We start from the raw sequence: 60,517 nt of genomic DNA, 5'->3' as shown, positions 1-60,517 counted from the left end.
TAGTGCCCAAGGACAAATATACAACGTTTTTCTAAGTCTATATAAAGAAAGGCTGAGTCTAAATATTTTATAAGATCTTTAATTTAGTTACTTTTAAGCTTTACCTTTCATCTTCACTAACATTTCTAGTTTATACATGTATTCCCTTTGGGTTCCAAATCTTTGGTTGAAGTTTCAAGAAAGCTATTTAAATGTTCAATCTAAATAATAATATTCTAAAAAGCAGCCAAATAAAATAAACTGGGGAATTTTCTGATTTAAAAAACCAAAGAAATTGCAACCAGCTGTTCTTGTTCCACCATCAATTTATTTTCTCTGAAAAACGAACAAGAAGAAACAGGCTGTGGTAGAAAAGATTGGTTTAGACTCTCTGATAGTGAGACTTGTTGAAGAGAAGAACAGTCAACTGAAAGGGAGAGAGAACAAAAGAGACAGAGAGAGAGAACTAAATTTGTAAAGCAGTTTTAAGAGCTGATCACTTCAACATACTGACTCTCCTTTAACATTTAAGAGACTCCATAAATAGTTTCCCTTTTCCTAGCCAAAGATCAGAACCAATTAAAAAGCAAAACAGCTTAGCCAGAAAGAGATGGAAATATCCCATGAAGTCTATGGGAGAGAACATGGCCAGGTGTGTTGAGTCCTGGAATTAGTCCGGTTACCCCAACTGGACCAGTGACCAGTCCAGGATCCTTATCTGTACAATCTCATACCATAGCATAAAGTATAGACAGGGACAGGAGTGGGTCCAAGAGAAAGAAGAGAGTATAAAGCATACTTAGTTTCTCTCCCTAATCTACCATCAATAAGCCACATCTTTCCTGGAGAGATGCTGGTGGCAGAATGAAGCCATCTGCTAGTAAAACTAAAGCCTCTTTCACTGGGAAGAATCTACAGAGCAAGGAATATGTGTTATCCTCCCCAACTCCTTCAAAACTTACCGCCACTTGATCATAATTAGCTCCCTGAGCCAAGGCTCCAAAAACTTTTAAGTTACTTATTCAAGACCTTTAAATATGAAGTGTAGAATCAAGATTTGAAATCCAAACCATCTGACTCCAAACTGTTTTCTACTACACAGGATTGTTTCATCTTTTTCTTAAAGTATTATAGGATGAAACTGTTTGAACTGTTCCAAAGAGCCATAAGGGATTTTAAGATTCCTTCTAGCTCTCAACCAGTTATAACAAGACACAAATATTTAACCTATTTTTTAATATGAAATCTCAATTGTATTCCACAAATTTATTATTTTGGCTAAGAAGGACAACCTTCCCCTCAATGGAATTTGAATCTTTGCTCTCAGATGTGAGGAATAAGAACCAGATACTGTGTTTCTAAAGAGGAAGCCTTTCTACCTAAAGGGAGAGGAAGGTGGGTTTTCTGTTTTTCTACATTTATTTTTGGGAGGAATTTTAAACAGGAGATTGTAGACCTTCCAGATCAGATATCGAGGTCAATGTTATGAGAGAAAAGAAAAAGAATAGGTTTCTTGCATAGGGAAATAAAACCAGGGAAGAGTAGAAAGTGGGGAGCTTGGGAAGGATTGGAAGGAAGACAGATGGAGGAAGGAACCTAATTGCCAAGGGCCACCGAACTAAGAGAGTTGCAAAAGTGGGGTGTTGCTTTGGGAGGTTCTGGCAAGTGACCCAGGCAAGAACTGCTGCTGTGGCCTCTGCTCAAGTCTAGAAGCTCTGTTGTTGAACAGTCCTAGCCAGCTTGCTACACTGTCTGCATCTGAGTAAACGAACTTCCCTTTACCTTCAAAGAGTACCTTACCCCATTATTGTGGGAGTGAGAGCCACACACAAGCTAAGCTTCAGCAACCCATTGAGGACACCCCCTGACTACCTAATGGATTGGTGAAGAGAGGTTCTGTCCTCTAAACTTGAAAGCCAAAATGAGTATGCCTAGGCACCCCATGAGATGGAACTAACACCCCTAGTACCTGAGGGCACAAAAGGGCATGAATACTAAGATGCTACAGTCAGACAGGCAACAGAGCTGAGAGTTTGAGCCCAGGCTCTGGAAATAGATTTGCCTGGGTGCTTATCCACGCCAGCCACTTGCTAGCTGTGTGACCATGAGGAGTTGCATAATCTCTTCGTATCAGTTTCTAAACCTGTACAATGGATATAAAAAGCAATGTCAACTTCACAGGATCGATATCAGTATTTCAAAAGTTAATATATATAAAGAATTTAAAGCCATGCCTGACACATAAGAAACATTCAGTAAATGATATTGATGCCATCTAGTATCTGGATTAAAGTTGAGAATCATCACCAGTATTTCAGAATTGTTAGCACTATTCCGTAACCTAACAAGTCCAATAATATTTGGAAAAACCAAAGAACTGATCTTACCTATTGAGTAAGGGACCAAGTTGTCTCTGAAACTTCAGCATCTATTATTACAATTCCTTTCTGAAATATGTTTCCACAATGTGGTCCAGGAGACAGTGTATAGCCTTTGGAGCCAGGCAGACAACCCAGAGGATCCAGCAGCCTGTCTTTTGCCAAAGTCACTGCCATGGGTAGAACCCTGCCTCAGCCTGGGAACCAGTCGCCATCTATGGACTAAGCCTGTTTTTACCTACCCAGGCCAAGAAGGCGGACTCAAGAGAAGCCAAAGGACACTGCTTCCCACTCTGAGCTTCTCCCTCTCTTAGTGCTACTAACCTGGCGATGCTGTCCAAAGAGTCCTACCTCTACTCTCCTACAGATCTGAGCCTTTGGCAGCTGACCCTGAATGACCTTAGATTTTGACCTATTTTCTAATTGCTTCCATTTAATTTGACATGAAAGAAGGAATGCTACTTCCTCTTCCTGCTTAGCTACTGAATAAGTCTCTCTCTGCAGGCACAGAATTCAAACTCTCCCAATGATGGTTTTGATGAAGCTGCCATTTACCAAGGGCTAAAGATCATGATTTGGCTCTTGGAAATCTTATAGATGAAAGACTTATTGGATTCAATATCCATGTCTGGTGGAAGCTAGCAGTGGCCAGTGTTGGGAAGATGAATAGAGGAGATCTCAGGGAATAGAATAGAGCTACCAGGTGCACAAAGAACCTCTCAGAAAGAGTCTGTGGGCATGAAAATCACTTGGAGACCTCTCAGAAGGAGGCAGCATGACTGCAGTCATTCTAACCATCCAAATGCACGTATTTAACATAAACAAATATATACATGCTTCTGCTTTAGGTAGGATAAGGCCTTTTCAGTCTTAAAATTTCTGCTCTTCATAAGGATATGTTCTGCACAAAGGGCACCCCATTACCTTACATTGCCTCCAACTTTGGGATACTTCCAAATCAATTTTCCTCATCCTTGCAATTACCATTTAGATTAGTGGGAGTTCTCCAGAGAAACAGAACCAATAGGATATACAGAGATAGAAAGAAATGGATTTATTATGAAGGATTGGCTCACATAATTATAAAGGCAGAGAAGCCTCACTGTCTGCCATCTGTAAACTGAAGGCCAAGAAGAGCCAGCGCAGTAATTCCAGTCCAAGCTCACAGACCTGAGGACCAGAAGAACCAATGATGAAAGTCTCAGTCCAAAAGCCCAATAATTGGGAGTGTAGGGGGGACAACTGTTTACGTCTGAATGTCCAAGAATTAGGAGAATCAATGTCAGGAGAAGGAGAGCAGGAAAAGACAGATGTCCCAGGTCAAGCAGAGAGGGTGAAATTGTCCTTCCTCTGCCTTTTTGTTCTATTTAAGCCCTCCAGGGATGTGGCCCATCTACATTGGTGAGGGCAGATCTTCTTTACTCAGTACTGATTCAAATGCTAACTGGACTGGAAACACCTTCAAGGGCACATCCAGAAACCATATTTTGCCAGCTACTTAGGCACCTCTTACTCCAATCAAGTTGACACATAAAATTACCCATCACACCACTTTACCTCATCTACTTGGAGTCACTGTTTTCTCAGGCTCTGAATAGTCTCTAACTCAGAATTTCTTAGCCACAGCACTATTGACACTGGGGTCAGATAATCCTTTGTTATGGGGGGCTGTCCCAGCATTCTAGGCTGTTTAGCAGCATCCTTCATCTCGACCTACTGCATGCCAGTAGCAACACTCCCCACACCTTTCCCCCACATTTATGACAACCGTAAATGTCTTCAAACATTGTCAAATGTCCCCAGTGGGTGGCAGTGTGGAGGAAGAGAAAAACATCCCCCCACTTGAGGCCCACTGCTTTAGCCCAAATTCTAAAGTATGTATACACTGTGGGAAGTATATGTATGTGTATGCTTAGTATGTATATGCTGTGGGAAGTGTGTGTATAGCATGTATATATTTAGTATGTATACACTATGGGAAACTCATTTGCTCTGACCAAAGGTACTTGGGCTTTCTCAGGCACCTTTTTATTTTTAACAGCTCCTCGGTGTGTTTTCTTTTGTTTACCCTTCATAAATTACTCGTATCCTTGCCAATTTTTCTAGCATATTAGTCTATCAACCTGAAATGTCTTGAAAAACCCAACCTCACATCTATATTTTAAACATCTGCATGAACCAAAACAGCTGTTTGTGGGCAAAAGAATTCTCTTGGCAAGTATTTAAGAAGATATTTCATCATTTTATGACTGGCTGGTTTCCTCATCTGTAAAATAAGCATATTTATAGCAGACTGTGGTTCCCTGCATAATTCGTAAGTTAATGAACAGAAGGAAGAAAATTGCAGAAAGCAGGCTTTAAGGGAGCAGAAATGCCCTCCCCACAGCGATGCTCCAGGTCCCAATGTGAAACAGGAGCTATAAAGCTATAATAGAAGAAAATACAGAGCAATGCCTTTGCAATCTTAAGATGGAAAGGGGTTTCTTAAACAACAGAACAATATATATAAGTTACATCGTTTTGACAACCTTAAAATTTTCTTTTAAATAAAAGTCATCAAAAAAAAATTCAGTAGACCACTTGGGAAAAAATATTTGTGACATATAAAACTGATAAGGGATTAGTATCCAAAATATAGAGGAATTTTTCAATCCAAAAAGAAAATGTCAGGAAAGTTAACAAAGAAAAGGAAAAAGTACATGACTAGGCAATTCATAGAAGGGAAAACAAAATCACCCAAGAGAGATAATCAGCCTCAGTAGCAATTGAGGAAATGCAAATTCAACTTGCAAAATTAGTATATTACATATTACCAAGGGCAGCTCATATATGCAGAGAAAGTTTAACTTCTTAAATTTGTCCTTTAATCACCTGGTCTTCCGTGTGATTACTTTGAACCCCTTAGTTAGAGACAGGGGAGAAGAAGCGGCACAGGAGGATGGAGTAATGATGGAATAATAATGGCGTTCAGTGTAGTTTAAACCTCAGTCCAATCTGATCATTTAAACTGTTCCTCTCACTATCTCATGAATGCCTAGTTGGCCTCTCAGACAGCTTTCCTTGCCCCCAGCTTGATTCCCTAAGAGACTGTGGGGGTGCATGAGGGAGAGCTGTGGCTTGTGTCACCTACAGTGGTCTTCTGACACCCCTGGTCTCAGGGCAATGTGCTTTTTGACCTGGTGTCACTTACCTTGCTGACATTCATGTCAGAGGTCCGTTCGTGGTGCTGCTTTTGATCTCTTCAAGTGCTTAGTAAGGTCTGCGGCCACTTCCTGGCTGACTCAGCCTCACATCAGCTCCCATGGAGACTAACAATCCTTCTGAAGTCACCTAGGACTCTCTCCTGTCCCTGTCCGGGCAGTCCACTCTCTCTGGCATGGCCATCCACCTTGCCCCAGCTAGCGTGGCCCTCTCGAGCAAGCTCAGCAGCCAGACCCATCCACGCCTTAAGGAAACCACAGGCAGATGAGCAAAGCTCAACCTCGGGGATTCCCTCTGCTTCCCTACAGCACTAACAAGTCAGCTTGGCTCTGCGGCAAGGTGATCACTTTCCAAAATAATAAATGGACATTATGGTGGGGGTAGAGAAAGGTAAGGGAAGAGGAAAGGGTCAGAGAGTAGAGGGCGAGGAGACCTCCCTATACTCTCCATGTTACCCCACCCAACTAATACACGTCACTTGGGGCCAAAGTTTGGAGAGTAGAAAATCAGAACACACACACACACACACACCTGCCTTGTGCCCCCTCTTTCTCCACCCCACAATTCCCTCATGGTGGAAAGCAGGTTGCCTTTGGTTTCACTTCCGCTGGGTCACATCGTCCCTCAAAGGAGGCTTCATGGACTTACTGTCATAGGCAAAGGGATGTCATCTCTGTATGCAAGTGGAACTCTGGGAGCCTATATTCTCCAGGCTTTGTTACTAACCATCTAAAGGGACAGAAGATAGAATTTTTTAAAACCTGCCTCAAGAGAGTAATCTGGTTTGCAAGGCGATGTTCACTGAAATATCCTATTTTGGATGTCAAAGGCTGCCCATTCCCCCAGTCATCCTTCAGGTAGAAGGGTGTCTCAGGCTAACAAGGACAAAAAGCAAGAGAGAAAACCATGTTATAAGTTGTTATAAATTGTATCATATTATTTGTTTTTTGTTGTTGTTGTTTTTGTTTTTTCTGAGACAGAGTTTCTGCTCTTGTCACCCAGGCTGGAGTGAGTGCAGTGGTGCTCTTGCTCACTGCAATCTCTGCCTCCGGGTTAAAGCGATTCTCCTGCCTTAGCCTCCCTAGTAGCTGGAATTACAAGTATGAGCCACCATGCCTGGCTAATTTTTTGTATTTTTAGTAGAGACAGGGTTTCTCCATATTGGCCAGGCTGTTCTCAAACTCCTGACCTCAAGTGACTGCCCGCCTCGGCCTCCCTAAGTTCTGGGATTACAGGTGTGAGACATCGCGCCCAGCCTACTTATTTATTTACGTTTATAGGAAGAGTAAACTATTATCATTCTTTTACTGGTTTTCTAAGAAATGCCATTAATCTATATTACATCCCAGACAACTTCAACTTGCTAAACTGCCTTGATAATTTAGTTTTTAACCAAATAACAGAGGTTAAATGACATGAATTTATTTTATAGATGAGAATTTAAGCAAAGCATCCAATATCAATAGGTGTCCTCTTGTGATTCCAAAAGTTCTACAAATTCAGTGTCCTTGGGAATTTGCCTAGAAACATTTTTTCTTGTTCTTATATAGATCTTCACAATTTTCTAGTTCAAAAATTTCTTTTACCTCAAAACCACTCTATTTGTCCTATTATTTGCTTTAGTTCTGGTTTCACAAAAACAGTTACTTCTAGTTCCTCACCCTTATTTATCACATATCTGGGATACATTCGATAGAAAAAAAATTAACGAATAACTTTAAAATGCTCATATGTAGCCCACAATGTACATCTAAAAGCAACTCATGCTTAGGAGAAATTCATTTTACTCTAATCTCATGACAGATTACTTTCATGTGTTTTAAATAGTCACAGGATTAAAAATATACTAATACTATCATCATAATATTGAAGCCTAAAAGAAAATGTTTGTTGGATAGAAAAGATCACTTTTTAGATTTTCAGTGTAATAAACTCCCCCATTATTTTATAATTACTTTTAGACATGGGTCCTCCCTGCTCGCCACCATACGGTAGACGTCCAGTCACTTCCATGGCTCCTCTCACAGCTACTGTGATAAACTGAAAGTGCCCTAGACTACTAACAAAAATGTCTGGATTCCAGTCTCTTCAAAATTCAGGTTTTTAATGGCAGACTAAATATCACTATGACTAAAGGCACCTCAAACTGAAACGCAGCCAAGATAGAATTTGTCCTCTTCTCTCCAAACACATTCTTTTTTCTTTAATCATTTTCTGGCTAATTACTTTCTTGTAACCAAAAATGTTGAATAACTGAGGCATTTTCAACTCAGATCTCTTTCAAAACCAAGCATCCATCAGTCTCAAAATTCTCTAGATTAGCCTATCTAAAGTCTCTGAAAACTGCATTTTCTACTCACCCTAAGGGACACTGCCTTAGTACAAAGCCACTTCCTCACTGGCTGAATTACTACAAAAGCCAGTAGTAATTCCTAACTAGGCTCCATTACATAATTATAAACCTTTTCTAGCTCACCCCCTGTTTCCAGGATCCAGAATGTCTGTACTAATGATAACTTTGATTTTATAGAAGCTTATTGTTTCCAGAGCATCTCTAGATATACTTCTCTGGACATTTCTTTTTTTTTTTTTTTTCTGAGACAGAGTTTTGCTCTTGTTGCCCAGGCTGGAGTACAATGGCACAATCTCGGCTCCCAGGTTCAAGCAATTCTCCTGCCTCAGCCTCCCTAGTAGCTGGGATTACAGGTGCGCAGCACCATGCCCAGCTAATTTTGTATTTTTATTCAAGATAGGATCTCTCCATGTTGGTCAGGCTGATCTCGAACTCCCCACCTCAGATGATCCACCTGCCTCGACCTCCCAAAGTGCTGGGATTACAGGCATGAGCCACCATGCCCAGCGCTCTCTGGACACTTCTGATTATACTATTCTTCTCTTTAATACCTTTGATAGACCAATATTTGCTTTAGCTTTTTCTCCATCCAGTTTTTGCCTGGGAATAAAACATAATTTCCTTAGCATGGTATTCAAGGATCAAGACTGACTTTGATCCTGCATTTCTTGTCCTCCAGTATCAGAAAACTACCTGTAGCCATCTGTATTCGTTTTCCAGGGCTGCAGTACATCAAGCTGGACAGATTAAAGCAACTGACATGTATTGTCTCACAGTCCTGGAGGCCTGAGGTCTGAAACTGAAGTGTCAGCAGGGACATGTTACCTCTGAAGGTGCTTTCTTGTCTCTTCTTGCTTCTGGTAGCCTCAGATGTTCCTTGGCCTGTGGTAACATAATTCCAATCTCTGTCTCTATCTTCAAATTGTATTCTCCCTGTGTCTCTTTACAACATTTTTCCACTAAACTTGTTTGTCTCTGTGTCCAAATTTTTCGTTTTTATAAGGACATCAGTCATATTGGATTAGGGCCCACCCTAATGACTGCGTTTTAACTTGATTATCTCTGTGAGAACTTGTATTAGTCAGTTCTCACTTTGCTATAAAGAAATACCTGAGACTCAGTAATTTATAAAGACAAGAGGTTTAACTGACTCATGGTTCCACAGACTGTACAGGAAGCATATTGGCTTCTTCTTGGCTTCTGGGCAGGCTTCAGAAAAACTTACAATCATGGAGGAAGGCAAAGCGGGGAGCAAGCACTTCACATGGCCAGAGCAGGAGGAAGGGGTGGGGGCAGTGCTGCACACTTTTAAAAGACAAGATCTTGTGAGAACAGCAAAGGGATGGTGCTAAATCATTCATGAGAAACTGCTTACATGATCCAATCACTTCCCACAGGGCCCCACCCCCAACACCAAGGATTACATCCTGACATAGACTTGGCCAGGAACATAGATCCAAACCATATCAGAACCTATGTCTAAATAACGTCTTTCCTTAGCCCATTCTTGCACTGCTATAAAGAAATACCTGAAACTGGGTAATTTATAAAGAAAAGAGGTTTCATTGGCTCACAGTTCCACAGGCTGTGGAGGGAGCATGGCTGGGGAGGCCTCAGGAAATTTTTAATCATGGCAGAAGGGAAAAGCGAAGCAGGCATGTCTTACATGGTTGGAGCAGGCGGAAGAGACAAAGGGGAGGGAGTGTGACACACTTTTAAACAACAAGATCTCGTGAGAACTCACTCACTATCACGAGAACAAGGGGAGAATCTGCCCCTATGATCCAGTTACCTCCCACCAGGCCCCAAATCTAACACTGAGGATTACAATTCAACATGAGATTTGGGTAGGGTCACAAATCCAATCCATATCAGGTCGCATTCTGACGTAATGGCAGTTAGAGCTCCAGTGTAGCTTTTGGGAGGAAGGAGGCAGACCCAGTTTAGCCCATGGAACCATCCTAACAGGCCAAATGCTTAAATCCACTGGTCATCGTTCATGCTATTTTCCTGACTTGAATGGCCATCTTCCCTGCCTGTCCTCCTCAACTGTGCCTTTCCTGTGCCACCAGTTCACATGAGTCCTCCCTCCCTACTCTTGAAGTAAGGTGATCATGCTTTTACAGCCAGCGAGTTCACAGTCTCATGACCTGTGTTTCTGCTCCCCCAAACCACTGGCCATCTCCAGGGTTCCCAACACTGGAGCAGAGGCCATCAGAGGGACCAGAATAGCCAGTACAGGCTATGGATGCATGGATAAAGGATGATGCCCTCAAATGTGGTGGGATTCAAAGTAGAGGCCAAGAATACTTGTGTGTGGTGTGCGCAGTATGTGGTATGGAGTGAGCGCGTGTGTGCATGCACACAAGACAATTAAATGGCACAGAGTATTCAGGGGAGACTCTGAATATTGATAACGGTAACAGAGATTAGAGAAATCACAAAGTAAAAAGACATAGGATAAAAATACTATGGTCTTATAAAATTAATGGAAATTACAGTCACTTATATGAATCACTTGTCACTTCAAATTATCATGCAATTTAATGCCATCATGTCTGTCATTCAATATGCTAGGCTATTTTTGTTGAAAGGTCATTGAAGTCTTGTTTTCAAGAGCAAAATCTGTATCTGTGGCTAGCATTCATATCTTTGGCTCATGTAAGATGGTTGTCGTCCCCCAAAATCAAAATAATTGAAAGAATCATTGCTTAACAAAAGAGAGCCAGGGCTGAGATAAACCACCCATAAGTCCCCGCTTTTTCTTTCTCCTCTCTTCTTCTCCCTGTGACCCTTACATCCTTTGTTCCTCCCACCCCTTTCTTTGCTCTGGACTGGTCCTGCTCTGGTTGCTCAGAATCAAGGTCACTGTGGAGAAAACTGAGTTACAGAGGAAAAAGTTTCTCCATATGGCCAGACTCCTTGTATTTGGAGTTAGTTTCAGGCACTCCTGCTTGTCTCAGTCCAGGGTAGTCACAGCAGGTCGGGGTCTGCTTTCTGCATAACCTGAGATACAAAGAAGCAGGGCCCCCACAGGGCTCAGAAACACTCTTAATATTTCAACCTCTGAGTGACAGGTTAACTAGGAGGCAGGAGCACAACCCAACACAAAGGCTACTTGGAAGAATCTCTTTCCTAGCTTTTGTTTGTGCTTTCCACTTTTAGAGCTGCAGGTTTGGAGCTGTGCTATTTGAAGGAAACGAGTGTACATAAATTGGTGTTCTATAAGCCAGGAAGAAATGGAAAGCACACCAGGCAAAGAGGTTGGCTGCCAGTCAGGAAGCTTCATTTGTTTTCATTTGTGAATTCCACTTCTACCCTTAGAGCTGAGATATTAAGGAAATTTACAACAGCTGAAAATAAAATCCTTGCCATTTTAAAGGATGTTACAATGCTACATTATTTCATTTAATTATAGTTTCATGATTTGGGACCTAGTGTGAGCCTTTAACAAGAAATTTAATGAATGTAAAAAAAGGATTTGGGTAAACATGGAACTAAAATTAGCACACTGTTCATATGCAATGAGGGATAGCCTAAAGCTTTCATACATTCTTTTCCTTTCTTCATATTCCCATTGAATCTTCTACACATTTGGGGGAGTTCTGTAAAGTTTATATATATGTATGTACATTTATTTATGTTCCCTTTCTTTCCTCAAAACTTTTCAAAAGGACTTGTAAATAGAAACAAATGAACTGAACAGATCTCAACTAGGTAACAAAACACACATCCAATAATTTTAAATACTCTATCAAAAATTATAAAGAAGGTAACAGTTATATCAGTAGAGATACCTGGTGTTGCTAAGTTAATATATGCCCTTACTTTTTAAAAAATACCTAGGCAGTATCTTTTACAATTTGAGATACTATATATTCTTTTCGTTTTTTAAACCTCTGCTTTTATGATCTATCAGACATAGAGAAAACTGCATAAAACAACTGTGCAGCTAGCACATAAAAAGGAAAGCCCTCACGACCACCACTCTGTTGAATCTCTGCTGGGCTGCAGGAGCCCACAGTCAGCATTCCTTCATGTTGAGGCTTTCATACAGAGCAATTCTGGCTTGACATTTTATTGCCCAGGTTGCTTGACCACAAGAAGAGAAGAGCATTGATGTCAGAACACGTATTCCATCCTTCATGAGATTCTTTTTCTCTTCTCTCTTTTTTTTTTTTTTTTTTTTTCTTGAGATGGCGTCTCGCTCTGTCGTCCAGGCTGGAGTGTAGTGGCACGATCTCAGCTGACTACAACCTTCGCCTCTTGCAGGCTCAAACGATTCCCCTAACTCAGTCACCCGAGTAGCTGGAATTATAGGCAAGCACCACAATGCCAAGCTAACTTTTGTATTTTTAGTAGAGATGGGGTTTCGCCATGTCTGCCAGGCTGGTCTTGAACTCCTGACCGCAAATGATCTGCCTGCTTCAGCCTCCCAAAGTGCTGGGATTACAGGCGTGAGCCACCACACGCACCTGGCCTTTTCTCTCTTAGTAATTGAACTATTATGTTGTAATTTTAGTTTTACGTATCAGTCTTTTTAACCTGGTTTCTAAAAATCTCCTCCCATGAAATGGATATGATCTTGGTGTTGCCAAAATCATATTTCTAATTCCAAAAGATAAAAGTCAGAAGAAGTTGGCATGAGACAAAATCACCAAGATAACACTGCTGGTATTCCCTGGGGCAACACGTACGTGCTCTGCCTTCCCATGGGCTCGCACACACATGCCTTTTCCACAGAAATTCTGCTATTTCAATTTTGAAGCAGGCAGTTTGTCTACAAATTAAAGATGCAAAAAATGGCCTGAGGGAAAACTTGATTGGCCAGCATCCCACACACCTAGTCTTTAATCTTAATTTCAAAAGTATTGCTGAAGCTGTGCTCCAAACCTTAGATGGAGTGTTTGCTGTGGAGTCTGTTCAGGACTCAGAGAGCTCTAAGAGATAGACACTAGATGCATAGTAGTCTCTGCCTCCTTCCCCCATCCTGCATGAAGGGGAGTTGGCTTCCTATTACCAAATGTAATCACCCAGATATCCCACTGGGTTTCCGACACTCTCAAAGCAACACAACTGAACACAAGTTATAATTTTCCTTCTCAACAGAAACAAGATCAGATCCACACAGTCTATTCACTGAGACCCTTCCCAGATTTGAAAGACAAAAAATGTACTAAGAGACACATGTCAGTCATTATATTACCTTGAACAAGAACAACTAGAGGCATCATGAAAATGCAACTCTTTTGGTCTTCCATTTCAATGAGAGAAGCATGTCCCCTGTCACAAGATAAAATCTCACCAGAAATGACCCCTGATTTTCTTTTCACTTTGCATATGAAATAATTCTACAGTCACTGGGATGTATCACAAAAATGTAATCTGTTCAGTCGAAGGTATTAACTGATGCTTTAATGTTCATTGAAATGTAGGACAACCTCCTGGCTGCCTAAGGCTTGCATTGGCAGACTGTCTGATTTGGGAGATGGGGATGATGTGGTTGTCTTCTCCTCTTACCTCCTCCTGATTTTCTAGCATTGGTTTCCACCCAGTCAAGGAGATGGAGGAAAGGCAAGAAAACCAGATGGAAAAAGTTTTAATTAGCGAATGGGTGGTCCTGGGATTAACTCTGGTCTCTTTGGCCCCATATGTGTCAAAAATTTACTCTCTCTACCATAAGCTCTGCTTTGGACTCTTTGGTCCTTTCTGTGGGTTCTTCTGACCACAGCTCCCCTGAGATGAGCTATGCTGTGCCTCCACTGGCCACTTTCCCCATCAATGCTCAGGTGTGGAATGATCATCTAGGGTAAGCTGCCTGTCTTTTTGCCCTGCTGTTGGTAGTAGTGTAGTCAGATCCACCCTCTCACTCTGCTCTTTTATATTTTCAAACTGAGAAAGGGATTTAAGCATCACAAATGTAGTTCTTCAATAATCAACTTTGAAGATTCCTTCACAATCATACGACTTACATTTACTTTGGTGTCTGCCTCAGCTGAAACTTGTTTTAACACACTGGTACATGTTCATTCAATCTTCCAATAGTCAACTTAACAAATATTTATCGAGAGCTAACTATGTGCCCAGCACTCTACTAGGTGATATCAAATTAAACATGGTAACATGGTACCTTCCTTTTCTCGAAATTTTACAAAATTTTACTCAGTCTTTGGAAGATGAAGGTATTGGAAGGATAGGTCAAAGTATGTACATAAATAATTAAGTTCAATCTCTAAGTGCTACAGGAGAATCAACCATTTGCTGTAGGAGCACTGAGGAAGGAGGAATTCATTCTCAGGGATTAGTAGGGATGGTCTTCAGTAATTTCCCCATAACTGCATTATATTCAACAATATGCTGTCTTGGGATGAAGGAGAAGAAAGGCTTGCCTTACATATAGAGAAATCGGAATTAAAGATTATTTGTAAAACAAGTTGAATTCTGATACTTTTTGTGTGCTGTATACAGAAGGTTCTAAAAAGTCAACCCCTCAGTTAAATTCCAACCAAGTAGATACCTTCTTAAAACCAGTTTTAAAAAGAGTTTATATGGCATAATGGAAAGAGCCTCCTGAATAAGATGCTCCTTAGCAGTCAGCTTCTCTAGGAGAAAGCATACCTTGGTCCTTGATACCTATGCTTTCATAGCACACCATGCTACCCAATCACACAGCAATGTAGCTGCCTCTGCTGATTTGTCTCCTATATTGAATTATAAGATACCTAGTGGAAGAGATTCTGATGCAGACTCTTGTATGTAGTAAGCATCAAGCAAAGGATTTTTGAATGAGTGGGTAAGTAATAATTTACCTGTCTTTGCATTTCCAAATCCCATGGTTTCTCAACTTCTAGATAAAAAGCTTTGTTAACAATGCTTAAAGATCAGCAAGGACAGTTTTTAAAAAGTAAACACATTTATCGGACCATGTGTCTCAAGTTTGATTCCAGAAAATAGTCACTAAATATTAGCTGATCATTTAACATTTCTTCCCTCAGTAATTAACAAGCTAAGCTCAAATTCTAACATTTTGAGGAAAAAACACATCAATATCAATTATAAACATGTTTAGGGGGATCTTGCTTTGTTATGATTTAAGTTAAATGTATCAGCAATCAAATGGCAGGAAAGAAGATACATGTTCAAAATAAAATTTAACCATTATAAGGGGTTATTCGTTTAGAGTCCATAAATCTCCTAATGTTTCACTTTTTCCTAAAACTTGAATTCTCTGCATCAGGGACATCATTTATCCTTTTGTTGGATCATCTTTAGCTCTTCTAAGTCTCTACTAACTCTCCTTAATTGTTCTAATCTTCATGTATGTTTCTTCTACCTTTAATTACTTTAAGTCTTTTGACAATAAACCTCCAGCTATATCTATTCTGTTTGTAATTTTTTATTAGTTCTCTAATTTTAATTCTTTGTCTTCAATTGGTTTCCAGTTCCATGCAATCTTTTCCTTTTTCATTCTCAGTCCGATTTTTCTGTTCTTATCTTTGAGAGGTTTTTTAATTCATATTTTTTGTAAATCCTTAAATAATGAGATGCTTTCACAGAGAAGCTTCTTCTATTTCTTGGGTCAAGTTGACTTCTAAAAATTTTTGAAATCTGTATTTTTCCTTCAGTAATTTTTTTCTTTTGTCCCCTGCCTGTTACTTTTTCCCTAATATATTTACTACAATTTAGCTACATAGACCACAGGCTTATGTACTGTTTTTTGTTTAATTTGTATATTGTTCATGCAAAGGGGCTGACTGAGTGACTGAGACAGGATCTGCTATTTGATCTGATGGACTCTGAATGGACTTCAATTTATTCCCTTTCCACACTGTAGTTTTATGGTTCTATTTCTAATAGCCTCAGACCTTATTACTTAGGTTTGGAGAAAAGTAAGTTTCAGCTGAGGTTGTGAGTAGTCTTGATTAGCAAAACTGAGTTCTTCTCTGTCTTCAGGGATTTTGTTGAATAGCCTGTCTCCCAGTTCTCTCTACTTAATCTTGAGTTTGTCTTAATCCAGTACAAGATAATTTGAAATTTAAATAATTCCTCAATTAAACATAAGTCCCTACAGAGAGTTCTATGAAGGTCAGCCTGGACTTTTCCTAATCACATTTTACCTTTCCTTTCTCACCAGCCACTTCCATTCTACAAAAGAGGTGGAAAATTTTGCCTTTGTGGTTTTTTTTTATCTGTTTCTTTTTGTTTTGTTGCTTGTTTTGTTTTACCCCTTTGTTGAGGCCACAGCTCGGTGGAGGAAACTTTACCAGAATCTCCCACTCACCTCCTTTTCTGTCTCCCTCAGAAGATTTCATCTAAGATCCCCTCTTTTGCCTTTTGTTTCACCTGATTTCTGGTTATTCCTGTATTAATGAGTATTTGTTATTTTGGGGATCATCATGTCTTTTTTTCCTCCTCTTTCATTCCAACCAGAGGGCTTTCATATGGAAAACTCTTATTTTCCCTGACACTGAAGGGTAAAGGAAAAGGCAAAAAATAATTTTTTATCTTTCAAGCACATTTTCCCTTCTCCCATGGCTGCCCTCTTCTTCTGTCTCTCCATCTGCCTCCTGAGGAGTTAGATGTTTCAGAATTGTGTTTATTCACAGCCCTCTCCCCACACTTCCATCTCCACCCTGATCTGTATGCCAAATTGTCTGTCTGTGAAAAACTCAGGAGTTGCTCTGAGTGGCCCCAAGCAATGCCTTGCTAACTCTTGGAAACCCTGCTTACTCTTTCATAGACCACAAGCTCTTCCTTTGCATTGTTTAATGTGTACTGGCATTTTTTTTTTTTTTTTGCCAGATTCTCTTTTTTCCTACTAATTTTTACTTACATTTTTAGATTTGGGGAAAATTTTAAAATCTGGCTCTTCTTTACTATCTTAAATAAGAAGTAATTTATTCTGATCTTAACAGGCCATAGATGATGGATCCCAGGTTCGCAAGAAAGACATTTCTGGGTTGTAAAACTGGCAAGATGTATTATAAAAGATTTATATACATCTCAAAGGAGAGAAGAAAGAATTTACAGTTACAAGTTAAGTAAATGCTTTAAGAAAAGGGGTGTCAGGAGCCCAGACTCGGGAGTAAGGTTGTCTAAAATCTAGTCAATCTGAAGGGAATATTAAGACTGACATGATAATTTAATTTGGCGTCAACTATATAAGTATATTAAATGCAAGTCCCCAACTGCCTATCCTGTTCTCCTTCCTTAGTTTTATTTGTATGATTTGATACACAACTGAATAATCTTCAAGGCGTGAAAATAATAAAGTAGTCACAAAATAATTTCAGTTGTTGGTACAATTATACAGCATTTGTAGATAACACCAAAGGGTGGGGAGAATGATAAGAATAAATTCTCTGAAGCGAGAACATCAAAGTCCAAAAATGTCCTTTGAAAATCAATTTACTGCTTCAGATCATTATTTCAATATAACCAAATGTCCCCATTTTCTCACTTGTGATCTACCTGTGTAGACTACATGCTGCTCAGAAAATATGCAAACAATTGAAAATTGTTCCTCAGTGATAAAGTAGTTTTATTCTATAGCAAAGGGTTTGCGTCCTCTCAGATTGTCCTGTCTTCTCAGGTTGTGATTCCTAAACATTTTTTTAATGCTCAATAATTAGACATCCTTTTATATATTTTAAACTATGTTTTAATCTTATATTTATTTTAATCTCAAATATATGAGACTATACATATTTCTCAATTGTTTATACTACTAAACAGGAGCAAGTGGAATAATGAAAATATTTTGAATTATTTTTAGAATTCTCTTCTTGCTTGTATTTAAAGTTATCCGATATTTCAAAAATGTATTTTGATTGACTTGCCTCAAAAAGAGTAATAGTGTTTCTGGCTCATTCAATCTGAATGTGATTTACCTCCCCACAGCAACCCATGATATATTTGTAATTACTCTCTTCATTGCTAGACCTTCCTTGGAGTAGATGTCCTGGTTTATACGTTAAACCCTAAAAGACTTTTCCTCCTGATATTTAATTTCATTTTATTCAATTCAATGAACATTTTTATCTCCTGCTGTGTGCCAGCCATTCTATTAGCCACCGAGGTGCCATGATCCGGCAGGATCCAGCTCATGATTGAGTAGGATTCAAATTAAAAATAGAGAGAAATAAAAATTGATGAACCAAAAACCAAACAATCTTACAACTGCTGTCATAAACTTTAAAAGACGATTTTACATGGATGAGTCACACTCAGATATAATACCAGTCCTAAATCCTATTCCTTCTGCCTGGAACGCTATTACCTACTGCCCTAGAAAATCCCACTCATCCTTTAAGCTCTAATCTGGATATCACCTCCTCCAGCTAATCTTCTATGATGTCCACTCCCACTCATGCTAAGTGGCTCATTAGATCCTCTGTCTTACCACTTATAACACTGAATAGTATTCATTTCTTTACTTGTCTCTATCTCCAACTGGACAATGAGCTCATCGTGCCTCAATGACTGGAGCACAGTCTATCCTGATTTCCATGCACCTAACCTGTGGGCATGCAATGTAAAATAAGTTGAATGAACAAATGAATAGATGACTAAATATAATAACCATCATAGTTAACACGTATTGCTAATTTCTCTGTGCCACCCTCTATGCTAAGTGTTTTCATGTATTATTTTATTTAATCTAATTATTATTTTCCATTTACAGAGGAGAAAAACAGAAGCTGTGGGAAGTTAAAAAACTAAGATTAAGCAACTATGTAATAATAGAGTTAGGATTTAAACACAATCAGTCTGACTTTGAAAACTGCTCTCTTAACTACATCATGAATGTCATTAGTTTTCAAATTGGTATTACGCAATTCAGGATGAGACTATCTTCATAAGCAGGTAAAACAAATTTCTACAAGATATAGTAATTTAGCCACAGTTCCAGCATAGGAGTAAAAATGGCAAAAGTTTAAATTGCCCCACAGGGAAACTGACAATACTAAATATCCCATGGGAACTAAAGTATACCATTGCCTGAAGGCAAGAATAGGCTTCAAGTCTAGGGACACCACAACTTAATATTCTCAAAATACCCATGCAGCTGGAGAATATCACTGACACAATTTAGCAATTATGTTTTATTTCTTAATAACTACAGTGCTAGTTCATTTTTAAATGAATTTTTCCCTAATTCAATATCATAAACCTAATAATTCAATATAACAGGCATGTAGTGAATTTTTTTACTGAGTAATTAGGTTATTAAATGTGTACTCAGACTCTCCTCTTAATTAAAAGCCCTCAGTTCAGACTCAAATCAAAGTAGTACAGGTAAACTCACACTCTGCCTCAATTTGACACTCATGAAAAGACTGATTATTTTGCGCCAAACCACTTAATAATCTTGCATTAAGAGCATCATTGCATAAGGCAAGTTTCTGGTCCACCTTTAAGAGCAGACAGTAAGACTGTACTTCTTTAGAAAAGAGGAGTTATTTGGCTGTTCAAATGTAGCAAAATTTCCCTCATTTCATGGTTTCATTCATGAGGTATTATTGATTCCAGAGCACTGACTTCTGTTTCTGATTGTGTCAACTTTAAGTCAGCCAAACTGCCCAACAGGGGCTGGCTTAGCCTTTTGTTGGTTTTCACAGTTTCGCCTTCTTCTGAATGGCTCTCTGGTGCCTCACCTAGTTGGAACACATAGGCCACGGTACCCTTTTTGCTTTCCTTCAGTGGGTTGGTGTTTTCAGAACAGTTAACAAGCTCTCAAGCATGTATTAGAACCTCACTTCTCAAAACATGGTCCTAGACCAAAGCACCGTCATCGAGGGGGAGCTTACTGGGGAACTAAACTGGGTTAAAAACATTCTTTGGAATAGATTTGTTAATATTATTAACACACAAGTCATCAAAACAACATTACACATTTTCATAAGTAACTTTAAAACACAAAAGTAAATTTTATTAGGAGTGCTTCTGTTGATTAAAGGTATTTTTTAGTTTTTCCAATAAGTAATGTATTCATAGTAGAATATTACCTATGGCTAGCATGAAATAATGCACAGCACTGATTTTCCTTGTATTTTTCATTTTTATAGGCCTAAGTACAAAGAAACCTTAGTCACATAAAAAGACAAATGATAATGGGAGAAATTTTGTTTGTTTAGCAAATGTCATGCAGTTTTTTGTACTCCTTCACCAAAAATACAGTGACTTAAAATCAAAAATTACTTTTTATGATCAACCAGCTGAAAACTCAATTAGATCTTTCCCCAGTACTGTTGAAAACAAAGCATGGGAAACCAACTGACTGCAAAGGATTTGCTACACAATTAACTCAATTAACTAATAGAGTCATTCATATTCTCGTTTTATGAGATATATCAAAATATCTTTGTCAAGTTAATTCTGACAAATTACCTGCCGCATGGATATTAGTTATACCCATTGTTCTTTCATTTAGAAGCACCTATTTAACTCTACATATACAAAAAGAGTTAAGGAAGCAAGATATTATTAATTCCAATGCACTTTTCTTATTTTAACAACTGTAATATATTCTTTAAATTATTTATCAAAACACCAAATCTGTAGGTTTAGCCTTTTAATTACTATTACATTTTTATTATAGATTTTTCACCTCTAATTATAAATGTAATTGGTCTATAACTTTTTCTCTTTCTGTCTTTGAATTTTTGCTATCTACATTATAGTAGCCTCAAAAAGAACTGAGTTTGGCCTAGCATGGGGGGTCATCCCTGTAATCCCAGCACTTTGGTATGCTGAGGCAGAAGTCTAAAACCAGGAGTTCAAAACCATCCTGGGCAACATAGCGAGACTCCGTCTCTATTAAAAATTTAAAATGTAGCCCAGCATGGTGGTGTGCACCTGTAGTCCTAGTTACTCAGGAAGCTAAGGCAGGAGAACAGTTTGCGCCCTGGAGTTCAAGGCTTCAGTGACCTATGATTGTACCACTGCACTCCAGCCTGGGTGACAGAGTGAAACCTTGTCTCAAAAAAAAAAAACAAACCCACAAGAATTGATCAGGTTTTTTAGCCTTTTTTACTATTTTCATGGACAGTCTAATTTAGGGTAGTATTAGCATTGAAATAAAAATAAAATATAGAGACAAATCTCTAAATTTAAAGTTTTATTCGAGAATTGCTGAATTGCAATTAGGGGCATACACAGACCAGGTGATCTTCAATGTGTCCGAAGAAGACAGGAAAGGTTGGGGTTCTGTTAGAAAGAAAAATGCTACATACTATTTTGAAAGCAGGCTCATTGACACTAGAGAGGTTTTTAGGAGCTGGCAAGCTCTGACTGGTGAGTAATGCTGGTATCACAGCAGGTTGTTTCAGCAGCTACTAGGTAAAACTGATTTGAGGTTTACCATAGGCCATTTCAGCCACTGGGCTTGCAGAAAATTCAGTTATTGGAGCAGGTACTGTGTGACATTTTCCCTTAGCCCCTTGACTCTGATTTAGTTGGTTATGACAAGAATGACCCAATTTGTATAATCAACTTTCACACTTGAAAGTAGAACTAGGCTGAAAAATCATCTAAACTAGTACTTTTATAGAAGGGATAGTTTTGTTGCTATTTCAGATTATTTCATGCTCATTATCTTTTCAAGTATTTTGTTTCTTTTCTATTTCTATTTCATTAGGAACCAATTGCAGCATTTTAATTTTTTCCAGAAATGTAACCATGTCATTTTGATTTTCAAATTAGTATGCAATTATTCATACTTGCTTATGATTTTTAAAATCGTTTTTATGTATGTGTATAGTTACTTACATTTCATTTTTCACATTTTGTTTTTCTTTCTTCTACATTTTCTCAGTAGCCTTTTCTACAGGTTTATCTATCTTACCAATTTTTTTCAAAGAAACATGTGTGAGTTCTCATAATCAAATGTAAGGGGTAATAAGATAAAAGAAATTCCATTCACAAGAAGCAATTAAAAATCTAAAATGCTTATGAATTATTATTTTACAAATGTATTTGTATCTTATGAAGGAAATATAAATCTTTATTACTATAGAAATTATAATTAGCCCTGTTTCTGCATTGAAACACTAATATTATTAAAATATCAATTCTTCCTACATTAGTTTATAGCTTTGATTCCAATAAGAATGTCAAAAATTTTTTTGCAATAACTTTAAATACCCAAAAAGGATTTTGAGTTTTATCTGGAAGAATAATCAGACAAAAATAGCAAAGACACTTTTTTTTAAAGGAGAGAGGGATTTGCACATAGCAGTTACTTAAATTCATTATGAGACTAAAATATTTTTAAATGCATTGCTAGCATGAGAATATTTTGGCAAGTCAATCAACTTTTTAAAAATATTTGCAAAGATATCCATGAAAGTGACAGACATTCATTGTTTACTTAATTTGCATAGTTTCCCCTATAATTCTCAGCCACCTAGCAACTTGGTAGGGCCATATTACTAAGTGATGAGAGTCAAGGCATACAAGGGTGACTGTGAGTTGTGCACTTACTCTCTTCCCTCACTCTACCATTAGGAGTACACAGATTCAGATGGCAACACCCACAATAAGAACACCCTGAATCAATCATTATGTGGAGGATGAAAGATAAGACCACCCTAGAGAGTCACCCAATTCTCAATGAACACTGTGTAAGCTACAAATAAACCTTGGTTGTGTTCATCTACTAAGATTCAGGGTTTAATTTGTTATCGCAGCATACACAGCCTATTCTGACTAGTAAAATAAAAATAATAATAATATTGGTACCTTTCAATTTTAAAGCCCTATTAGTCATCTTCATTAAGTCCTATAAAACAGTCAAGAGGGCTGTTATGAATAGCCCCCAAAACCTTGAAGATAGGAGAAATAAAATAGCCTCTGAAAATTAAACTAAAGAATTAACACTTAGTAAATCTGAGTAAAGACCCTAGATCAGAAAAATAGAGCATAATTACTCACAGCAACTGAGCTTTCTAGGCTTGCAAGTTGTGTATCTTCCTCTTGTCCCCCAGGTCCCACGAGGGCAATGTGGAGTGAGCCAGGTGGATGCATCACACACAGTGAGTTAGTGTCACAGATGAGGAAGCTTGAGCTTAGGTAACCAAAATATTTTATAATGGGCACTAATCAAACCTACGTGATCTCTGCTCTGAAAGAAATTGTCTTTATTATGCTGAAAAGTAAGTAAATCTTCTGTCTGTTGCAGGGGAGGCACTACTTTATCTTCCAAAGGTATTATCTATCCAAACACTTTTGAAATATAGTGTGGAACAAAAGGAGAGTTAATGCCTCTGCTCATAACAGGTGCAGATGCCAGAGACACCCACAGAGAACTCTCTCTCAGCAGTCTTAAAAGCAAATAATTATTTCATTGTCTACCATACCTACTTTGGAGGGGTCCAGAACAATCTACTCAGTCTATCCCGAGGTGGTTTAGAAGAAAAATTTAGAGGTCTTATCTCCATAAAGAAATGCCTTGGGATCCAGCCACCTATCTTTCAATCAACTTCTGTAAAATCATCGAATTATGAGAGAGAAAAGGAAATTAAATTCAAATTTAAGCTTTATCACTACTCAAATACCATTTTGATAGTCTTTTTTTGTTATTAACTCTCATCTCTAAAGATCCCCATATTTCACAGATATACCAATAGTTTTGGCAAAATTCTATGTTCGTTATTTTCTTACTTCCCTAGGGTAAATTTTCTCCTCATTTGGTTTAACCAGGGAGAAGAGGGCCTTTTTTCCATACTTACAAATGTAAGAAGTGAGAGCACTTGCAAACTCAAGCCAATGGCCAAGTAAGTTACCAAGTTCCCTGCAAAATCATTAAATGAAAACAGCAGCTGTCAGACTGGGTTCAACAAACACCTAAACTTTCAGTAAAAATTTGGCAAGCCACTCAAAGCACTGCTCATGGGTGGAACCAGAAGCTCATTAGATAGATTTGAGTACAATGGAATAAATGGAGTAATGGTCTATGTAAAGAAAACCAAATACATGTGTCATCTATGAATATGGAAACTCTTGAAGAGTGGAGAGTTATATGGTACTCTAATTAACATGTCAGGGTTCCACTGTATTAAAAGTTTTAAGACTATCTAGAGAATAGTGACAGCCACCAAGTAGTCCTTGAGTGTTAATAGTTCAGGACAAACTGAAGCATATTATTTAACAAAGAGAAATACGTTTATGTTCTTAAAAGTTGATTTTACATTTCATTTTAAAGGTACTCCAAAAAGTTAAACTTCTATTTGCTGTAGCCTTGTAGATAGGAAAGTTATCATAGTTATATGAAAAACTAGCAATAAAACATGAAATTTATAAAGATGAATGAGACTTAGAAATATCAGTGAGGCTATTGCCTCATACCTTTTAAAATTCCAACATCAACTCAAAATGTGCAGAAAATCCCTTGAGTAACGGGAGTAGCCTAAATGCCTGAACCAGTGTTAAAATATGCAGCCATTTTCTTTCTGCAGCCTACCTGATATAGTATAATTTGTTCTTGGAGCTATTTTCTAAAACACTATGAAGAGTTATGGATTTGCAAATAGATACTAAAGTTTCTACACTAATTATTTTCTACTGTCTCTCCCATTTGAAGTAAAAATTCTTTTAATATGCTTCAAGGCTGTTATTTTGAAATATAATTTTTAAAACACAAGAGTTTTAAACATCACAAGAAAAACGTGAAAATATAGAAATTGCTCATTCTCAACTAATACTAGAAAGAAAATGTTGAGAATTTAAGCCGATTACAGGTCAAAACTAAAGAAACGAATTTAGCAGTTACCTACATAAACATGGGGTAGAAATTTTGAAGATAATATAATAATTTTTGCAAAGAAGGAGTTGAAAAACAAAAAGTGAGAGCTGTTGAGAGATAGGCAGGAAATCAATGTTTAAAAACAAACAAACTACCAACACAGAATATCAGTTAGTGGGAAAAAAAAAAAAAAATCCCTAAAAAAGAAATCTGTTCCATGGTAGTTCCTGAAGAATGTGCTACAAAGCAGAGTTTCACAAAATTATATTGGACATTTTTCGGAAAAGGATTTCATGGTTTAGGAAATGAGACAGAAGGATTTTTCAGGCCATTAATATGGTAACACATGTTATAAATATCCAATAGGAAGAAAGAATACAGTACATCCCACACTGGTTAGGCCCCAGAACTCTGCTAGATGTAGAAACTCTGCAGCAGAGAATCTAAGTTCCAAGTTCTATACAGCAGAATGAAGGACAGCAAGAAAGAAGGTAGGAATTAGGGAAAGGGAGTAGTTATAAAGTAGAGAGAAACGTTACCAGGAAAAGTGTCTATTGTAGTAGGCTGTATGGTAGCCTCTTGAATGATATGTCTACCCAGAACTTGACAGTGTGACCTTATTTGGAAATCAGAGTCTTTGCAGGATGTGACTAAGTTAAGGATCTCAAGATGAGGTCGTTCGGGATTAGTGTGGGCCCCACATCCAATGACAAGTGTCCTTATAAGAAAAGAGAAAGGTAGAACTCGTAGAGGAGAGGGCAGCCTGAAGACAGAGATGGAGATTGGAGGGATGCATTTGTAAGCCAGGGAGCTCCAAGGATTCCTGGCAGCCAGCGGAAGCCAAGAGAGAAACACGGAACGGATTCTCCTTCAGAGCCTCCAGAGGGAACCAATCCTGCAGACACACTAATTTCGAACTTCTGACCTCCAGAACTGGGAGAGAATGAGTTTCTGTTGTTTTATAACCACCCGGTTTGCAGTAATCTGTTACAACAGCACTAGGAAACTAAAGCTCCTATATTAAGGAAAAAAAAAAAAGTTCCAGAAACAGAAGATAGAGATAGAGGTAAACTGATGAGAAAAAAAGAGATATCGAGACACAGTGTTAGATAAAGAAGAAAGAAGATGGAAATAAATTGGGAAGAGGGAGGAAAAAGGAATGAGGATCAGGAGTTCATTAGGCATTATCAGAAGCTCTTTGAAGGAATCAGCAGAGGAAACTAGGAGTAACAGCTGTCCTCTTCCCTTTTTCTCTTCTCATGCCTCTCAGTAGAAATGGGTAACACTTGTTTTCCTAACAAACTTTATTAATGCATCTAAGATCTTCTGCTCCATTTTAATTCTCTGAAGCACACGTTGACTATTTACTCTACACAGTGATATGAGCTCTGTATTAAGATAGTAAGAGCCAAGGGAAAAAAAGCCTTTCTCTGTCACTTTCTCTCTCTCTTCCCTGAATCAGGCCTTCAAGAAGCAAAAAAAAAAAAAAAAAAATCTCAATCATGTGGTGTTCACCTGAGTGGTATACCAACTTGAGGTTAGCTAATCATGGGTTTGCTTCCATGAAATGCTTTATTATTAAAACAACCAAGCACAATAGGTACAATTATATTTTAAAATTACTTTCAAAGTACACAAAATAAATAAACTTTCATGTACCTAATTGCTTAATTCCCACCATGACCAATTTGTATATAAAAGCAGTTTTGTTATAAAAAGTAACATGCTGTGAACCTAAAACTACTCTTTAAAAAAGTTTTTTTAAGTAACTATGTCATTATAGCCATTTTGGAACACATTAAAGCACAAAAACAAAATATTAAAATCACTTTTTTCAAACCATATGTATATAAACAGAGTATAAATACAAATATTTCTGAAGCTTTCAAATTCCACATGACTCCCAAAGAGGTTTAAACTTACTCTATTCTTTTGATTCTTTACAGAGAATTAAGCAAACCAGTGTCTCCAGCTGATTGTCAAGCATTTTATAGTTGCTCAGAGAACCAGCGACAGAAACAACTTTTTAAAAATATGTTTATTATTAATTTTGTGTTTTAAAGGTTACACATGCTCACTGCAAAATATATATATATAAAACATAACAGTAGAGAGAAATAATAGAAATAATAGAAGTCACCCGTTCTTTCATTACTATTAGATGGTCACCATTGACATTTTTATCTATCTATATCCTTTTTAAAACCATCATATTATAACATTTGAAACCATTATATTATAAACATTTTCCATGCATTAAGAACTTTCAAAAACCATAATAAATGTTTCATAATAGTCCATCTTATGGTTAATATATAATACCCTCAAGCATATCTATAATGTTAAACATTTAGGTTCTCTCTGGTGAAACTGGATGAAATGAGTCAATGTGTATGAACTGCTTCAATGTTACTAATTTGAATTGCCAAAATTATTTCCAAAAAGATGGTATCAATATAAATTCCCATCGGACCCTGTAAAGGCCTGCTGCACCACAAACTCAGCAACACTGGGAAAACCAATCTTTATCCAATGTTCAAAAAGTAAATTTCACCATGTCTGTGATTTGCATTTGTTTATCAGTGAGGTTAACTTTTTAAAATAGCTATCATCAATTTGTTTCTCTTCTTTAGTGAATTGCCTCTTTTTATACAAAATATAGATTTTTAATTATGAAAAATTAAGGAAAAGTTGTTTGATCACACTGTGCATATTTGTGGCCTTATTTTCTTTTCACGCTTTTTTTTTTCTGAAGTGCAAAGGCAAAATATGAGCAGTGTTGTCTCATTTTTCTTTGTATCTTCTTGTATCTTCTTTTTCCATCAATGGAAAACCAAACCCATGTAAAAACTGGTCCAGATCCTTTTGAAACATGATGCTCATAACAAATTTTTCAAATTAAGTAATTTATTATATTCATATGCATGATGGGAATTATTTACAGAATGGTGGTCATAGCTTGTAAGAATCTCTCAGACTATAATATTATCACATCTGAGGTTGATGATGCAAATCAGTTAATTCTACACCTTACTCCCACCACACCCCTCCACTGTGCTGAGTATCTTCCATTTCCTCCTTTAAATCCTTCTCCATACAGCTTTCTGGCCCCAAGAGGCTGACTGGTACGGACAAGGTCAACAGGTTTCCATGTCCTCTGACTTCTTGTTGAATTCAGTCAATGGGGAGGAGGGAAGATGGTAAGTCTGGTTATTTATTGCCCTGGCTGTAGCCCCTCAAGGTTACAATGTGGCTCAACACTGCCATCTCTACAAAAGTCTCCTGCTGGATTCCTCCCCTAATTCCTTTCACATGAAAAATGATAAAACTCCTTTACCATTTTTACTCCTGGAAATCAGGAGTCTTTGCTGGATGTGACTAATTATTCATTATCTATGTGGTTTCCCTACACTCTATCTGGTTATTATCTATGTGGTTTCCCTATGCTCTGTCCAACCCTTTGGAAATAGTCTCTTGATAAATAAAACCTCGTCAGTTTATTCTAATTTACCCCTCTGTGTTCATTTCAAGTTGGGACCTTACTGCTTCATCTTCTACTATAGATATTAGATAACAGGAACAATAATTACCTTCTAAATGATTACCTTCTAAAACTAAAATAAGTTTCCTATTAGAGACTTCTTATTACTAAAGTCAACACCTTTAACTTCAAACTCATTGGTCTTTTCTTTATAAACTTTTATTTTAAGTTCAGGGTACATCTGCTGGTTTGTTATATAGGTAAATTGTGTCACAGGGGGTTGTTGTACAGATTATTGCATCATCCAGGAATTAAGCCTAGTACTAATTAGTTACTTTTTCTGATAGTCTCCTTCACCCCACCTTCCACCCACAGGCAGTCCCCAGTGTCTATTGTTCCCCTTTGAGTCCGTATGTTCTCATCATTTAGCTCCCACTTACAAGTGAAAACACATAGTCTTTGGTTTTCTGTTCCTGCATTAGTTTGCTAAAGTTAATGGCCTCCAGTTCCATTCCTGCAAAGAACATGATCTCATTCTTTTTATGGCTGCATAGTATTCCATGGTGTATATGTACCACATTTTCTTTATCCAGTCTACCACTGATGGACGTTTAGGTTGATTAAATGTCTTGGCTATTGTAAATAGTGCTACAGTGAACATATGCATGCACATGTCCTTATAGTAGGATGATTTATATTCTTTTAGATATAGAACCAGTAATGTGATTGATGGGTCAAATGGTAGTTCTTTCTGTTTTTAGCTCTTTTAGAAATAATCACACTGCTTTTCACAATGGTTAAATTAATTTACACTCCCACCAACTGTGTTCCCTTTTCTCCACAATCTCACTAGCATGTTATTATTTTTGTTTTGGGTTTCTAGTAATAGCCTTTCTGACTGCTATGAGATGGTATCTTATTGCAGTTTTGATTTGCGTTTCTCTAATGATCAGTCACGTTAAACATTCTTTCATGTGTTTGTTGGCTGCATGTATGTCTTCTTTTGAGAAGTGTCTGTTCATGTCTTTTGCCCACTTTTTAATGGGGTTGTTTGGTTCTTTTCTTGTAAATTTGTTTAAGTTCCTTACAGATGCTGGATATTAGACCTTTGTCAGATGCATAGTTTATAAATATTTCCTCCCCTTCCATATGTTGTCTGTTTGCTCTATTAATAGTTTCTTTACTGTGCAGAAGCTCTTAAGTGTAATTAGATACCATTTGTCAATTTTTGCTTTTGTTGCAATTGCTTTTGATGTGTTTGTCATAAACTCTTTGCCAGTTCTTATGTCCAGAATGATATTATTGCTCACTGCCGTATTTTACCCATCTCAAATGTATGTACAGCTGGCAGCAGATCCGAAAGACATAACGCTTCGCCAGATGAGTATCTCATGACCTTACTATAATATGAAGTTTCTTTTGAAGATAGGAAATGTAGATTACAGTGTAAGTTCTAGATAGACCAGCAGAAGCAGACAATTACCAGTTTTATGAGGAGTAACATAATGAGTACTGCTATGGTTTGGATAAGGTTTGTTTGACCCTACCAAGTCACATGTTATAATTTGATCCCTAGTATTAGAGGTGGGGCCTGGTGAGAGGTGTTTGGATCATGGGAGTAAATCCCTGATAAATGGCTTGGTGCCATTCTCCAGGGAGTCAGTGAGTTCTCACTCTTAGCTCTCCTGAGAACTGATTGCTGAAAAAAGCCTGGTGCTTCCTCCTCTCTCTCTCATGCCTCCCCTCTCCCCATGTGATCTGCATACATGGGCTCCCCTTCAGCTTCTGTCATGAGTGGAAGCTTCCTGGGCCCTCACCAGATACAGATGCCAGCACCATGCTTCTTGTACAAACTGCAGAACCATGATCCAAATAAACTTCTTTTCCTTATAAATTACCCAGTCTCTAGTATTCTTTTACAGCAACACAAACAGACAAAGAAAGACATTCCCAAAAATGAAAAATGTGAGGTCATGGTGACAACCAGAAACAATTACAAATTTTATATATTGCTAAAAGGAATTGCTATTGTATTTCTGGCTGCCAATGGCTATCCATAAATTTGCCTATATACTTCATATGAGGTAATTATGTAATATGTGATTTTTGTTTAACTAAGGTCCTTAGCATAGATTTATATTTGACCCTTTTTTTTTTTTTTTTTTGAGACACAGTCTTGCTCTGTCGCCCAGACTGGAGTGCAGTGGTGCAGTCTCAGCTTCCTACAACTCCACCTCCCAGGTTCATGTGATTCTCATGCCTCCCCCTGCCAAACAGCTGGGATTACAGGCACGTACCACCAGGCACGGTTAATTTTTGTGTGTTTTTAGTAGAGACAGGGTTTCCCATGTTAGCCAGGCTGGTCTTGAACTCTTGACCTCAGGTGATCCATCCTCCTGAGCCTCCCAAAGTGCTGGGATTACAGGTGTGAGCCACCATTCCTGGTCTTGACCCATACTTTCTGCTGCTTAAATTTCTTAATATACCTATGCATTTATCCTATGGTTTGGCTATCCCAAATACTACTGGAAAATGGAATATATACCACTGACAGTGTTCTATAAAACATTATTTGGCAAAATTCATAAAAACTTTTGCAGATGAATATACCACAATTTCTGCTATTCCTACCACCCATACCTCTTTGTAAAGCTAAAATGGCCTTTCACCAAAAGGCCTTTCATTAGGTGAGAATCCAGGTAAAATTAAAGTCATGCAATAAGGTGACAAATTTATCCCTGTCCACCAGAAATCCACTGTCAGCCAGTAATCCCAGATTGCCATTGATATGGTTTGGATTTGTGTCCCCACACAAATCTCATGTAGAATTGGAGGAGGGGCCTGGTGGAAGGTGATTGGATCATGGCAACGGATTTTCCTCTTGCCGTTCTCATAATAGTAAGTGAGTTCTCACGAGATCTCCCCATTTAAAACTGTGTAGCACCTCCCCTTTCTCTCTCTCTCTCTCCTCCTCCGCCATGGTAAGACGTGCTTGCTTCCTCTTCGCCTTCTACCATGATTGTAAGTTTCCTGAAGCCTCCCAGTCATGCTTCCTGTTAAGCCTACAGAACTGTGAGTCAATTAAACCTCTTTTCTTCATAAATTACCCAGTGTCAGGTAGTTCTTTATAGCAGTATGAATATGGACTTATACAGCCATCATCCAGGTCCTCATCAAAATTCAATCTCTAGTTATAGGTTATTAAGAAATCAACTGAGAGAAATATTGAGAAAATATCACCGAAGAATATTCAGTCTAAAAGTTTAAAATGCATGCTAACTTGGTCTCAACTACTGAACTTATTTTTCATTCATTCAATTAGCAACTAATCTTTACTCAGTGTCTGTCAGGTGCAGAGCAGTGTTCTAGGCATGGACTGAAAATGAGTGGAAAGTCAAGTAAACACAGTTCTTAGGGGTTATTGTCCCCCTGCTGCTTTTACCTATTTGTTTTCTCAAATGGACTCCAGAAATATTTTTGTACTAGTGCAAGAATGGGCAGACATGTTAAGAAAAAATTATAAATAGCTCAGAAACACATTTTGTTACATGTAAAAATTTTGCAGATAGGAGTGTTATCAGAAATTCACAGAGATGAAAATATTATGAAGTAATTGGCCTTGGAATAATTTATGAGTAATTTTTTGAAAAAAAAATGTTATTTCTTCAACTTAACACCATTCAGTAAAACAGAGTAAGTTCCAAAATGAAACACAGAAAACTTTAAAGAGAATACAATAGTTTTCAACCTTTTAGAAGGAGTTTTCACAAAGTCGAGGGAAAAAAAAAAAAAAAAAAAACACCTAGAAGGTCGGGTGCGGGGCTCATGCCTGTAATCTCAGCACTTTGGGAGCCTGAGGAGGATGGATAACAAGGTCAGGAGTTCAAGACCAGCCTGGCCAATACGGTGAATCCCCATCTCTACTAAAAATACAAAAATCAGCCGGGCATGGTGGCAGACGCCTGTAGTCCCAGATACTCGGGAGGCTAGGTAAGGAGAATTGCTTGAACTTGGGAGGCGAAGGTTGCAGTGAGCTGAGATTGGGCCACAGCACTCCAGCCTGGGTGACAGAGCAACAACACTCTGTCACAAAAAATAAAAATAATAAAAATAAAAGTTATCTGTTAAAGAACAGATTATGAAATGTTTTTGTACCAAGTGTTTAACAGTTTATTCATGTAAGTGACCTACAAATTAATGAGAGAAATGCAAAGACAAGGAACATTCAACAGTCACAGGACATAAACAAACAACAAAATAAGCTAAACAAACAACAAAGTAAAATAGTATCTTGTGGATGGTTTGGCAATATGTATCAAAATGATAAAGTATCCACTAACTAAAGGTTAACTTGATGAAATAATGTTAAAACCAGCAAAGACTAATGTATATATCTGCAGAAGTCTGAAAATTGTCTAAATGATCAGCAGTACAGGAATAGTTAAGTAAACTATGGAACCTGCTCTCAATAATTATCCCACTATTCCATACAATGGCTTAGGAAGTCTACGTAATAACATAAAAAAATCATCATTAATTGAAGAAAGCTATTTAACACTTATGTAACATGATTACAATTATATAAAGAAGAAATTATGCATAGAAGAAAAAACTGACTGAAAAGAAATATATTTAAGCAGAAACTAGGCATTTGGCCAAGACTAATGTCTAATTTGTAGATGACTTCCTAATTTATAAATTTTTTTCTAAGCACTTAACATTTGAATTATGAAAGATTCCAAATAAATATATCAAATAAGTGTTCAGCAGTCTCTTCTATTTAATTTTTTTGGAAAACAACGTCTGCAAAGATGTGTTACCTTCAGACTGAACTGTCAAAAGATAAAATTTTATAAATTAATTCTTATACACCAGTCAAACTTACATTCATCATAACTTATCAATACTGCAGAATTTCTGGTCTTATTTCAATACCTCATAGATTTACAATCTTTGCCTGTTGAAACTTGTGATTAAACACTGAAGTTTAAAGATATTTTGGGGAAAGCACAAATGTTTCTTAAATTTTTATCTTTAAAGGATGATATTAGCATAAACAATCTATTTAAATGTTATGACACCTAATGCAGGCACCCACTCATAGCATTATAAAGTCATGACTTAAACAGAAAATCCTGCCGTTGATGTTTAAACCACATACACTTCATGAACAAGTTGCAAGCTTTCAGATTGTAACTGCAGATTTTACAAAACTTGCTAAGCCCTCCTGGTCTAAACATTAACTAAATTTTGATATGTTATATTTTTGTTTCCATTCAGTTCAAAATACTTTTAAATTTCCATTTTTATTTCTTCTTTCACCCATGGGTTAAATAGAAGTTTGATTTTGAAATATATGTACAAGTTTTCCTGATTTTTGTTGTTGTTGCAGAGGTGTAATCAAATTCCGCAGTGGTCAGAGAACATACTTATGATTTCAATAGTTTTTAAATTGAGCCATGTTTTGTGGCCCAGAATACAGCCTATCCTGAAGAATTTTACATGTGCACCTGAAAAGAATATGCATTCTGTAGTTACTCAGTATGTACATCAGTTAGATTGAGCTGTTTGATAATGTTGTCCAGGCCTTTTTTAACCTTGCTGATTTTCTGTCTAGTTGGTCCATTAGTTTTTAAGAATAAAGTAACTAAATCTCCAATTATTGTTCTTAAATTACCTTTTTCTTGTCTTAATTTTCTCACATTTTGTTTCAAGTATGGCTATTATTAGTCATATATACATCTATAATTGTTATACCTTCACAATTGTATTTTGGATTTCATAATTACACAATCTCCTTCCTTGCCTTTAGTAAAATTTCTTATTGTAAAGTCTGTTTTATCTGACATTAATATAACCACTCCATCTCTCTTATGGTTACTTTATGCATGGTATATCTTTTTCCATCCTTTGACTTCCAACATATTCATGCCCTTGAATCCAAGATGTGTCTCTTACATACAGCATGTGTCTTGTATTTTTATCCAATCTCACAATCTTTGTTTCTTAAGTAATGTGTTTGATCCATTCACATTTAATATAATTATTACTGTGTTTGGATTTATGCCTGCATTTGTCTATTTGATTTATATATGTCTTGTGTCGTTTTTCAACATTGTTCATCTAGTGCCTAACTTATAGGCACTATACATATATATATATATATAAAAACACACGCACACGTTCACAAAATTAGGCACTAGATGTATATACACGTGTATATACATGTATATGTGTGTATACTTGTATATGTATAACCATTTTAATTCCTCTGCTTTTTTTTTTTTTTACTGTATTTTTAGCTATTTTCTTAGTGGTCACTCCAGCAATTCAAAATAAATTTTAACTTATCATAATTTCCTTCAAAATAATACTGACTTAATTCTGGTAAAATATAGAGCCTTTGCTCCAATATATCTCCTTTTCCTCTCCGCTCTTTTGTGCCAATATTGTTATGTATATTATCTCTATATATGTTATGAACTCAACAATACAGTGTTATCATTAGTGTTTTGTGCAATCTTATGTCTTTTGAATGAGTTCAAAAAAAATGAGTAAAAATATTATTACAATATTATTAGAAGCTTTTATATTTATCCATATAATTACCATTCACTTCTCATTTCCCTGGTGAATTTCTCTGGTGGTTACTCTCTGGTGCCACTTTCTTTCAGACTAAAAGATTTTCTTTAATTATAAAAAGGAAATTGTGGAGCTGAAAAGTAAAATAAAAATCAAAAACATTTGTTTAGTATTTTTTATAAGACATTTCTGTGGACAATTAATTCTCTCCACCTTTTTTATTATTTCTGTCTCTTTATCACCTCTCTTTCTGGGATTCTCATTATGTGTGTACTTTACGTTGCCCCATTTTTTTCTTAGGCTCTGTTCACTTTCTTCCATTACTTCTGTGTTGCCCCATTTTTTTCTTAGGCTCTGTTCACTTTCTTCCATTACTTCTGTCTCTGTTTTTCAGATTGGATAACTTTAATTAACCTCTCTTCTGACTTGTTAAATCTCCTATTAAATGCCTTTAGTAAAATTTTCATTTCACTTATTGTACTTTTCATCTCCAGGATTTCTGTTTTTGTTTTGTTTTGTTTTGTTTTGAGACGGAGTCTCGCTCTGTCACCCAGGCTGGAGTGCAGTGGCACGATCTCGTCTCACTGCAAGTTCCGCCTCCCGGGTTCACGCCATTCTCCTGCCTCAGCCTCCGGAGTAGCTGGGGCTACAGGTGCCCACCACCACACCCGGCTAATTTTTTGTATTTTTAGTAGAGATGGGGTTTCACCATGTTAGCCAGGATGGTCTCGATCTCCTGACCTCGTGATCCGCCCACCTTGGCCTCCCAAAGTGCTGGGATTACAGGCGTGAGCCACCACACCCAGCCAGGATTTCTGGTTTTTAACATAATTTGTACGTCCTCGTATTTTTTGTTTATTGAGTTATTATCATCATACATTAATTTCATTCTATAAGCATGATTTTGTTTACATACTTGAATATTATCATCATACTTGCTTTAAAGTCTTTCTCAGCTAAATGCAAAACCTAGAGAAATCCAGAGATTTTCAATTAACTGGTTTTTTCCTGGGCATAGGTCACACTTGTTTTCTTGCATATCTTGTAATTTTTTATTGAATAATATACATTTTAGATTATACTGTAGAAACTCTGGACTTTTGTTTACTCTCTGAGGCTTATTGTTGTGTTGTTGATTGTTTAATAACTAGATTAAATCTGTGAAATGTGTCTCAGTCATAACGTCTCTGCTCATTCTTTTTTTTTTTTTCTTACTTTTATGGCCAAGCCTGGTTTTCCAGAAATCACTGATGTATTTACATAGCTTAGTGTTCATGCAAAGATTTTTCACAGGTTGTGCTCAGAAACCTCAGGCCAGCAAGGCTTCCACTCTGCTGATGGATCTGTGTTCGCCTGGAGAACAGATTCAAAGTGCGTGCCATTTTCAAGCCTTCCTCAGTGTTTACTTCCCACCAAAATCTTTTGAGTCCTCTCTATGTACATGCTTAAGGCCTGTCAGCCAGGAATATGTGGGTGGCTTGAGCCCATTTCTGTCTCTGCTGCACACGCACAGAGCCTTTAGTCAACCCGGGATACGTGGAGAGCTTATCATACCCTATGACTGTTTCACTCCTGGCAAATCCTTGTCAAATCCCCAGCTAGTTCATCAGTCCATTGTTTACCCTAAACAGGACCACAACCTCAAGCTGACAGTGCTGCTGGTCCTTCCTCTTCACTTGGGTATCAATGCTTTTAACTCAGGACTTTATAACAACCACAGAAGAATTTATTTGAGAACTTAACCTACATTGTAAAGTTAATTCGAAGTAGTTCATTAACAACTTAAGCAAAGTATCTTAGTTTATTGCCTGCTGCTTATTAGATAATACCTGAAACTGTGTAATTTATAAAGAAAGGAACTGATTTCTTACAGTTACGGAGGCTGAGAAGTCAAAGGTTGAGAGGTCACTTCTTGTAGGGCCTTCTTGATGGTGGAGACTCTGCAGTCCCAAGGTGTTGCAAGGTATCACGTGGTGAGGAGGCTGAGTGTGCTGTCTCAGGTCTCTCTTTCTTTTCTTATAAAGCCACCAGTCCCACTCCCATAATAACTCATTAATCCCTTAGTTCATTCGTCCATTAATTCATATATTAATGAATAGATTAATTTATTCATGAACTCAAAGTCTCTTAAAGACCCCGCTTTTCCATACTGCCACATTGGGGATTAAGTTTCATCATGTGTTTTGGAGGGGACAAATATTCAAACCATAGTGCAAGACTATAACTACAGAATTTAAAAAAAAAAAAATGTAAAGTTATCTTCTATAATGGAATGATATGGAATATGTAGCTACTGTTAAAAAATGGACGCTGGATTCAGAATGCCTGGATTTTCACCCCATCTCTACCATTCCTAGCCTTGAAAAAATTATTCAACTACAAAATGGGACTGCCAGCAATAGTGCCTAAAAGGTTGCAGGGAAGATTAAATGAAATAATACATCTAAAGCACTTGGCACAGTACCTGGGATGTAGTAAGTACTCACTAGAGCTTATGAAGCTTTTGGTCATGAATGACTTGAGTCATATTACTTGCCTGGTCCTGATCTTGTTCTCCTTAGGTAATTCCAGCAGGTTCCAGCCTGTGTTAACTTTTCGGTGTTGGGGACTTTTGTTTTCTTCAAGCTAATTGCCACCATGCAGGTCATTTTTCTGATGCCAGTGTTGATACAACAATTGCAAAAAATAATAGTAATAAATAATAAATATTATTGTCTGCAATTGCTCAAAGTTTAATGAAAAGAGTAAGGGTTTAGTGCCTCATGTATACATAGTTTATCAGTGTATTTCTACCACTTTTAGAGTAACATTTATTTTCTCTTTCTAGACACTTTTGCACCAATGTGCACAACCCATAAACTATAGTAGTTGGGGCTGCCCAATAGAAACTCTTGGAATGTTTGTGAACATCTTCTGGGGTATGCTACTGCAGAAGGAGTGATTCTTAAGTGAATAAACTCTTGTTTGTGCTGAGGGAATCCTCTGACACTTTCCTCCATTCTTTTATGGTTATTTCCTATCTCTTGAAACAAGTATTTACTGTCTCTGGATCCATTTTCTCTAGGAGTTGAGCCTTCTAACACAGGGCTTTGTTATTTAGCTGTTTCATATTTAGTATATGTGTTTTTACTTATATTTGTTAGTGGTATTCAACCACTTACCATAATACTGGGTGGTGAAGTAAAAAAGAAAAGCATGGCTATTCCAAATTTTAAATCTAATTATTTGGAGGTATTTATTCATAGGAGTTTCTCTTTTAGAATCTATGCCAATTGAATTAAGTAAATGTCTTCTATGTGCTCTTGTGGAGTTTATAATGAAACACAGATGCTGTTAATGATAATAATAGGTTATATTCGTGCGGTGATTGCATGTGCCAGGTATTATTCTAAGACCCTTGTGTATATTATCTTATTTAAATTCACAACAACCTTATACCTTTGATACCATTATTATACCAGTTTTACGATTGAGAGAATTATGGCTCAGGGAGATTAACTAGCTTGCTTAAGGGCAGAAATAATATGAAATAAAACAAGTGTGACTCCAGAGCCTTAGCTCTTCACTGCCAAGGTGTACTCCATTCCATAATAATGGTTAACATTTACAGAGTGCTTACTATCTACCAAATACTCTTCTAAATATCAAACATGTATAACTCCTTTAATCCCAACCATAGCCCTAAAAGTTAAAATATTTTCATCCCAATTTTGGAGAAGAGAAAAATTAGGACAGAAAAATTACATAATTCTACAAGGCTACATGATAGTAATTGGTGGATCCAGACTTTCAAGAAAATATATAAAATTTGGTAGTACAGAAGTATCTTTCAACTTCTGATTGTTGTACATAGTGGTTTTAGGTAAGGAAGTTTCATGAGAAGCTTTCCAATTGCTTTCTCCTACCAAACTGCCAAAGGATCTCATAGAGTAGTGGAAGGGGGAACTGAAGAGGGTTTTTATCTCGGGTGTTATCTCCTATCCACATCATAAATTATCCAGGAAGATGCCACTTATTTATTACTGCTTTGCAAGCATAGGGTAGCAAAAGCAAAGTGAACCAAAGGACCTTCTTTATTAACTTTGGATCTTGAAAAGACAACTGAGTGAAAGCAACTCAATGAAGTATAAAAGAAAAAAAAATTACATTTTTTATTAAAAAGGAAATTATTTTGGTCAATTGAGCTATTTATTTATGCATTTATTCACAAATACTTAATGTAATCACAAAAGCATTAATTACTGAGTGCTACTACCAAATCAAAATACAAACTTATCCAAAAACAAAATGCCAAAACTTTCTTCTATAAGGATTTTAAAATGTAATGAAAAACTGTACACCACTGACAATCTAATTATCTTATTCTCTTCCAGTAAAGTTTACAAAGAGTAACAATGGACTGTGATAAAGATTCAAGATTCCAGTGCTTCCTTCTAAAATTGAATTATTCAGCTTTATCACTTGAAACTGTAGAGTATAATGGTAAGTCATATAATACTTTTAAAGTACAAGCTTTAAAAGTGAATTTTTTTTTCTTTTTCTATGGTAGTACTGATACTTCAAAACCTAGGAGGTTATCTATGATAGGTTTTCAGCCTTATTCAGAAAAGAAAACAGGTTATTTAAGTTTTCTTTATCCGCATTTAGTATTAGTATCAAAATAAGTAAATATAAATGAATTTAGAGAAAAATACATATGCACCCATGTTAATATCCATAAAATGTTTAAAACCACATTTGCATAAGCTAAAATTTTACATATTTAGAACAATATCCTAAGTAGCCATGGAAAAGTATTCAGGGATAAACGCAGCTTTAAATATTCTAAGAAAGAGTTTAAAAAGCTAATACTGGCTACAATCACTTGTATAAATCTTCCCAGAAAGCTAAAAATAGGAATGTGTTAAACAGAATGCACAGAGACATTGAGAATAGCTTACGAAGCTTTCCTAGCTAGGAAAATGTGGCTTTCCCATATATCATTCAATAAAAAACAGATGGAGAAAAACATTTTGCCAGAAAGAAAGGAAAGACATACATCATGTTATAATTATGAGCTTCAGATAAACAAAGGGAGGGAGAAGAGTATTTTAAAACAAAAGGACAAAGTTTCTTCCATAAAAGCTATCTCTATTGAGTAGGGGAAACTAAGGATAAAATGATATCTTCTCAAAAACATAAGTGACCCTAGAATGGACACTTTGTATCATCCAGAACCCAGCCCACTTCTTTAGCTTATAATATCCCAAATCCTTTGCCATTTCTGGTACTTGTGGTTCAAGGGTCTCACCCAGGCTCTGGGAATGAATCATGTCATTCAAACTGGGGCAGTCCCTTTAGCCTCATGATCAGGTCAGGGCATGTCAAAGATAGGCATGGACATGTAGTCCAAATTGGTCCAATTTAGACTAAATCCTAGGGTTTGTACAGAAACTACCTGAAAGAGATACACTCCTTTTCTTTGGAGTAAACATAGGTGACTACAGGTCTAAAGCTGCTAAAGTCATACTGACACCACATAGAATGAAAATACTATGCAGAAAAATAGACTAAAGAGATAGACAGCTGCTGATAACATGTCAGCTCCTTGATCAAACTGTTCCTGAAGCAGATGCTCTTCTGGAATTTTTAGTGAAGTCATACGAGCCAATAAACTCCCCTTTTATGCTAAGCCAATGTATCTATTGATTCTAGAAAAGTTCTTAATAATCAGACTCCACTCTCAGGAACAAAACTGAATAAACAAAACCTAGAGCCACTGCAGCTACAGAGTAGCTTCTTCATATCCATTGTCAAGAACTCTGTGAAGTAAGTGTTACTACATTCCTATTTAACAGATGAAGTTAAATGGCTTGCCCAAGAATATACAGCTGGTATTTAGTAGCATTCAGGTCTTCTGAATTCAAATCCCATGCTTTTTCCACTTCTCCTCTTCAAATCTCAAGTAAAAGGACGATGAGGGGCTCAGTGGCATGTCAAGTGGTACAAAAAGATAATTTAAGTGCAGTTTATCCTCCTAGAGCTTCAATTATATTCAAATATCTAAGCGAAAGGTCATAAGTTAGTAATATAAATTATAAATAGGTCTGTATAATATCATTGTCTCCTGCTATGGTCTGAATGTTTATGTTCCTTCAAAATTCATATGTTAAAATCTAACCCAACCCCTAAGGGGACGGTATTAAAAGCTGAGGCCTTTAGGAAGTAATCAGATCCTGAAAGTTCCACATTCATGAGTTCCCATTAGTAACCTAATAAAAAGGCTTGAGGGAAACTGTTCCTCCCTTCTGCCATGCCAAGACATAGCAACAAGGTGCCATTTTGAAGCAAAGAGCAAAGAAACCAAAAAGAAGCAAAGAGCAAACTTCACCAGAAACCAAATCTGCTGGCATCTTCATCTTGGACTTTACAGCCATAAGAACTGTGAGAAGTAAACTTCCGTTTTTATTTACCCAATCTAAGGTATTTTATTATAGCAGCCCAAAAGAATTAAGACATACTCCTAATCCAAAAAGGTAAGAGTTCTCTTTTTTGCCATTAGGAAGCATATGAAATGCAGTAGTGTTTTGAAGTTCGAATTAAAGGACAAAATTGATTGATAATACTGTGGAGCCTCATTTATTTGCAATCAATCACTTTTTTTCACCTTTAGACACAGAAGTACTGAAGGCCCCAGGAAATAATTATAATGACTTTTATAATGGCACCACACCCAGAACATTTTGAATAATGAACAGAAGCCTATAAAAGTACAGATTATTCCAAAGAGACTAAAATTTCTATTACCATTTCAATATTATTGACCTAGGTGGTCCAGAAATTAAGATCACTCACTGATCATTGTTCAGAGAGATATTAAAAATATTTTGGCAGTACAATTTAAGCAAATGTTAGTTTTAACAATAATACAGAAAAAATATTTTTTAATTGTTGACAGTGGACTTTTAATTTTATTTACTATTATTGGCAGGAGTCTAGCTTTCTTGAGCACATAGCAAGGTGAATAAGCCACAAAGGATATAGCTCAATAGTGCCCCCCAAAGACGTTCAAATCCCCAGAATCTGTGACTATTCTACTGTCTACAGCAAAAAAAACTTCACCAATGTAATTAAGTAAATTGAGATGGGTAGATTATCCTGAATTATCCAGGTGGGCCAATGTTGTTATCACAAGGGTCTTTATAAGAGGGAGACAGGAAGGTCAATTTCAGAGATACGACAGAAGCAGAGGCCAAAATAATGTGAGACCACAAGCCAAGGAATGCAGGAAGACTCTAGAAAACAAAACTCTTGAGCAGGCACTTCACAACAGACATAATTCAAGACCAATAAACATCGGAAGAGGTATTCATTTTTATTATTAATCAAGAAAATTCAAACTAAGCCATCACACATCCACTAAATGGAAAAATATTTAAAAGGCTGGTAAGAGTAAATGTTGACAAAGATGTGAAGTAAGAAGAACTTACATACAATGCTAATGGAAGTATGAACTGATACAAACATTTTGGAAAATAGATTGACATTGAAAATGCACACATTCTATGACCCAATAATTCTATTCCTAGATAACTATCCCATAGAAATGTGTGCATATATGCACCACGAGACATGTACAAAATGGTTCTTAATGGTATTATTTACAGTAGTCAAAACTATAAAACAACATAAATGTCCACTGACAGTAGAAGAGTGGATAAAAAATTGAGATATATTCAGATAATTAAATAATATATTTTAGTAAAACTAAATAAATGTAGTTACACAGAACAAGATGAATGAATCTCAAACACAATGTTGAACAAAGGAAGCCAGACACAAAAAACACATTGTATAATTTCATTTATATAAAATTCATAAACAATCCATGAATTTGTGGACTCTCTCAATCCCCCTTCACTTCTGCCCATATATTAGCTGAATCATTTTTTAACACATCTCATTTCTTGAAAAAGCAGCCAATATCAACCAACACAAAGAACCAACACTCCATTTTTCTCCCTCTTTTCCTAGAGCTACAATTACCAAAGTACAGTTTTGTGAAATGTTCCACATCATCAAAATATGGATTACTATCTTTCCAGCATCCAATAACAGTTTCTTTGCCACCCAATAACTACTATGACAATGTCACCTTATTGAAGTTTTTGATTCAGTAACAGCACACTCTCTGTAATTGATTTCAGTATCAGATGGATAGACAAGGTTATACGCAGTAACAAACAGCTCCCAAATCTCAAGAGGTAACCAAATGAAAATTTGTCTCTTACCAACATTATCCATTCAGTATGAGTCAGTAGGGGAAACTGCTCATAATAATCTCATAGGAATCCAAGTTGATGCAGAATTCATCTCAATATATAGTTCTTTGATCACCATGACAGAGAGAAGAGAAATGTAAAGAATCACAAACTGGACTGGGCACAGTGACTCAGGCCTATAATCTCAGCACTTTGGGAGACCAAGGTGGGTGGATCACCTGAGGTCAGGAGTTCGAGACCAGCTTGGCTGACAAGGTAAAACCCTGTCTCTATTAACAATACAAAAAATTAGCAGGGTATGGTGGCACACACCTGTAATCCCAGCTACTCAGGAGGCTGAGGCAGGAGAATTCCTTGAACCCGGGAGGCAGAGGTTGCAGTGAACTGAGATCATGCCACTGCACTCCAGCCTGGGCAACAGAGCAAGACTATCTCAAAAAAAAAAAAAAAATCACAAACTGAATTTTAAAATTAAAACCCAAGAAAATCGATGTTTCTTTTAACATTTCGAAACTAAAATACTATACAAAAATACCACAAAATGTGAAGTCTGGAAAAACTTAGGGCATGCTAAAGTCCTTGTCCTATTAGGTAAAATCATAAAAATATGTAAAGTCAACTACATACACTAAAATGTTCTAGGCAACCACTTTAAAAAAGAAATGGAATTAGCAATTTCAAAACTTAGTAAAGATATGGGGAGAATAAAGAAAATTTAATGAAGCAAATAGATGTCAGAAAAGGAGAAAAAGGAAAACAAAATATGAACAAGAAAATGAAATAAGGTTATTGATTATAAAATGAAATAAGGTCAAAAAAGCAAAGCCAAATATGTCATGTAATATAATTAATATTTAAAGTACTAGATCCATTTATTAATATGAATACCCTCTGACATGACATTTTAAAAAATCTAATTATAAAAAAACATTCTAAAACCTGAGGACACTATAGTCAGCCAGTATTCCTTACTTACGAGGTGATGCAAACTTTTTTTTCTGAGGGCTATTAATTTTTGGTAATCCTGCCTAATAATGGCTCATTTGCTTTTATAACTGGATATGGCGGTACATACTAGTAACTCTACGATCTTCTGGGTTTTAGGCACATCCCTACCAATCCACATTAAGAAGCAGCAGTTCTATATCATACTGATAATCAGGATAAATCACTACAGTCAACATCCTAATGCCTTTTTGATCTCTTCTTCCATGATAGAAGAAGCAGAATCATTATAGCCCTGCATCTTAGAAATAAGTCCCAGAATCACATTACAAAATCAGCCTGCTAAGAGAGCTGCCACTGCTTCTGTGGACACAGTTAATCCATTCCCAAAAAAAATTTTACTGGCTTTTTCCTTCCAAATTCTCACAGACCTCTGAGTCGTAGGCTACTATCTCTCCACATTTATGGAAACAGAGTATTATTTGAAATGCCAAACATTAGAATGAAAACTTTAGCAAGAAGACTAAATTTTGAAACTAAATTCACTTCCAATTTCTGGTCAGGCTTGTAAGAAGCTTAAATGTCACCGCTCCATTCTTTCAACAAATAAAAAGGTGAATAAACTGAAAAACAACTCTTCTTAGATCCACAAGACAACTGAGGTCACATAACAAACTGCTTCCCTTCAACTGGAGAAACCAACAGACTTAATTCAGCGAATCACAACTTGCCAGAACAGAAACCCACAAGATGAAACCTTCATAGGAAATGATCCCAGGGTAGGAATATCTGAACTGTTACTGATAAATTGCTAAAGGCACAGGATGGACAAGTCTGAGAGTTAAAAAGCTCCAGGAGATTCAATGAGATGGAGACCCCACATTTTGTTTTATAGTTTTGACCTGCCTTGCAAGAAATGCTAAAAGAAGTCCTTCAGAGAGAAGGAAAATAACATAGGTCAGAAACTTGAACCTACGTAAAGGAAAGAAGAGCATTGGAGAAAAAAAATTAACGAAGGTAAAATTAAAATTCCTCTTTTTTCTTACTTAATTGGTCTAACAGATAACAATGTAGGGCCTTCTCCCTAGTACTGTCTCTCCCAAAACCTTTATCTGCCTAAGATCCAGACCCACCCCCCAAAAATTGTTTCTTCTTCCCTTCCCTGTAATACCAAAAATGTAGCCACATATGAATAGATCCTTTACAAGTTAATATCTGTTACCGGATCCATTCATTCTCTCTAGTATATCTTTATTTTCCTTCAACAGACAATATTGTCCCTCAACAGACAGTCCTCCCTCCTGTTTTCCAGGATGATATATATGCTGCTTTCATCTTGTTGAGGGGTAAACAATCACTCTGTCATTCTCCCAGTGCATACATGTTAATAAATTTATATGCCTTTTCTCCAATTTATCTGCCTTTTGTGAGTATATTTTTCAAAGGGCTAAGGAGAAAGCTCTCCCCGATTCCTACAACCCTTATGTGCAACATATGCTTTAATATGCTTACATACAAGCAAAGCAAATAATAACAATAATATGAAAAAAGACAGAGAGGAATTAGAATTATTTAGTTATTAGGTACCTGCACTACCTGTGAGAATGTGAGCACCACTATTACAAGGTATAATACTCATATGCTCATAGTATAGTGTTATTTGAAAGTAGACTTGGATTAGTTGTAAATTTATGTTGCAAAATTTAGGGGAACCAATAAATATATACACATATATACAATTTTTTTTTTTTTCTGAGATGGAGTTTTGCTCTTGTTGCTGAGGCTGGAGTGCAACGGCATGATCTTGGCTCACCACAACCTCTGCCTCCCGGGTTCAAGCAATTCTCCTGCCTCAGCCTCTCGAGTGGCTGGGATTACAGGCATGTGCCACCATGCCTGGCTAATTTTGTATTTTTAGTAGAGACAGGGTTTCTCCATGTTGGTCAGGCTGGTCTCAAACTCCCGACCTCAGGTGATCCACCCACCACGGCCTCCCAAAGTGCTGGGATTACAGGTGTCAGCCACCGCACCTGACCAAAAATATTATTTTTAAGTAGTAAAACTCATATACTAAAAAAAGGAGAGAAAAAAGATCATATAAAATACTCAAAACTTGAAAATGCAGAAAAAGATTGGAAGACAAAAATAGGAACAAAGAACTAGAGCAATAAGTAGAAAACAGTAACAGATATAGTAGATATTAATCTAATTATATCAGTAATCACTTTGAATGTCATTGCTCTAAATGTACGTATTAAAAGATGGGGATTGTCAGAGTGGATCAAAAAACAAGACAAAAATATATGTTGTCTACAAGAAACTGCCTTAAATATAAACACAAATATAGATTGAAAGTAAATGGATGGAAAAAGGTATACTATGCAAACACCAATCAAAAGAAAGCAGGAGTACCTCTGTTAATTTTAGACAGAACTGCAGAGCAAGGAAAGTTATCAGGGTTAAAGAGGGGCATTGCATAATGTAAAGGTGTCAATTCCCCAAGAAGACATAACAATCTTCAATATGTGTGCATCTAACAATAAAGTGCCAAAATAAATGAGTCAAAAATTGATAGAGCTGAAAAGATAAATTAATAAATCTATTGTAGTTGAGACTTCAACACCCTTATTTTAGAAATGGACAGATCCAGTAGGCAGAATACTGGTAAGGACATAGTTGAACTCAACACCACCATCAATCAACTGGATAAAAATGGAATTTTAGAGACTACTTCAAGCAACAGCAGAATATATATTCTTCTCAAGCTCACATAAAACATTCACAAAGATAGACCAAATTTTGGTCCACAAAACAAACTTTAGCAAATTTAAAAGAATATAAATAATACTACATCTGCTCTCAGACCACAATAGAATTGAACTAGAAATCAATAACAGTAAGATAGCTGAAAAGTCCCAGAATATGTGTAGGTTAAACAACACACTTCTAAATAACACATAAGTCAAGAAAGAAATCTCAAAACAAATTTTAAAATATTTGGCACTAGAAGAAAAAACAACTTATCAAAATGTGTGGGATGCTGCAAAAGCAGAGCTGAGAGAGAAACGTATGTCACTGAATCCATATATTAGAAAAGAAGAAAAATCTAAAAGCAGTCATCTAAGCCTCCACCCTGGGAAACTAGAAAATTTAAATTAAAACAGCATGCGCAAGAAAAGAAATAACAAAAATTAAAGTAGAAATAAATGAAATTTAGAACAAGAAATCAATAGAAAAACATCAACAAAATCTAAAGCTGGTTATTTAAAATTATCAATAAAATCAATAAAGTTCTAGCCACCATAACTAAGAAGAAAGAAAGGATACATTACTAATATCCTAAATGAACGAAGGAACATCACTACATATTCTGTGAACATTAAAAGGATGATCAAAAAATACTATAGATCTTTACCTGCCACAGCTAAATTGTGCAGAGGTGGAGGCTCAGGTGCATTCAATATTTGGCTTCATCCATAACCCACCACCATGATCGAGGAAGGCATTGCTGCTAAAGGTATAATGGACATTAATACTGCTTTACAAAAAGTGCTGAAGACTGTCCTCATCCACAGGAGCCCAGTACATGGAATTCACAGAGCTGCCAAAGCCTTAAACAAGCACCAAGCCTATCTTTGTATCTTGCATCCAACTGCAATGAGCCTATGTATGTCAAGTTGGTGAACGTCCTTTCTGCTGAACACCAAATGAACATAATTAAAGTTAATGACAAGAAACTAAGAATATGGGTTGTCCTCTGCATAACTGACAAAGAGAGAAAACTTTTTTAAGTGATTGGTTGCAGTTCTGTAGTAGTTAAGGACTATGGTAAAGAAGCTCAGGCCAAGGATGACATTGAAGACTACTTCGGATGCAAGAAATGAACAAAGAAAGCTTTGGCTCATAGTTAACAAAAATATTATGAACAATTCTATGCCCACAAAATTCATAACAGGTAAAATGCAGCAATTTCTTGAAAGATACAATCTTCCAAAACTCACACAAAAAGAAATAGATAATCTGAATAAGTCTATATCTATTAAAGAAATTAAAACAATAATTAATAATCTTTCTAAACAGAAACGAGTAGGACTAGATGGTCTCACTGCTAAAATATACCAAACTTTTAAGGAAAATATAATCTCTTTTCAGAAGATAGAAGCAGAAGAATTTCTTCCTAACTCATTCTATGTGATCAGCATTATCCTAACACTGAAACCAACAACAGTACAAGAAAAGAAAACTATAGACCAATATCTCACATGTACTTAGGTGCAAAAGTCCTCAGCAGAATTTTAGCAAATAGTATCCAACAATGCATACAAAGAATTATATACTATAACCAAGTGGAATTTATCCCAGGTATGCAAGGCTGGTTCAACAATCAAAAATAAATTAATGTAATCCCTCACTTCACAAACTAAAGAATAAAAATCACATACCTATATCAATAGAGGCAAAAGGAAGCATTTGAAAAAGATCCAACATCCATTCATGATATAAATTTTCCGTAAACTAGGTATAGAGGGGAACTTTCTCAACTTGATAAAGAATATCTACAAAAATCTACAGCTAATATGATGCTTAATGCTGAGAAATTAAAATCTTTCTCACAAAAGATCAGAAACAAGGCAAAAATGTACCTTCTCATCACTGCTGTTCAACATTATACTGGAAGTCCTGGCTAATGCAATAAAACATAAAAGGGAAATAAAAGGTATACAGATAGAAAAGGAAGAAAAAAACTGTCTTTGTTCACAAATGACATAATGATCTATGTAGAAAATCTGAATGAATCAATGAAAATCTCCTGGAACTAATACGATATTATAACAAACTTGCAAGATGCAAAATTAATATACAAGAGTCAGTTGCTCTTCTATATACCAGCAATGAGCAAGTGGAATTTGAAATTGAAAGAACAATACCATTTACATTAGCACTCCAAAAATGAAATATTTATGCATAAATATAACAAAATATTTATAAGATCGATATGAGGAAACCTACAAAACTGATGAAAAAAAAGAAGAAGAAATAAAGAGAGAGCTATTCCATGCTCATGGATAGGAAGACTCACTATTGTCAAGATGTCAGGTAATCCCAATCAAAATCTCAGCAAGTTATTTTCTGGATATTGACAACATGATTCTAAAGTTTATACGAAGAAGCAAAGACCCAAATAGCTAACATATTATTGAAGGAGAAGAACAAAGTTGAAGGTCTCACACTACCCAACTTCAAGATTCACTATAAAGTGACAGTAATCAAAATGGTGTGGTAATGGCAGAAGAATACACAAATAAATCAATGGAACAGAATCAGCAGCCCAGAAACAGACCCTCATAAATACAGTCAACTGATCTTTTACAAAGGAGCAAAGACAATAAAATGCAACAAAGATAGTCTTTTCCACAAATGATGCTGAAACAACTGGATAGCCACATGCTAAATAAATAAATAAATAAAGGCACAGATATTACATCCTTCACAAATTAACTCAAAATCAATTATAGACTGAACTGTAAATTACAAAACTATGAAACTTCTAGAAAATAACAGGAGAGATCAGTATGACCTTGGGTCTAGATACAACACCAAAGGCATGGTTCATGAAAGAAAGAATTGATAAACTGGACTTCATTACAATTAAATTTTTCTACTTTGTAAAAGATAACGTCAACGGAATGAGAAAACAAGCCACTGATTGGAAGAAAATATTTGCAAAAGATGCATCTGATAAAGGACTGTTATCCAAAATATGCAAATAACTCTTAAGGCTTAAAAATTCGAAAACAAACCTGATTTAAAAATTGGCCAAAGATTTTGACACCTCACCAAAAAAAAGATATACAGATGGCAAATCAGCATATAAAATAGATGCTCCATAGTATCAGGGAAATGCATATTGAAACAACTATGGGATATCAATACACACCTATTAGAATAACCAAAATCAACACTAACATCATCAAATGCTGATGAGGATGTGGATCAGCAGGAAATCTCATCCACTGCTGGTGGGAATGCAAAATGATACAGCCACTTTGAAAGATAGTTTGGTGTTTTCTTTCTTTCATTATTTTTTAAAATTTTTTGGAGATGGAGTCTCGCTCTGTCACCCAGGCTAGAGTGCAGCGCAATCTCGGCTCACTGCAATCTCTGCCTCCCGGGTTCAAGCAATTCTCCTGCCTCAGCCTCCCGAGTAGCTGGGACTACAGGTGCACGCTGCCACGCATATCTATTTTTTTTGTATTTTAGTAGAGACTGGGTTTCACCATGTTGTCCAGGCTGGTCTCGAACTCCTGAGCTCAGGCAATCTGCCTGCCTCAGCCTCTCCAAGTGCTGGGATTACAGGTGTGAGCTGCTGTGCCCAGCCAGTGTTTTCTTATAAAACTAAACATACTCTTAATTATACAAAACAGAGATTGAACTCTTTGGTGTTTATCCAAAAAAGTTAAACACTTTTGCCCACACAAAAACCAGAACATGGATGTTTACAGTAACATTATTCATAACTGCCAAAACTTATAAGCAACCAAGATATTTTTCAGTAGGTGGATAAACTGTGGTACATCTAGACAATGGAATAGTACTGAGCACTAAAAAGAAATGAGCTATCAAGCCATGAACAAACATGGAGGAATCTTAAATGCATATTACTAAGTGAAAGAAGCTAATCTGAAAAGGCTATATACTGTGGGATTCCAAATATATAACATTATGGAAAAGGCAAAACTATGAAAACAGTGAAAAATTAGTGGTAGCCAGTGATTGAGAGAGAGAGAGATGAATAGGCAGAGCACGGAGGAGTTTTAGGGCAAGGAAACTACTCTATGTGATACTGTGTTGGTAGATACATGTCATTATACATTTATCCAAATCCATAGAAAGTACAACACTAAGAATGAACCCTAATGTAAGCTATGCATGGTGGGTGATGATGCGTCAATATAAGTTCATTAGTTGTAAAAAAAGTACCAGTCTGGTGGGGGATAATGATGGGGAAGGCTTTGCATGTGTGGGCGAAGGGAGTACATGGAAAATCTTTGCACCTTCCTCTCAGTTTTGCTGTGAACCTAAAACCGCTCTTTAAAAAACAGTCATTTTAAAAAGTATATTAAAAATAAAATCCATAAATCTAATAAAGAGAAGTAAGTATATCTAGTTTTTAAGGAGCTATAACTACCAGTTACAGCCCTTACTCAGTATTCAAATATTCTTCATAGAAAACAGGTAAGTAAGTTATTGGAATGTGAATAACTTCACTAAAGAATGTATTCTGCCCAAATGTCCACCAGTGACAGACTGGATTAAGAATATACCATGGAATACTATGCAGCCATAAAAACGGATGAGTTCCTGTCCTTTGTAGGGACATGGATGCAGCTGGAAACCATCATTCTCAGCAAACTATCGCAAGAACAGAAAAACAAACACCGCATGTTCTCACTCATAGGTGGGAATTGAACAATGAGATCACTTAGACTCTGGAAGGGGAACATCACACACTGGAGCCTATTATGGGAAGGGGGGAGGGGGGAGGGATGGCACTGGGAGTTATACTTGATGTAAATGATGAGTTTATGGGGGTGCTGACGAGTTGATGGGTACAGCATACCAACATGGCACAAGTTTACATATGTAACAAACCTGCACGTTGTGCACATGTACCCTAGAACTTAAAGTATAATAATAAAAAAAAAGAGCAAAGAGAAATTGAAAAAACAAAAACAAAAACAAGAATGTATTCTGTATTCCCACGTATGTTAAAGTCAAATGTCTTATTGATTAACATAGTCAATAAATTTGGCGACTCTCTTTGTCTACTCTGTTCATACCAGGTGATGACAAATTTGATTTCAAATGTATTTAGTGAGCCACTTTAGATTCTAAAGAGATAGAGTTAACAAAATTTAAGAAAAGTTGATTAAAAAATGCAATGCATTCCTATGTGTTTTATATGTCTGGGAAACTTCTAAACATATATACGGTTTAAGTAGTTGTTTTAAAAAGTTCATTAGTCACATCAACTGACAATTATTATAACTGAAATGGTACATAGAAATGTCAGGTCTTTCAGGAACCATAACTGATCAAAAATATGTTGTTTCCTTCTGTACTGAATAAGGAATCAGCACACATACACACAAAATACAAAACCTGGACAAAAAATACTAATTTTTCTTTATCAGAGTCTTAAGGAAATTCAAGACTTTTAATCACCTTTTTTCATTCTCCTATTTTTCCCTAAAATACTAGCCAATTACAGTCAATGACCACTAAAAATCAAACCTGATATAGGATTCAATAGAATAGGCCTGTCCTATTTCTTAAGTCTCCTGTGGTAAAAGTCAAAATCTTGCTACAATTTTTTTATCCAGGCTTTAAAGAATTATGTGTTTCCCCCACTGCAGGCATAAATGTCAGCTGGGTGTTCCTCCATGTGTGTTCATTTTAGATCAATGATTTAGTTCCAGAACACTTTTATTCTCTCAGAGTAAGCACAATTCTCAAACGTTATGTAATCTACTAAATATTCTATAAAAGGTCACGCAACACTGACGTTGGTAGCCAAGTTCTACCAAAAAAAAAAAAAAAGATAGAAAATGAGATGATGGAGAGAGAATTTGTCCCCTCTCTCAACTTGGAAACACTAGATATTATGGATGCTAGGGGACACGCCCAGCAACTTGCAATTTGAAAATAACTTGCAACAATAAAATAATAGTAGACAGAGAAAATACATTTCTGTGGCTCAGAATTCACTTATCATCTACCTTTTGACTCCTCTATTGTTGAGAGGCGGGAGCAATGTATAAATATGTATGCATACGTGAAACTGAGCACTATCATGTTCAATTACACTTTTAACAGTAAGTGATTTCTATATACAGCAAATAAAGAGGAGGTGAGTAATTCTTATCAGTACAGTTCATCTCAATTCATATCTTCCATCTGTGTAAATACATCCTTCTAGATGGAGGTCTGAAGCACATCAGGACCCTCTTTTCATCCAGAGCTATGGTTGTGGGTACCAGATAAAATACACCTTCAACAAGTGTAATCTACCCAGCAAATTATTAAATTATTGTAATCTCAGCCCCTTCTCTGCACTTGGTACTCTCTGCCCCTGTTTCCTTCCTATTCCCTCTTACCTGGGTTTTCCATTTGGAGTGATGACTTAGTTGGTTGTCTACCTGGCTTGGGATTCACTCCTGCCCCCTAGATTCAGCTTCTTTTTTTTTTTTTTTTTTTTTTTGAGACAGAGTCTGGCTCTGTCACCCACGCTGGAGTGCAGTGGCGCAATCTCGGCACACTGTAACCTCCGCCTCCCAAGTTCAAGCGATTCTCCTGTCTCAGCCTCCACAGTAGCTGGGACTACAGGCCACGCCACCAAGCCAGACTAATTTTTTTTTTTTTTTTTTTTGAGACAGAGTCTCGCTCTGTGGGCCGGGCTGGAGTGCAATGCTGCCATCTCAGCTCACTGCAACCTCCACCTCCCGAGTTCATTTTCCTGCCTCAGACTCCTGAGTAGCTGGGATTAGAGGCACCCACCACCACACCCAGCTAATTTTCGTGCTTTTATTGGAGACAGGGTTTCGCCATCTTGGCCGACTGGGCTCAAACTCCTGACCTCAAGTGATCCGCCCACCTCGGCCTCCCAAAGTGCTGGGATTACAGGCATGAGCCACCACACCCAGCCTAATTTCTGTATTTTTAGTAGAGACTGGGTTTCACCATACTGGTCAGGCTGGTCTCAAACTCCTGACCTCAGGTGATTCACCCGCCTCAGTCTCCCAAAGTGCTAGGATTACAGGTGTGAGCCACCATGCCTGGCAGATTCAGCCTCTTAGATCATGAGTTCTTGACTTCAAGAGTCCCTGTAATCCCTGTAACCACATCAGCCCCAGTTCTTGTGACTCTGCCCCACAACCCAAGTCTCATGCAGAGTTTCTGTATTTCACTGGAGAAAGCGCAGGGTTCAAGGAAGTAGAAGCATTCCCTTTCCTCAGGTCAAAAGCACCATCAATCTAATAATAATGAAAACGGAGGGAGATTTATGTATAACCTTCAACTCCCTCAACTATGTACTTTTAGAAACGTAAGAATGCAAAGAGAACAAAGGCAGCATTGAATGAAGGAAATACAGTAGTACACTCATTAAACTCAAATACAGTAGTACACTCATTAAACTATCGATTTGGCCAGGGTAACCCCACATTGGTCCCTTCATAGAAAATATTCAAGCATTAATCTCTTTAATAAAACTTTTAAAATCCATGTAAAGAGATGAGTTAAAACTAAAGATTTTAGATTACAATTTAAGTAATAACATAGAGTACAGTAAACTAAAACAATAACAATGTAACAGCTCTAAAAAGAATTGGATTGGAAACCTCTTATCTAAATCACACCCAGGCCTCCAAGGGAGATTTTAAACATAGATTCCTAAATCCCATCCCAAACCCACTGAAACAGAGCCTTTATGGGTACAGATAAGAAGTGTAAGTTTTAGGCCGGGCGTGGTGGCTCACACCTGTAATCCCAGCACTTTGGAAGGCCAAGGCGGGAGGATCATTTGAGGTAGGAGTTTGAGACCAGTCTGACCAATATAGTGAAACACCATCTCTACTAAAAGTACAAAAATTAGCTGGGCATGGTGCCACACGCCTGTCATCCCAGGTGCTAGGGAGGGTGAGACAGAAGAATCACTTGAGTCCGGCAGGCGGAGGTTGCAGTGAGCTGAGATCGTGCCACTGCACTCCAGCCTGGGCAACCCAGAGTGAGACTCCATCTCAAAAAAAAAAAAAAAAAAAAAAAAAAAAGATGTTTTTAATAAGTGATGCTAAGGTGCCAGCAGTCCCAGAACAAGCCTTTGTCAATCCCGACTCTAGACAGTGATCTTTCAGTTTTTCATTTTATGTTGCATCCCTTCTTTCAAAGTCACCATAACAAGCAATCAAAATGGCAATTCCAATAAAATAAGTAGAAATCAATACAAAAAACCTCTGTGATTCTGTCCATTTTTATTGACTCTGATTGATCAAGATGTTTTTGCTCTCCATTTCCTATTTTACAACTTCAGTGTATTGTAGTAGTTAAGGACATAGATTTAGGAGACCTGTGGCCTGGTTCCAATCCAGGCTCAGTCACATGTTAACTCCATGACTCTGTGAAATTTTCTCTATGCCTCATTCTCCTCATCTGAGAAAGCAGATAATACTAGTACCTATTTTATAATGTTACTGTCAAGATTAAATTACTAAATATATACATAAATTGCTATGAACAATTCCTAGCATATAGAAAGCATTCAATAATCTGAGTTATAATTAATATTTTCATTATAGCATTGGATCAGGTATTCAAAGTTGGGGAGATACTAGGTTTAGTAAAAAGAAAGATTTAATTTAAAGAAAATAAGGCTATAGAATATTTTCTTTCAAGAAAATAAGGCTATAAAATATTGTAAATTACTATTTCTTTTCACAGATACCAAAATATCCTTCTAGTTTGAGTTTATTACAAACATAAATGTTCACATGCAAAAATACTGAATGATGAAGTATAGCATACATAAAAATATGCCTTATGTGTGCATATGTAGATATATCTGTAAACACACACACACACACACACACACACACACATACATGCTTCCAAGACCTGTAAAACTGAGCATAGGTTTTTAAAGTCAAGAGAGATTTCAATGAATTTATTTTCATTTTTAATTGTTTCAGTCTAGAAAGTCAAAATTTCTCAAAAGATTTTTTTGCTCCAGTAAATATGCCCTATGAGACCTGAATGATAAATGCATTTTATACTGCAGAAGATTTTCTTTCCAAAAACCCAGTTATCAACCACTTAAATAAATTCCTACAAAGAAGAAGAAACACCAGGCACATGGTCAAGTTCTGTGTTTCTCATTTCTGTCATTTAATTGCTCTGTACTTGTATCTGGCTTTACCACAGGAAAGTCTGATGCATGGAATTTTTTCAAAGCTGAGAATAATAGACTCTACTCTTTCAGATTTATCCTATACATCATCATTTTCTAGGGGAAGAAATGTGCAAAAGTGCTTTGTGGCAAAATATATGGAATGAAGGAAAAAAATGGTAAAAAGAAAACATTCTCCAAAGGAAACAAAAGTGACTGGAGTGAAACCCTCTGTCCGGTAAATTTAACTTTATTTAAAACCCGTGTGTTACCTATTATTTATCATTTTTCAGGGTCTAAAAGTGAATGGGGAAAGAAAACTATTAAGTAGGAATACTTTAAATTTATGTACAGATGTCAAAAACTTCTTAGGTTGACATTTGAGGAAACTTACTCCTTCCACACCTCCAAAAAAATGCAGGCTACCTGCCATACTTTTAGTTTTTACAGAAATTTTGTGTTATTCTCCTGTACCCCTTTAGGAATATGTAAGTTTTTAAACAGAGGCATTGAACGACAGAAATCATTTCATCTTAGAACTGAAAAGTAAGTGGAAAGCCCTAAAGGGGGCTTGTTTCTCACTCCCCCAAAAATTCATGTGGAATCTTGATGTCTTCTTATTTAAATATACTTCAAGAAACCTATTATGCTAAAGTTCCTCCCCGGATTTCTAAATAGCTCCTTCTTCCTCAAAACTAAAGGGCAAGTGGATACCTCCCAAGGTAGCCCAAGTGTCTTGATGAAGGACCTTGTTGAAAAAAGGTGAACTGTCAAGACAGAATCCCACGGTAATAGACTGAAGAAATATCAAATGTGACAGGTTCTGAAAAGACATTATTTTAGTCATAAGTGGCACTGTCTATGCCAGGGACTTGGTAGAGTGTGGAGGTCAGGGTGGAAACGGGTGTCTAAGAAGAACGTACTAATGTATCACACTAAGGCGAGAGTGTTTGGACTCCTGCTGATACAGGAGTTAAAAAGAAATTATTTAGGCAGAGTGAGGGTAAGGAAGTCCTTGGTAGGTTTCCCTTTTAATAAAAGCAGCCCAAAATAATTTCTTTTCTAGCAAAAAACTGCCTGCAAAATCGAGCTGCAAACATAGAAAAGCAAGCTGGAAGCTTGCACAGGTGAATGCCAGCATCTGTGACAAGAGGAAAAGAGGCTACTTGGGGACTAGGCATGTTCAAAATGGCAGCTTTATATTCCCTTTTTCTTGCCTACCACGTGTCCAGTGGGGAGCAGACAACGCGCCCTCCAGCCAGGCAAAGACTCTATTTGCATAATAAGATGAGGGTGGGGTGGTCAGCTTCCCCACCCACTATGTAAACATCACACCTGGTTCAACCAATCTTTGGGCCCTGTGTAAATCAGACACAGCCACCTCAAGCCTGTCTGTAAAACCCTTTGCACTCCACCACCAGTCAGAAGTCCCACTGGGAGACCCGTCTCTCTCACAGGAAAGACAGCTGTTCTCCTTTCTCTTTCTTTTGCCTATTAAACCTCCGCTCTGTTTGTTTGTTTTTTTGTTTGTTTGTTTGAGACGGAGTCTCACTCTGTCTTCAGGCTGGAGTGCAGTAGTGCGATCTCGGCTCACTGCAACCTCTGCCTCCCAGGTTCAAGCGATTCCCCTGTCTCAGCCTCCCGAGTAGCTGGGACTACAGGCAGGTGCCCCCACACCTAGCTAATTTTTTTATTTTTATTTATTTATTTTTTAATTTCAGTAGAGACAGGGTTTCACTATGTTGGCCAAGATGGTCTCGATTTCCTGACCTCATGATCCATCCTCCTCAGCCTCCCAAAGAGCTGGGATTACAGGCATCCTGAGCCACCTTGCCCTGCCTAAACCTCTCTGGTCTTATCCTCACTCCACATGTGTCCCTGTCCTTGATTTCCTTGGCATGAGGCAATGAACCTCAGGTATTATGCCAGACAGCTACACCATTTCACCACCACAAAGAAAGGCTTAATGATCAGCCAGTGCAAACCAAAGAAGAAAGAGCTCCAGCAAAATAACAGGTGTTAGCCTTTTCCCCCTAATCTCCATTCTCTTTTCCTACACCCTGGACAAACCAGATGAGGGAGTGGGAGGAAGAAGAGGCACAGGAATAAACCATTTACTGCCTGTTCTTGAGCCACAGATCTGAGTGGGCAAGAGTGGGAGCTGGAGCCTTGTCCAGAGAGGAAGCATCTTTGAATTAGGTATGCCATTAAAAGCTCCATGTAGTCTGCTGGACTTCCAGTATACCACCTGAAAATAAAATTCTCAGAACTGAAAGATACTAAAAGGTTCTGGGATCTTCCCAGGCTGCCATCCTAGAGGAGGGAAAAGAGAGTGGTAGACCATTTTTGATATCAGCTGAGGGTGAGGGGGGTGAGGGAGGTGAGGGAGGTGAGGTAGTCCTTTCCTACTGACAACACTGGGTACAGGCCATTCAATAAACAGATTACATTTAGAATAAACCTGCATTCACTGAGGGAAACTAAGTTTCTCTCATCTCTGGAACTTTAAGAGCTCAAATCAAAGAGCTTTGATATTTTTATTTAGTCTATTATGTAGGTATCTTTTTAGATAAATAGGTAATAGCTTGTTATAGCTTTCTGTTATCTGTCTTCTCTGTTTTTAAATACAAATTCAAGTCTACAGCACTGAGATTATCTGCTCCCTTCTACATCAGCTATATTTGGAGGTGGGACAGAAAAAGAAATTCCAAGCTCATTTTTTTAATGACAGGAAGCAGCAAGTATTCAAACTATTGGCTTTAGAATGTCTTTTGTGATCCTTTAATTCACAGTAAACAAATATTTTGTTTTCACTGTTACCTAGAAGAAAATGCAACTCGGCCAAAAAAAAATTTGTTAATAACATTTATGTATAATAAGATTACATATATTTTTTATAACTTTGAACTGAATTTTTAGTTTTTATCTACCACAGCCAAAGGAAAAAATTATTTTCTACATTAATATTGGACTGTGTCTCACCACATATTGTCAAGGGGTTGAAATCTACCGTCTATATACTCAGACATGCAGAAATATGATTTTCTGTGTTTTAAATTACTTACCTCATCTTGGCTCTCAAGTTCGCCAACTAAATGTATCCTAGTGGCTTTATTTGGAAATAGTCTACTTAGAGTAATTGCTCATTTCCAGATTTTTCACTTTCTCTCCAACTCCTTCTTCCCAACATGGCCTCTGGGTACAAGATAAACCTAAATTTCCAATTAGCAAAGGGCAGGAAGTGCCTGGCCCTAATGATTTCCTCTGGTTGTGGTGACTCATCCCATTTGGTTAGAGCATTGACCTCTTTTCTCACTGCATCTGCAGATGCTGATGCTGTAGCAGATATGTCTGCCTGGTCACTGCATAACCTAACATAGTGTCCACAGAGATGTGACTTCTACTTGGTCTGTTTAGAGTTAGGCTCATATGTGCTGCTGGTCATCATGGAAATATGCTTTGCCTCTAGCCCTGAAATGCCTCTACACACCGTGGCTTCTTTATACCAACCTCAGTCTTCTTATGAACCAATGATTCTCTCAAAAGTTTTTTTCCCCATCCTCAACCTCTACTGCATAGTCAAGTTTCTTTGTTATAAGCAATAGAAACTCATTCTACCTAAATAAGGTGAGGGTGGTGGGTTTGAGAATTATAACAAGGTTTTGTGTGTGGCTTGAAGAAACAACAAGAAGGCTATGGAACCAGACCTGAGTCCAAGCTTCCAGAAACATAATCCAAAACTATGCATAGGAAGTCCCCTTCTGAGGAGAATGGAGTAGGTAGTAACACTTCCATTGCAGTAGGTCCCACTGCAGCAGGTAGGAGTCTGCTGAAAATCAGAGGCGGCTGAGAATCCAGTTTCAATTAGGTAGAAGGATTCTACTGAGAAAAGGACATCAGTGGAACCTTTGAGGTTCATGTGGACTGGAATGATGTGTTAGAAACTAGAATAACTCAAAACTCATGGTATGATTTTTCCCTAAGGGATATTTTTCAGTTCTGGAGTAGCACAAGAGCCTGGTGTTCTAGGCTGGAAACAAAGCTTCCCACAGTCTCATGGTACCGAGAAGACAAGTCCACTAGAAAGAGGGAGCCTGCTTCCAACACTCCATTGGTTTTCCCCTCAATACCTTTGCCTGATTTTGAAGTGACTGGGAATGAATTACACCCAGAAAACCTGAAAGGTAGAACTGAATCTCCCAGGTTTTCAGGACTGAAAAGATGGAGACTTGCCAGGCTATCAATCACAAACCTGCGAGGGAAACATCCCAAGGAAGAGTCAAACCACAAGTTGGCTGAGTCTTCCTAAAATTGCAACCCAAAACCAACCCAGATGAATAGTGGATTGGATTGAGATAATCAGTTCCTCCCATTATCCGCCTAACAAAGTGAAGAAAGAACCATCTCCAGCAGAATAATATCATCAAATGGACTTTCTGGATTTGAAAAATATATCATCTGAAATTAAGAACTGAGCAGAAGTGCTTAACAGAAAATTAAACACAGAAAAAAGATTAATACATTCAAACACAGGTTAATAGAAAATATGCAGCCTGAAGCATGGCAGGGTGCAGGGGGAGAGAAACAGAGAGAGAGAGCATAAGACAAGTAAAACACGGTCAAAAGCTAATATATGTGTAACCTAAAATCAA

General features: G+C 37.1%; 1 long non-coding RNA gene and 1 pseudogene across 2 annotated transcripts; both read left to right on the top strand.

The window, feature by feature from the left end:
- The first annotated feature begins 24,919 nt into the window (after positions 1-24,919).
- LOC103879176 lies at positions 24,920-56,522 on the top strand. Of its 2 annotated transcripts, none has more exons than XR_002518302.2 (3): positions 24,920-25,146; positions 39,092-39,200; positions 55,987-56,522. It is a non-coding gene; the product is annotated as an uncharacterized LOC103879176 (long non-coding RNA). The 2 variants fall into 2 exon arrangements; XR_002518303.2 differs by lacking the exon at positions 24,920-25,146 and adding an exon at positions 27,750-27,855.
- LOC110741674 lies at positions 47,201-48,412 on the top strand (annotated as a pseudogene).
- Positions 56,523-60,517: the final 3,995 nt, after the last annotated feature.

The sequence above is a fragment of the Papio anubis genome, chromosome 15 (assembly GCF_008728515.1).
Source record: "Papio anubis isolate 15944 chromosome 15, Panubis1.0, whole genome shotgun sequence".
In the NCBI taxonomy this organism is placed as follows: Eukaryota; Metazoa; Chordata; class Mammalia; order Primates; family Cercopithecidae; genus Papio; species Papio anubis.
Note: the sequence above shows the minus strand (reverse complement) of the source record. Positions and strands in the feature narration are given on the sequence as shown.